Source organism: Chamaea fasciata, unplaced genomic scaffold (genome assembly GCF_029207755.1).
Source record: "Chamaea fasciata isolate MVZ Bird 193981 ecotype frontalis unplaced genomic scaffold, bChaFas1.0.hap1 SCAF_2, whole genome shotgun sequence".
NCBI classification, from domain to species: Eukaryota; Metazoa; Chordata; class Aves; order Passeriformes; family Sylviidae; genus Chamaea; species Chamaea fasciata.
Genome location: NW_027094087.1, coordinates 78669193 through 78723943, shown reverse-complemented (window position 1 = coordinate 78723943; position 54751 = coordinate 78669193). Strand labels below are relative to the sequence as shown.

Below are 54751 nucleotides of genomic sequence, written 5' to 3'. Positions count from 1 at the left end.
ATTATGGACCTTCTAGGACATAAGCATTGAGGTCTTCAATGCATTTGGTCTTTATGCCTGGACAGCCCCTAAGACTGCAGCTTCTCTTAAGTAATCCTGATTTACTTCTCTCTTGATTTCCAATTACTTTTCTTTCTCAGAGGTAGTCATAGTCACACTGTGTATTTTAGGGTCTTGTATTTCAGGTAAATGGCACAACTGCTGCGCTGTGATCCACAGGTCTTTAAGAAGGACAGGAAAAGAGGACAAAAGCAGGAATGTATTTTCAGTCTCTGAGAAGAGAATCAAATAAATTGCACCCTGCTATCGATTAGACAATGGGTGAGCCAAAAGTTTATGCGTAAGGTCAGAGAGAAGACCAACAGAGAAATCTGCTGTAGACCATCTCATAGAGAAAAGGTGGTGGGCAAGCCTTCTTTAAACAGTCTGAGGAAGCATCAGGATCATGGTCCCTGGTTCTCAAAAGGACTTTAATCCTCCCTTATCTATCTTGGAAAGGTAACTTGCAACACTTCAAGCAACTCAAGAGGTTTCTGGAGTGCTTTGAGGTCAAAAATCAATTTTTTGAAGTAGATGCTGGATTGGACAGATAGGGAAAGTGCTCTGCTGGATATTCTACTCATAAATAATGGTCTCACAAATAAGTAGAGCCTGTGGCTGCATTGATGGCAGCAACCCTGAAATGGGGGTTGTAGGGTCTGAGAAAGAGAAGGCAGCAAGTAGCAGAATAAAGACTTAGATTCTATTACACAAAAAGATATTCTAAAGAATTAGATTTCCAAAGAGAAGGGTTCAAGAAATGAGTAAATGAGACCTCATTTCAGACTACCCTGAAGAGCAAAAATATCAAGAGGTTAACTAATATTCAGAAGCAACTTCCTCAGTGATGTTTGGTCTATCCTATAATGTGGAAAGCCAAGAAAACTTTGCAAAAATAGTAGGTATGAAAAGGAATATATTCTGACAGGTAAAATGGAAAAAAGAAGAAATATCCAAAAAGTGGAAACATGGGTAGGCTACCAAGGATGAATAAGAGCCGTTGCTCAAACAAGCAGTTCTGGAGCTAGGAAAGCTAAGGCTGGATAAGAAGATATGGATGTGAAGGGTTTTACACATGGGCAGCAGAAGAAAGACAACTGAAAATATGACTTCACTGCTGAGTGGGACAGGGTCTAAAAAGGGACACGATAAAGGTTGAGTTGATCCATTCCTTGGTCTTTACTGGCAAGGCCAGCTCTCAAGATTTCTGTACCTTCCTGTTTAGTGACAGAATTTGGTGAAAGCAGTAGACTTAGGGACAACCAAGGTGGGGTCCATTTAAGCCCTCTGGGCACACAGTAATCCGTGGGACAAGGCAGTGTCTTGAGGATGCCACGGAAGCTGGCTGATGACACTGTAAGAGTGCTATCAACTCTGAAAAATGACAATCAGAGGCAACTCCTAGCCTCTGAGAACAAAAGCAAACATTATCCATATTCAAAAAACACTAGAGGGAGGCTCAAGAAGACCACAGTCTAGTCTGCATCATCCCATCTCCAGGAAGGCTATGCAAGAAACCCTCCTGGAAGACACTTCCAAGCACATATGTTTGCAAACAACCAACACAAATTTGCTAAGGACCTGAACAGACTAAATCTCTCTATGACTGTTCCTGTGGATAAGCAGAGCACAGTGCTTTTTCTTCCATCACTTTATCACATTTTTTTCCTATAGAGGCTTTGTAGCTCAGTTGTAGAGATGAAGATGGATGAGTGGTTAAAGCTGAATAGGCCTTTAGACTCAAAGCTAGTGAACAAAAAAAACCCCAAGCAGTCTGTAGGAGTGATGCAGGTGAGGTCGTGGCAGGGACTGATGCCATTAATTTCCATCAGTGACATGGACAATGGACTATATAAACTGAAATTAAATGCTACCAAGACACCAAACAGGGGATGGACAGAGCTGCTGCTCAGAGGGACTTTGCCAGATGGAAGACATAGGCCAATAAAATACACATAAGGTCCAACGGTGTAACAGGAGGTAAAAGCACAGGCTTTAACTCATGCCAGCTCATGGGTTGACAACCTAGAGGCTACATCTGCAGAAGAGGAACTGGATGTCCTGATGGAACAGGAACAAAGACAGTGCTGTAGCCTTGAAGTGGATATAAGTTAACTGCACTGGCAAGAGTGTGGCCAGCAGATCATTCAAAGTGATCATTACGCTTCTACGTGGCATAGTGATGCCCTATCAGCAGGATTGTGTCAGCTTGTGGAGCCACTAGTAATAGGAATCTTAAACTAAAGAGAATGCAGAGGAGGACCAGAAGGGTTAAGGGGCAGGAGGAAGCAAAAGGCTGAGAGTACTAAGTTTCTTCAGCTGGAGTGGTGGATCTCATAGCTGTCTTCTGCTACATAACAAGAGGGTTATAGAGAAGATGTAGCCACAGGTGCATTGTAAAACGACAATAAGTTGCAGCAAGAGAAATTCTAGTTGGATATGAGAGGTGAGGAAAAGGAAATTAACAAGCTGATCAGGTGTATTGTGGAATCTTCTTTCTTCAAGATTTTCATGTACAACTGGAGAAACTGAGCAACCTGTTCAGACTTTGAATATGGCCCAGATGTGAGCAGAAGCTAGGACTAGATAGCTTTCAGAGGTGATGTCCTACCTGAATGCTTCTGAAATTCCAGACTATCCAATACAGTCTGTGAATTGTGTGCTTGGATGGCTTAACTATGCAAAAGGAAAAACTGTTATTTTATTCTGGCCTATTGCTGAGTGCTTACTCTTTTAGGGTGTTTATAATTTATCGAGAGTGGCATCTAAGTATTTGTTTCTATGCAATAATAAGACTAATTTACTTTTTTTTTTTCCTTAATGTAAACAAATTCAAACAAGGTGGAGTACAGGAAATGCTATTTTTACTGTGAAAGAACTTTGGTACTGGACTTTCCCCTGTAAGTGAGGTTTAAATCCCTTGACATTTAGCTCAGTCTCCTCTTTGCTTTACACCTGTGTAACAACATTTCCCTGAAGTCACAGACCTATTATAAGAACGAACATGTCAATTTCCTAATTACACCCATGGAGCAATGACATCTTGACAGCTTCTTTCTTTCTTTGTCACTCACCTATCTTGGGATCACCTCAAGGTTACCAGCGCAGTAGCAGTGGCTGAATAGGGAAAAGTCCTGCACCATTCGCATCTCCTGAGTTCAAAGGATGTTAGCTGGACTGGTGACTTCTAAATCCATTTAGGTTTCATGGTCCTGGGTTGTTTGGTAAATGTACTATTTCTTCAGATGACTGAGTCACCTGTGCTGACACACTCAACGTGACTGGCAATAAAGATCCATTCATGAGGACACACGTGGTATTCTTTGGTCTTTTTTGCTCACCTAGCACTGACTAGTGCTTGTATAATGGCAAATTTAAGTTGCTCATCATTCAACTGCCATTTGAGCCAAGGGTAGTCATTTGGGTATTTTTAGCAGTCGCATTTCTTAGGCTGGGGCTCCATTACTGCTTCTAAATGAAAATGAGGTTTGCACAGTAGATCTGTACTGTCATTTGAATTTTTTTTCTAAATTCTCAGCGGCTACAGCTTTTTCTTACTGTTGTTTTAAGAGGTAAAAGCCCAAGTGGGTGGGTATAATAATGCAAAAACCCCAAATCACTCAGACCTACAACTGAAATTCAGCAAGAGAAAGACAAAACCACAATATGACCATATGGAAACTCTACAATGTTGAAAATGTTTGCTTCTTTAATTCTGAGAGGGAAAAGGCAAAGATTTGTAAAAAAACTTTGATGAAAATATAAAATAAGCAGCAAAGTAAATTACTGTAATGATTCTACGTACACTTTATACAAAAAGAACCCTTCCTGAAAATATTAGCACCTGAAAAACATATTGCTTATGGAAAATTTAGCAAATACCATCAAGTTACTTAAATATACTGTGGCTCTTAGGTTGAAATATGTAAAACCCAAGGAATGGATTGAACCTATACCATACATCCAAATTTATCCCTTACATTAGTTTGGTTACCATAACACCCTAGAAGAGATGGTAAAAGCCTACCAGCATAGGCAGATTCTCTGGCATTCTTTAAAAGTGGAGCTCTTTCACCCACAAATTTAACTGACCTTCTTGACCCCCACCTTTCAGAAACTACAGCTTCAAATGCCATCGGTATTAGCAACATAATGCACTGAATGACAGTTTGATTCTTTATCTGAGCTATTACCACAAAGAATAAGTGGTTATTAAAATTATGACTGACTTTAGGGGTCAGTTATACTTGACATTTATGTGAGACTTATTCTCAAAGAGTAGAAATAAACTCCATAGGCAAATGCCAAGTACAAGCTCACCCTCCACCGGTCATAGCTAATAACCTGCCCATCACACCAGAGGACAAAAGGTGGCTGTACAATAGAGCAGCCAGTCACTAGAGATTTCCCAGGAAGCTTCACACAGCAGTACTAAGCAGACTTGTGAGAAAGAGAGCTGATGTTACATTCCAGTACATATTAACAAGCTGTTGGGCCTAAAGTGCTGAATCCTGACTCCATTTGACAAACACATCTCCTGTTGAATTCAGCAGAGGCTCAGCAGGGGTCAGTCTGTGGCTCGAACAGGAGGGCTAGTCAGCAGGACAGCTATTTTAGTGATCACACTTGACCACTTTCCAGTAGTCTTCTTCCTTAGCCTTCATCATTTTGAAGTTCACAAGGCCATTTCACTAATTATAGTGCCAATCCATTTATCCATGAAACATTTGTAAACTGAGATGCTCTTTCCGATACAGGGATTATGGTTACAATTGCAGTAGATTTGATGATTGCAAGCAAGTTAAGAGGAAGGGAGCAGGGAGAGGAAATCAAGCAATGCCAGAGATCCCTGTTTGTTTCTTTATTCACTTATACTGAACTGTTTCTATTATACAATGTGGGAAAAAATCCAAATATTTCCGTTCTGCAGTCTGTTTTTATACAGCTGTAATTATCTAAGGACATTTGCATAGGAACATCTGTAAGGAGGGGTAATAGCCCCTGTCACAGCTGTTTCAAAGTCTAATTTTCTAGCTACACTGATTGATGCAATAAAGGATTCTACCTCTATCTACAAATTTTGTCACAGGAAATTTTCCAATGAGGATTAGATTGTTCCCTAATAACCTCCAAGCCAAAATCTCACATGTGATTTCTCAGCAGAAGAAGTAAAAAAATGACTTGACTTCCTTTCTTTTCATTTTGCTTCTGGTTTAAGACATGCTACTTATTGCTTTAGTTTTATCCTAGGGTCACCCTTTCTGTTTCACTAGGATATACAGTTCCCACTGGAAAAGTTTGGCAGACCAGCCTCTCCTCTCTGCAACACTTTACCTTTAACACTTAGCACCAATGTTCAGCTGGGACAAAAGATACATTCCACATCACATTTACCACAGCTCTGCCCCAGACTTGTGCCAGAGTAAAAAGTAACATGCATCTGCCGCAATCAAAGATAAAAGCAATAGTATGTTCAGGAAGTCAACATTAAAAATAAAAAACTCCTTGAGAGAATACAAATAGCAGCTAAAAATATAAAAAGCTGAAAAGACAGTCCCCAGAGCCTCTACATTACTAGGGCAGTTGCCTGCTAGAGTAGAGGTGATACAGCTCTCTTCTCTAACCTGAAAGAGATTTGAAGGCCTCAAAATCAACTACAAACAGAATCAGAAAATACAGTGTGTGGAAAGAATGATTTTATTGAACTCCCCAAAAGAAACTCTTGGATAGGTCACTGGAGCATGCAGTACTGAGTGGCTAGGAGAAAAGTATTTTTTTTGCCCATACCAAAAAAAACAAACGAATATCAAAGCCTATCCATGCCTCAGCCACACCACGACAGGCTGGTTTAGTTTTCTGCCTCCAGCCATCAGCAGCCAGCAGTCCAAAGCTCGTCTCTTGATGGCCACTGTCCTTTATCCCACTGTTGTTCTCTCAGGTTCAGATAACCGTCTATTTTTGGAGAAGCAGACCTTCAGCCTAAGAATCAAAAGTATTTGTAAAGGGCAGCTGGTGATATGTTGTACGCTTCTAATACAAGACCTTTGTTCAAGCAACAAAACATTTAACTCCCTCTTGCCTCATGTGCATGGCTGTGTGTTGAAGGACCCCTAAATTTAAATAAAAAATTAAACCATAATCATTTTTTAAAGAGTAACTAATATATTCTATCCCTTTATCACATAAGTGTGTGTCCCATGACAGTGTGTTTTCCAGGTGGTGAGATTTTTTCAGCTAATTTAATGTACTACTAAGAGTATTCAAAAGATGGATTAACATGATAGTGAGAATGGGGAAATATCAGATTTAACACCAAAACTTTAAAATACAAAGCTTTATAGTCTGAAGTTTTAAATAATTGTTTGAACTTATAAGAGACTGTTCAAAACTGTAATTGAAAACTTTTGGAAATATTCATTATATGACCCATGACAACAATGGTAAGACTTGTAAAAGTTATTAGAGTTTTCAGCTTAGCACAATTAAGTCAAGACAATGTCACAGATATATCTCTTCTCTGTATAACACTATTGGCAAATTGAATTTAGGGGTTTACAGGAAAGCACTAGGAATTTGTTGATTTGTTTTACCTATCTCTAGAAATGTCATTCATGTAAGTGTCAGCAGTTATTAAAATAGAAATTATTAAAGAGAGAAAAAGCTGCAGAAGAGCTGAAACTGTATCTCTCTGTATCTCTCTTTCAGACCTTCAGTTTGGATGGTCTGACTTTCACCCTGCCTTTCCTCATTGCTTTATACAAGGCTATGTTCAAACTGGGAAAATTAGAAACCATCTCTAAGTCAAACAGTGTCTGAAATCTGTCCACAAATCTGTTCTCATTCTCCAACCTAAACTTCATGGCCCACAGAATAACAGTATCATTATTGCACAAGTGATCAAAAGTTAGGAGGAGTTCATCCAAGAATGGATGGTGATAAACTACATCAGCAGCCATAATGTAATCAAAGTGACAGGAAGACCTAGGAAAGTTCTTTTCCAGATCAATTCCCCATGACAGCTCCTTAACACAAGGCTGGTGCTTGCATTTCTGCTTTGTGTTTTGGAGAACGTTGTGCTGAAGATTTCCTAATAGTTCTGGCAAATCTGTGGCAGTCACAAAGGCACCTGTGACACAGAGAAAACAAATATAATATTTAAATATACATCAAGACTTGAGTAAAAGCCCATTCACAAAAGCCACTTCACAAGCAACTGGTTTTATCAGGTAATCTTATTGAGGGCAATTTAAAAATGTAGATGTTCCAAATAACTCTTAGACATTGTGCTTAAAATAAATATTTGCTTCCTTATAGTTCTACTCTACAGATTGCCATCTAAATGCAGCTGGTGGGGAGAAATCAGATACTTACTGTATCTTGATATCACATTGGGTAAAAGAACAGTGGCTGACTAGGGATTGATGAATACCAATTGCTGAATCCAAGAAGTCAGCATGAGCTCTAAGCATTACCTCAAGTTCTTCCCTTCTCATACAAAAAGTAGTTTTCTCAGACTACAAAAAGCTAAAGTTCTGTGAAAATGCAGAACCCACTGACCTGGATTACTCTTGAAGATGAATAGGGTGCCATGAGAGAAAACACAACAATGTCTGTAGCGGAAAGATCAAGTTGCTGAAAGAAAACACTGAAATACAAATGTATAGAAGGTGACCTGGCATCCAAGAGCTGTTTGGTCAAAGGAAGCGGATGCACTGGTCATACCTACATCTGGCTCAATCTATTTGCCACTCACATCCCGTGAAGCCACTAATTTCTTATTTTGATCCCCAGTTTAACACAGTTAATGACAACATATCTAGTGGGACCCCCTTTACAGTATCAATACACTCCCAGAAAAAAAAAAAAAAAAAAAAAAAGAAAAAAAAAAAAAAAAACACAACCATTAAAGCATGTTTCCAAACATTCCTCTTAGAATTTACTGTTGCTTGCACTTGGAAGCTTTCAAACAACAGTCTCCTAAAAGAACCAAGCCACAACCTTTTTCCTCCACTATTCATCTGAGAGGTGTTTCCAAGAGCATAAGAAAAATATCACATACTCACCCAACAAGCTGGCTACTATGGAGACCAAGCCAGTTCCAGCTCCAATTTCAATCACATTTTTGTCAACCAAATTGTATTGTTTAGAGTTAGTTTCCAAAAAATAACACAGAACAAGAGCCTGTAGGGGAGGAAATCCATGAACATACTGAACAAATTAATGAAATAAATCCCTTAATTAATCCCTTTTAAACTGTCATCTAAAAACATGCAAAAAATGCTGTCTGTTCAAAGGAGCAATATTCATTCAAGTACTATCCCTAAAGGACCACAGCTCACTATGATCTTTGGGCTCTATAGGTCACAAAATAAATGCTACAACATGCCTCCATTTAGGTCTGTGAATTATTACAGCCAGAAGGAACAACTGCAATTAGATAATTTGTCATAACACACAACATGAATTGTAAAATTCTGCTCAGCAATTCCTGCTTATAATTGGACTTACTTCTGGTTGAGATAAAGTGTGTCCTTCACAAAAACACCTTTATATAAAGACTGTTTCTGAGAGAAAATCCACAACAACCAATTAAATTCTTCCAATAATCAATTATTTCTGACAATTATTCATTACTGTTAGGGTTCAAAAGAGACAAATAGATTTACCACCTTTTCTTCTGGTTCAGTTTGTCTGCAGTTTGTATTTGCTTACCTTGTTAAGCTTAGCAAACTTTCATAGTAAATATAGCCACAAAGAGCATCTGCAACAGACTCCTTACACATGTATATAAACTGATTAAAAACCAGTTAATCTTAAAGTGGTTAGGAATCTTCTAAGCTTTTCTGCCCTGTCTCACACTGACCAGTGAGTTTTAGTTCACTGGTGAAATAGAAATTGCTAATTTTATTTCTCTCATAAAGATAGTTTCCATATTTTCTTCCATATTTTTCTCAGACTTTGATAGTTATATAATCTCCATTGACAAATAGGATGATTGCCACATCCTCTCACAATAGATATGACCATATGGAAAGGAAGTTATTAGTGGCTTGCTCTGGCACAGCAAAATTAGTTTTGTTTTTAACTAATTAAAAATGAGAAGGAAAGGAGCAGGAGGACTGCTGACCCAACATTAACACGCTAGAAATTCAAAAAAAGGTTTTGGTTTCTGCCTCTTAATTCAGAGAACAGAAGAGAAGGTAATGCAAACTTACATATATCACTTAATCAACAACACTGATATAGAAATCAGCCTGTGAGAACCAGGAATAATTAAAGACAGGTTCCTAAAGACTGGGTCTGATATTTGACATTATACTGACATTATATCTGACCTTATATTAGGATTTCTTCCTAGTTACATTAATTCCTCTAATTCCTTCCCTCTGGATTTTGCCATTTTCTGTTGTAGAAACTGGCTGGCATAATCAAAGTTTCTGAGGGTTAAATCAGGAAAAATCTGAAATCTGCATTCCTTTCCATGAAACATGCAGAAACTTTACTTTCCTTAAAGTTTCTGCACTCTCAACAAATTTGGCTGACACTTTTCAGAAGATTTCAAGTACAGCTAGATGGAAGTGGAAGGGAGAACATTAAGAGACAGAGATCAAAAGATTGTCTTCCTTCCACAACAAAACTAGCTTAAGAACTTCTAGATCAAAAAAAAATATTTTTCAGTGAAGCCCATGATATTGTGCAAATAATTGGTAGTCAGCCAAACTTTCCATGAAGACATGCACTATAACATATAGTACAGATGACTGGTCCAGGTCTCCTAAAACCAGGAATATCATTTGGACTTCAAAACAGAAGAGTAGGACAACTATCCTCAGCTGAACTATGGTCATACTTCTAAAAAAAGAGTATGACCCTAGGAGGCTGAGGCAGTTGGGAAAGAAATGGAGCATCCTGGGTCTCTCCTATAGGGACATAAATTTCATTGTTTATCGTGGCACCTCCCTGGAGATTTCTTTAGGTCTTAATTATTTCGAAACAGTAAGTTTGCTGCATTGTACAGATTCAAAACTTGAAGAAGACTCCTTGTACGGTGAATGTGTTGATGGTTCTTAAATCAAGAGCCAAGGACAGTGGTTCTCTCCAAGTAGATTTCTAGCTGTTTAACTGAAAGTTCCAGCTGAACATTTTCCCATGCCTATGTATTAACAAGGTAAATTTGTTCCTTACATGAGTAGGTGGAATAGCTTCTATGAGTGCTAACACCTTGTGAGCTCGTATCACAGTTGTTTCCGCAACCTGGATCTGCCTGCTACACAGCCATCTGTATTTATAAAATGTACAGAAATGCAATCATCATAAAACTGCCATATTTCTTTCAAAACATGCTTATAATTGGCTAATAGGATAAAAAGCTACTGGCAAGCGAAGAGGGGACACAAGATCACACACCTTCTGTGACTGGAGCACACACAAGAAATACCAAGTAAGCTTTCAGGAACATGAATCCACACAAAACAAGGTTAAATTCAGGTTTGAGATTTGCGGAACAGAGAAGCACAGAATTATTTCCTTAGGTTTATAACATATAAAAAAGGATATTTATTATACAAAACAAATTTTAAAATGCTAGACACCTTCAAAAATGAAAAATAACAATACTACAAAAAATATTGTACCGATGGCCAGACGACTGCCCCATAACAATCAGTGGCTTCTGTAATTCTTATCTCATGGCCGGCAAAGTGAAAGCCTTCCCAGGCCTTATAAGCTATAAGGTCAGGAAAAAAACGCCTCCCCATGATTTCTGCAACTATCTGTTCATCTTCTTTTTCCCCTGGAAGCAAAAGTATAAATGGTCAAAGAGGTTGAGTGCACTGATAATAAAACTACCAATTCATATTGAAAAGCTGATTTGGAAGCAAGAATATAAATTACATCTGTGAATAAAATACATTTCACCATTAATGGTTAGCAATTCTCCTGAATTCTAATTGAAATTTTCAGTGTGTGACTAAATAACTTCTTTTGTGTTTTATTGAAGCAGCCAAGTTGATAAAAAGTAAAGAAGGGGAATGTTAGCATACATTGCTTTCCATTTCAGCAACCAAAAGGAAATTTTTAAACTTCTTTTTCCCTTCAAAAACAGCTGCCCTAGTACAGACATTCGCAGTCTTATGCACCTGGATTTTTCATTATTCTCCATATCCTTTTACTGTTCACTTTCCCCATATTATGGTTCTTTTTGACAGTAAACAAAAGGAGTCAGAATATAATTTATAAGTCTGTCACAAAACTTGTGAAAGAGATCCTAGCAACACAAATTATGACAGACAGGAGTGAAAGCGCTCATGTTGTCAGGAAAGCTTATCCACCCACCCCAACAGAGCCCTGTCAGAGGGATTCTTTCCAGTTGGCTTGATATCCTGAATGCCATCCCTGTTGCTAAGCAAAGACTATTTATGATAGCTAACAAAATCCTGGATAACTGTCCTAACAGAAGAGGATTCACTCCTTTTTAGCGGAATACCAAGCTAGTTTCAGTTTTGCCATTATCACACAAAACTGCACCACAATGTCAGAAAAAAAATATGTAAGTGAAGCTGTCTAGAGCATTTTCTTAGCAAAGTCTAGATTCCAAGTTTTCACAGGAATTTTACTTTCATTGCCAACTGTGATCTGTTGGCAAACCAGGGAAAGAAAAGTGTGTTTTCAAGCTACACCTTATACAAAGCAAGCTAGAGGTTTAGCTAACTTGGTTACTGCCTTGTGCAAAGCAGGGTTTCTGTATCAAGCCTGCAGCTCCCAACAAAATCACAGATATTAATTTTGGGATCTATCAGCTGTTGAAAACTTGTTTGCTTTCGTCAACATAAAACACTTTGCTCTACTGAAGATTCTTCACATTTTCTTCCCCCTCAAATCATTGTAGTCACAGGACATAAAGACCCCAAGTGTCATTTATTTTGCCATATGCATCAGTATTGTTATTGTTACAACTTATGGACAAAGACTCTCTTCCTTCCTTGTGATACAAGGCCCAAGGAACAAAAGCAGGGGTTAACAAAGGAAAAGATGATACCCAACAGAAAGATGTCAGGAAGCTGCTCAGGCTCATTGGCCAGTGCCTTTAGCTTGTAACTCAAATTTCAGCATCACAGGAAAATAGAGAATAGCAACAAAAAAGGAAGAAAAACCAAAAATGATTTTGATATGTTGACACTAAAACACAAAAACCCAACAAAAACTGACTAAACAACCACAGTAGTTGTAGAATTCATTGAAGGGGGTGAGAACCCTAATCATAAGATACAGCAAAATTAAAAATAATACCATGTATATACTACTGGAAAAATAAAGTTTTCATAAATTTTATAAATGTAACTAAAATAAAATGCTCAACATTGAAATTATGGTATTTTAAGATGTTGGAAAACAAGCAGTATGTGTCAGCCTCTTCAAGCCTCTAATGTTAAGCTGGGAGAAAACACATGCATCACTGTGCCTGTAATCAGGGAGCTCTTGACAAACATGAGCTAAGTGCCAGGGAAATGCTGCTTCAGGGCAAAATTAATCTTCCTCTTATGAAAGAAATAATAAAAAGCTGTCTTATTACACATATAATAAGTGTATTTCATAGATCATCCTGTTTCCAAGCATACCAGATATCGCCTGCTTTTAATCTTCTATTGCTTACAGCAGTCTGATCTTGTTCTGTGATCATTGCTAGCTGTGGAAGTAAAAGCTGTTCTTTCTATTACCTTTCAATTACAACCATTTTTCTTGATTCTTCCTCCCTTGACATCTGTTTTGGATCCAATTTTGCTGAGAAGCTGGTAACTTATTAGGTCTTAACTGATAAAACTCCTGTGAGAAGATCGATAAAACTTTAGGAGTATTACAGCTGCCCCTCTAGCACTCAATAAACATTTCCCACCTATTCCCTACAGGATCAGCAAACTTTCTACTTCAGGTTTGCACAGCACCTACACAAACAGAGTTTGTAAGCCACTGCTCTCTTCCTGAGCACTGTCTGCACCCCTGAAAGAAGAATCCCAGATCTGCTGATCAATAACACCACTTGAAATTTTTCCCATCTTATCCTTTTGGTAATCTTCCAGGTGGCTTATCTGGAGAAGGTTACACTTTTTTTTTTTTTGCCCCTCTGCCCCACCCCCCGCCCTTAAGCCAACACTACTATTGTGAAGACTCAAAAAATTTCTGTTTCACCAGAGTCATTATATGTTAGACAAAGCCCAAAGGAGAAACTTTATCAGAACCAAGATGTTAATGATCCTGACAAAGAATGCTGACAAAATAAGGAGTGCAGCATTTTAGTCAGGTTCACTTATTTCGCACAAGTTTCCCTTTGAATAGCAAAAAACGCTCCTCTGGTGCTTTTTATCTTTCAGAACAACTTCTTGTAGGAGCGCACAAAAGCAAATAAGTTAAGTTTTCTGTAACTGCCCCATAAGCAGTGAGAATGGAAAAATAAAGAACTAGTGGGAAATCTTTCAAGTGATGCAAAAACTGTTGTAAGAGTAAGTAAAATCCAAGCAAGATGAACTCTTTTAATACCTGAAAACATTAAGAGAATTCTGCTGGTACTTTGATCAAACTAGTTCCTTGATAACTGGTGTAAAAGGCTGAAAGGGGGATACTCTCCTGGAAGTGTTTACCTCAGTGTTAGTGAATATTCTCTAGTTCAGAAAAAAAAAGATTAGAAATTATGAGTCAGTGGACGGACTGTAATGGCATTTTAAGACAAAAAGAGATGACTCATCAGTAGAACAGGGTAGGATAAGAGAAGAGGAGGCTTGACTGACCTGGCTATCAATTCTTGTAAGAATGGAAGTGCACAATGGGCATTTCCAGCAATAGTACTGGAGCACAGATACTGAACTATTAGAACTTAAAAGTCTGACAGGATTGGCTCCTCCCTTCTTCACAGAGCCAGAAGAAGACAAACACACAGGTTGTGTTTGACAAGATGGATTTGCCCTTACCCCTCTGCTGTGATGTGGAGAAGCATGGAAGTGGAACACAGAACTCTGTTCTTTAGCTTATTCATCTATTTGCATGAGCAAACACAGACACCCCTGGAGTTTCTAGTGCCAGAACCTTATTTACAGTAAGATGAGGCTGTTTGGTCCTGTCGAGGTACACACATAAAAACTGAGATCATTTTTCTTAGTGAAACAGAGCAAACTCCTTTATCTTGAACTTGTGTACAAAAAGTTACTACCCATAGATGCCCCAAATTCTTCAGGAATATCTTCAAGTTTCTCAAGACTTTTTGCCATATAGGGTAATTACTTACAGTGCTTTTTGGAATATTTTAGATAAAGCATTGTTTATTACAGAAGTCTAACATCTTTGGAGCATTTGCCATGAACTCCCATGATTTCATGGTCAATATCAGGACCGAGGGAAAACCTCAAGTACTGTTGACACATCTTGCACTGAATCAACCATGTCAAATTAGTGTAAACATCATTCTCAAAGGCAAAGCAATGGAAATGCAAACAAAGTTTTCCAAACAGACGTACTAATCTTGTGGAAGACTGGAGCTGTGAAGTCAGGGGCAAGTTATTTAGATAAATGCGTGTCAAGCTGCAAAATCCTGTGTAGGGAACCAGAGGATTTTGCTGACACATTCACACGTCATGTTAAACAAATGTTAAAATGTTATATGTTAGAACAAAACCTAAAGAAAGAAAATTATGTGAGTTCCACAAAGAGAAAGCTGGAGAAGTCCTTCAAGTAGGGAAGGGAGGGTAGAAGGAAAATAACAGGAAATAGACCAGGTCAGAAGGGAACAAATTGCAATCTGCAGCATCTTTTTTTGAAAAAATGAAGGCAATCTTTATGGGCACAATTTTGCTTAGAATGAGTAGAAGTATTACCTGTTTAGAAATGAGCTACATGATCAGATATTTACACCACTTGTCACACCTGGATGCATGCCGCTGCATCAGAAATGGTAAACTAAAAATTCAGTTGGGTGTCTTCCATCAATTAAAAGCGTATGTTAAATTCCTCAATGCATCCCTAGTGATACTGCCTACAATATTGTATTCTCCACTGAATGGAAAGGGAGCAGAGGCAGGCACTGTAAAACAGCATTTAGAATGCAGAAAATGCAGCAAAGACAAGGGGACTAAATCGAAATTATATTTTAAAAATTTGCCACTTAAAAAAAATTTTTTAGCTATGTTTTATTTCAGATACCTGAACTAAAACATAGCTAAAAAAAAAAGTAAAAGGACCCTTCCACCATGAAAACTGTGAAGAATATACTAGCACTCAAAATATCCACTTTCAGACTCATGCATAGAATAACAAAACATACTCCAAGTATTTTGCTAGTGGATTAGAAGAAGCATTCATTCAGAAAAAATATTTTCAATCACTGATTCATGGGAACAGTCTACAGGGTAGAAAAAAAAAAAATATTAGTCTCTTCTGAGTGTTGGGTTGGCCTGACTTTGCTTTATCTCAGGAGGTCAAATGGTGTCACAGTCCATGTGACATAATGTCCAATGTCATAAGGAAATAAGATCCAGTCATCTTCTGCTTCTCTCCTGCTTTGATGGATTTTCTCCAACTGGCAAAAGACATGAAATCCAAGACTTCAGCATGAACTTGACCTGACAAAGTTCAACTCTACAGCAACATATTCTCCCATCTTCAGAAGCAGTATACTCTCACCTGTAGAGTTTAGATTTAAAGTTTACCATACGTATTTCTTACATTAAAATATATATTATAGCTATCTATATATCTCAAAGTCAAGAGGATACCTGCAAAAAGATCAATAAGGGAATAAACCTGCTACCAGTTCTGTGACTGTAAGAGATGACTGAAGAAGAGTTACATTATTCCACTGAAAGAAATCATCCAAAGGTATCCCAATAAACCATACACATATTTCCAGTGGTTCACATCAAGTTTATCCTAAAACTACATAAAGGTCACAATAATAAGGGACTCTGGAGTCTCAGAATTTTTACTGAGCTACTGACATGTCAGGATCAGAGCCCGAGTCCTACAAGCACTACAGATGGCTCTGTGGAAATATACACAATCCTGAATCACAAGAGAGTCCATAAATTTCAGGAAGCATCACTTTAGTAACTTCATTTCATTCCACTTATTTCTATTTTATTCTGTTCAGCCTAAGGGCCCTTACAGGAAGGTGTTAGGAGGGAAAGCTAATCATGTTCTTGACTCCACAGAAGTCAAATATAACCTACATCTTTCTAAGAATATAAAGCAAAGTACCATTCCTAATGGTATGTGTAAAAGTTAATTATTCCTTACTTCATCCCTACCTACAAAAAGGGATATCATCACATTAGTGTAGGCATTCCACTAGACTCATTACAAGCTCAGTCTGCTGAAGTGAGAGCAATGAAGGAGTGTATTTTACCAATTAATCTGAGATATCATGTCAGGGTAACAAAATGCTTGAAACTTTATACCTTCAAATGCAGAAATACAAAACTGCCACCCACAGGCGGCCTCTTGACAAGATGCACTTAGCCCAGAGTATGAGGACACAAGAACAGGAGAAGGGTCTGCTCACAGTACCCAGTCTATGTATTTACCCAGGCTTGAGAGGTCTGTTTCCAATTTCAAATTTACACCACTGATATCCCAGCACTATCCAAGTCAAAGGTCATCTAAAAATCATTAAATGGCTGAAAATAGAAGCACTATAGTCATTTTATCTCATGAACACATAATGAATTCAACTTTTCCAAGTACTTCCTTTGTTACTTCATCATGTTTGTCTGTCATTGAAAACATCTCCAAGTCTATGCTCAGAAGCTATTTAATTTCTAAAAATAACTAAATTATTTCCTTTTGACTACAAAGCAGACTCTATTCTTAAATTAGATGGTCTAATATACATTATAAAAGGCTGCTAACTTCCTGACAGATAGGAAGAGATCCAAAAAAATTTTGTCAGTATTTGCCTACCAATAATTCTGGATTTCTAAAATACTCCTTTGCATAAAGGACCTGAAAGTAACCTAACAACACCAACCCATATGGTCATACCATTTTCTCATGTGGTAGTTGAGATATATTATTTATTGTCAAAATGCAGCTACTGCAGAGGTTAAGAAGTGAAAATAGGAAAGACAGGCACATGGCTGAGAGGGCAGAATAAGTTACAGACTTCCCTAAAAAGGTAATGTATGCTTTGATTTTTTGAGTGTCGCCTCCATCTTCTGTTCTATCCACACACAAGAAGTTTACACTTGAGTTCAGCAATGTCTTAAGCAAAGATAGTGTGTCTATTTATTGAGAGGAGAGAAAGAGAACAGAGAAATATTAAATTAATAAGGTGGGCCATCAGGAAACCAGGATTGCAAGAACCATGTTAGAAGGATAACAAACAAGGAAAAGTCCAGCTACAAATTGGGCACTCATTTGTGAAGAGGCAGACTTGGGGTCCGTACTCAGGTCCTAGGATGTTTTTCACATTTTACAACAAAGTCTTTGAAGTCAGTGAAAAAGTGTCAGTGCAGAAGAGAACAAGAGAGATAAGAAGTGTCTTTAGAAGTAACCCAGGAAATATGAATGAGATGCTACATCACTACCTCTTCCCAGCTGAATTATCTTAAATTGTAAGTTACAGGGCTAGGATGCTTTTCACTTGGCTCCATTCCAAGTATGTCCCATTTAAGGCACTGCTCTGGACTCCAAGATGTTTGAAATGATGGCAGGAATTGCCATCAATTAGGACATCTGTTAGGCAGGGCAAGTAGAAGGAGTGTGTCTCTTCTAAAATGTCAGGAGTTACGAGAAGGTTACTAGGTCACTATTTTCTCAGATATTTATGGATTAAGAACTGAGCCATGGCCAAGTGGTGAGAAGATGGACTGTCAAGGACAAGTACACCTTGCAAACTTGTTCTTCTCCTTTTGTCTCAGAGATAAAATTATTCTGGGGTGAATTTACGTAATGCAACTAGGGTAATTCAGTATCCCAAGAAATTAAGACAGGAGTGGTAACATCTGGTCTCAGAATTTAGCCAAGGAGAGTTAAAGCTAATATGAGAAATCATGTAGGAAGGAAAGAGAGACATCTAACAAAGCAGGAGTGTAGAACTGATTGATTAAAGCCACAAAAGGAATGATCAGACTGGGTGAAGACTGACCTGTAAACTGAGAACCAGTAGTAATGGGAATCATGAACAAAAATAAGGAGTTTTAAACTGGAGAATGTATGAAAAGTAAATTAATAAGCAAATTGGAAGGCACCAGATGTAAAGAGCTCAAACTGCAAGGGTGGTACAACACTGGAAGAGGTTGCCCAGAGAAATTGTGGATGTTCCATCCCTGGGAGTATTCAAGGTCAAGTTGGATGGGGCTTTGAGCATCATCCAACCTGGATGTATCCCTGCCCATGGCAGGGAGTTTAGAACTAGATGTCCTTTAAGATCCTTTCCAACCCAAACCATTTTGCGATCCTATGATCCTATGACTGAAACTTGCAAAGAAACCAAACTGGTATAAGAACCCTGAGAAACAGATATTGGGACTGGGCAGGTGAAATAATGAAATAGGAATGGGCAGAGCAGTAGAGAAAAGGGATGAGAACAAGGAAGGCACAGGCTCAGAATAATTGAGGAGGCAAATCTCCATGCATCAGATCCAGCACTCTTCCACCTCCAGAACCTGGCACAGATTTTAAGATGGTGAACTCTGTAAAGTTTGTAAAGATATCCAATTTTCCATTCATGTCTCCCCATTCTTCTAGGCTAATGGTTATAGACATGGAAGAAAACTACCTGGCTCTACACAGACCACAACTCAGCTGAGATTTTAAACCAAAAATGTTATTAAAAATAAAATAATTTTTCAGATCTCCTCCTTTTGCACTCAGCTGTAGAACATAACTAGACCTTATCAAAAAACATATGTATTTGTCCTAATACCTTGTCTACTCCTGGTGACCACTAAAAAGGGGGCTATTTACGAAGCTTTAGAATCCTCAAAGATGGGCAGCCATGAAAGTACTTAAGACGAAACACTGCCAACAGTCCCTGAAGGTATTTGAAGGTTGGGTCTGAGGCCATCAGGTCAGAAATCAAGCTTGTAATAACCAATTCTCCTAACTGACAGCCTGTAAACAAACCCCTCTGAAAAGCTGGATTGTAGTCACAGCTTCATTCCTTGGAACCAGACACAGGCAAGTAACTGGAGGACAGATGCCAGGAAACTGCCAGAACAAGAGTATGCAGGTACAACACACTTGAAATACCACGTGAATTGCTAGCACACTACAACAGGGCTATCTGTTGTTGCATTTTCTGTACAAGTGCCATGAACACAGTTCTTCAGAAAAAAAATTAATAAGGAGATAGCTCAATGTCAGCAAGACATTTTCTTCATTATACTTAATAATATTCTTAAGTGTAACAAGGAAATATAGTGAGATAAGAAACATTTTACCTTCTTGTCTTTCAAATTCTCTGACCCATTGATTTTGTAGATGATTATGCTGTGGTGATGTCAAATCCATACTATGCCACTATGTTTCTCTTAGGACAGAGAAACACAAGTCTGTCTCAGTAAAATTACCTTATTTCTTCTTTCACACATAACCTACATTAAAAAAAATTACATTTATCATGCTACAATTTACTTCTATTGATAATAAAGACATGAAGACATGTAACTATCAATATTCAAGGCATAAAAGTACAAGGCAAGTATTCAAGGCATACTAGTACAGCAAATTAGTTCAACTGTTATATTCTCACGTAAGAAAAAGAGCAGATTAAAAAAAATAAAACACAAAAAAACCCCCACAACAGACTGAAAAAAAGCTTTGATTAATGTTTAGAACTATTTTATGAAATTTTAAACTTAGAATCAATTAAAATCAGGTTTGGTAGGCTTATAAAGGATTGAAAGGAATGGTAGAAACAAATTCCTGAAAGAAGAAAAATTGCACCAATATGATCTAATCTTGTTTGAATTAATTGGCTTGGAAGGGAAGGAAACAATCTAATAGAAAAAGCTGCACATGAGAATAAGGGAGCGGGATCTACAAATAACAAGCTGAACAGAAAGCATATGTGCCTATATGAAAAGACAAAGAACATGCTGGAGAAAAAGGAAAGGAAAAATGGGACAGAGGACAATAAAATTTTCAGCTGTCTGCAGAAAAGCAGACAGAAAACCAATAGTCTCCAATTTTTGATATTTTACAATCAGAAAGAACACTGAGTTCACAGAAAAAACCAAACAAAACACAAAAAACAACCAACTAAAACTAACAAAACAAACAAATAACCTCACCACACAGTGGTTTGATTATTTTTGATACTTTCATATGATTTTTAAATGTCCACTCTTACGTGGAAATTTGTCTGATTTTTGCCAGGATGGTTACAGGCAGCATACAATAAAAATCTATAGAATGTCTAAACACCCAATAGGGATGCAATTAAATGAGGCAATGACTAAAAGAGTATCTTTCCATAGTGAGATCAAACAATAAAAAGAAAGAAAAAAGAAAAGGACAATCAAAATAAGAATGTATTCTGAACATCAAATCACCCTCACAGTGCAAAGTCTTAGGCAGGTTTTTTCTCTCAAAACTTCAGGATAAAGAGGACAGTATGGAACAGCCCTCTCCTTTTTTAAAGGATGCATCTTCCTCTCTTGACTTCACACTACAAAAGGCACCCAGGTTTAATGTTTAACTTTACTATTACAATACCAGCAGCCATTATCCTGTTTGAAGGAGAAAATAACTTAGAGGCTTTCTACATGCCACCATACCACACAGAAAAAAATATTGACGTTTTATTTATGTCTATACATGAACTTAGCAATAGCAACATCATTAGATAGGCAATAAAAAAGAGACACAGTGGGATTCAAAGTCTTTGTACACATCTTCAGAATATAACAAGTAGCATAAGAAACTACAGGGATATTAAGCAGAAAATGTTACATACATTCATCAGTTTGTTGTCTACATCAGAAGAATTTAAAATGATAAATTTTCTTCCCATTAGGAAAAAAAAAAAAAAAAAAAAAAAAAAAAAACAAAAAAAAAAAAAAAAAAAACGTAAAATCACCCTGTAGGGCAAAGTCTTTGTATTTTGTGGTTCTTTAAATTTTTTTGTCATTCCAAAAATATCCTGAGGTGCGCTGAACTACACAGCAACCTAAAATAGTCCCACAGGAACAATCAGGAGTGCTACAAGCAACTAAACAGTGCAGAACAGCTCAGTTACACTGTTTAAAGTGAATGATACAAACTAATTTAGCCTAGAAGACAGAGACAAGTGAAACACCACCAGCATCCACCACATTTCGGTCAATGTTACCTGAATCTCTCACAGCTTTCCAAAGATGGTGCTCCAACAGTGAAGTCCTTATCTTGCCGGTGGCTTCGCCCCCAGACAGCCGCAGGCAAACGCGTGTTCCGAAGCCTGTGTCGCACATTGCCAACATCCCCACACCGGGAGCAATCACAAATCCCGACAGCTGCAGCCCGAGCACAAAGAGGGCACCGCACAGCCCTTACGTAAGGGAGCAGTTTTGTAACAGCGAGAGGAGCCCACTCAAGGGAGCTCCAACCACAAAGCAACCAACTTGGGAGTGCTGTTTACAAAATAAATAGCGGCAGGGTGTTAGCAACTCCGCGCTGTCACTGACAAGTAACTGAAGAGCAAAGACTCATTCTTCAGAGCCAAAAGGGTGCTCCAGGCAAAAAAGTTACCGAGGGGCACGGGTGGTTTTGCAGCTGCGGTATAGGATGCACGCTCCCGTTGGAATGCGGAGGTGTAACAAGGTACACAACCCCCAAAATCCTAACCCCACAACACAGCTGTCACCCTACATAAATACAAACATACCACCCCTCCATAGCCAAGAAGTCCATTCACCCAATAGATTGCAAACGCTGTCGTGAGGCCAAATACAGGTATCTAAGACTTCTCTTTTTTAGACTGTAATCAATTCAGGACACCAGCCATCTCTCGCTTTACACATTTTTTAGAAAAATTAGACTTCAACCTCAACTGGGTTTTCTAGGTGTTATCAAAAAATAATAAATTATTGTACCAAAATACTAAACAAGTCCTAAGTGAGAGTCTCTGGACCATAGTTAGCAGAAGAAGTTAAAGGAAACTCTTCGATATTTATAAACAACTCACCAGTACCTGATACACACTTTTAAAGTAAAATTCAGTAATGCTAATGAGTGATTATAAAATAGTGGTGTAAACTGTCTGAACAGACTGAGAATTTGCTTAAAATATTATAACTTTTTGGAAAAGTAGTATTAAAAGGGATTATTTTCACCCAATATAAACCATACATGAAGTATTAGACTCCCTGCAATTGTAAGGGCCAAATCCCACTCAGTTCACCTCAACCCCTCACCCATTTAGGGGAGGATAATGTCTCATACAAAACTTTAACGTATGGACTTGGATATCAAATACTGACACAATGAGAAATGCAGTACAAATATCAAATGAGAACACAAAAAAGAAAAAACAAAAGGAAAAAAAAAAGAAAAAAGCAAGGAGCACTAAAATGTAACATAAGAACACAAATAAGATGGGTAGAATTCTGTGCTTTTCCTCCTTAATATCCTGGAGCTGGAAATAAATTCTACATTCAGAGAAGAGAGACATGTGAGAAGTCCGAGTTTCACACTGCCCCACACAAATGAACCCAATGTGAGTGCTCCAACCGGTAGACACCTCTGAACGTCACCCTTTGCAAACAAATACTGTCTTTGGACACAGACATGTAACTTCAAATCTAGAAACACGTATTTTGCAATCAGAACATAAACAATTATGTTCAATCTGATTATAGAGGGACTTACTGTACTGTATGTCTTTCCTTGAGAGTTTTTGAGGGTTTTCATCATCTCTCTTCAATAAACAATATTACTTTGGGTATAAAATTTTCAAGACAAGGTTAGGGAAGGGAAGAAGAAAAGCAAAAAATTGGATCCTCTCCCAACACCTAGAAACAACCCAAGCAATTTTCAGAATTTCATTCAGATTTGAAGTTAAGGAAGCAATGATTGGAGGTGATTTTAACAGCTCTATACACTCAACTGCAAACGCAATTGCAAATAAATTGCAAATGTAAATAAATTGACAACATGTTTTGGCTCAATTTTAAGATCTGAAGCCTGGAAACTTCTATCAAGTGCAATCTAGGTCTTTCTGAGTAAGTGTGCTAAAATTAGTGTTTTCTTTAGAATCACTTCTACTTAAGTTCTGGACAGAAGTTCTGGACAGAAAATGAGTGACAAAATGCATTTAAAATAGGGATAATTTATTATATTTTAAAAAGAATTCATTAGAATATTTACAAAGCTCAAGTCAGAAAAACCAGTCTTTCTTTTTAAATTTTTTTTTTTCATTTAAGACATTTTCTTTCTTATTCCTCTCTTGCTCCGTGATTTCTTTTTTCTGCCTTCGAACACAGGTTTGGCAGTCACCATGACTACATTTCCCAGGTCTTCATCCTCACCACTTGAGCTACTGCACCCCTTTTTCTCTTTATGGTCTGCTGTCTCTGTTGCAGACATGTTTTTCCTCCTTTTGCTCTTGCCTAAATCTCTGTCTTTGGATTCCTCCACTGAGGAGTCACTAGAGGTTTCTGAAAGGTGCAAATTTCCAACAAAACCACCTCCATATAAAATTTCTTTTCTGGAATCTGAATGTTTTCTTCTCTTTCCACTCTGTACTTTTGCTGCTGCAGCTTGATTTGCACCACCTGTGGTACCTTCCCCTTTCCTTTTCCCAGGCTGTTTAAGTTCCATCTCTGTGACAGCAGTGGCCTCCTGAATTTCATCATCTGCTTCCTTTTCCTTTCTCTTCAGACAAGTCACAGCTCTGCGCAGCCTCTGACTTTTAATAGCTTGTTTTTCGTGCTGTTCTAGTTTGAAGAATGAATCAATTCGAAGCTGAGTCTGTCAAAAATAAAACAGAAACACAATTTTGTAATGGGAATTCAATTGTTTACTACATTATAAAGCATCTGAAACTAAAGCAGGACAAAAGAGTAATGAAATTAATATTAATATATATGCACATAGATGTGAACAATAAGATGCATCCTTACAGTAATACCCATACTTTACAATAAATTAGGCAACAAGAACCTTTACAGAAATTAATAATTATCAAACTCCAGTGAGATTTCATAAATATTTTGCTACTGGTGATTAGACATATGTTGCTATTGTCAACCCTAATACAGAGAATCTCTGTAGTGCTCTTAAGTATGTCCTTACGAACACATCCTTAGCTTCCAGCTGTTAAAGCAGAATGTTTACTAAGTAAATGCTGTAAGTGCACTTTGCATTTGTGCTTCCAAGTGCAAGAACACGCAGGCTTTTGCCCTAAGTTCACTGCACCACATGCTGCTAGAGTACAAAGACTGAAAAGAAGAACCAATAGTCCTCACACAGTGTGGATTTGTGCTATTCAACCACAGCGGGGCTTCTTGTACAGGCTAAGACAGTCCTCTACTTTTTCCCTAACAACAGTCTTGGAGAGACATACACTTCCAAAGGATATTTCAGTCAACCAGAAAGTGTATATATACAACTATGGGGCTCTCACTTCACTCAGTGAAACAGAGAGCTAGAACACTGGTTTCAACAACGTATCTATTTGTGTATGGCAAAGGGAAAAAGAATCTGAAATTGGGGATCAATTTTACAACCCACTTTGACAGCCTCCACAGCTGGCATCGCTACTCACTTTCAAGTCTTAATAAAGCTGGCAGAACAACTACTTGGAAATTAGAGTAATATTATTAATGGGCACTTGGCTCAACAGTTCAGTCTGCACTCATCCTCAAAGGATATGTACAGCAACAAATGGGCAGTGTCACTCCAGCAAAATCTCAGGGGCACTTTAAATATATACTTTAGAAAGTGTTTATAGAACACTATCTTCTAGAATTACTGAAGTTGCTTGAGGTACCTGTAGATTGACTGTGTCCACAAAAAACAGAAGCCTGGACTTGAGACAGGAGCTTGATAGGTAAGGAAACTTGAAACCAGCGTCTGAAATTATGCAGAGTCCCTCACAGTACACTCAAATCATACAGAAATGAAGTCTGGAGAAGCAAGCTTAATGACTTTAAAAAAATAAATACACAGAAAGATTAAAAACCAAAGCCCAGCTTCTCAGAAAGATAATTTACTTCAAAGCCTTGCTGTTCTTTTTAAAATGCTTCTCTCACAAATTTCTAGTTATCCTCAAATTACAGATAGATTTTCACCTGCTGCAAGTTCATCTGCTTCATCACAGGCAAAAGGATTCCATCTATCTTTGTCCTAGTCCAGCCAAAGTGATCTTTGCAGAACGTGCAGAAAGTTAAGGAACTTTACAAAATGGCTACTACTGGTATTTTGTAAACAGATAAAATGAGAATTCCTGAAGTAAACAATGTCTGGAGGAAAGCTGCTCCACTTCGAAGTTTTTTCTACTACAAAATCAGACAAAAGACTCTGGGTTAAAACAACATATCACAACCATGCTGCTACATCTCCATTGGTTGCAAAACATTTCTCTAATATCAATATTTCCCAACACATGTCCCAGTGAAGATAGAACTCATTTTGGCTAAATAGCATTACCACAACACAAAATGCCTATAAATGAACCTTATTTTTATACTTGCACCTACTGGAAGTTTCATTTACTGTTTAAAATACTATTAGCTCTGCATTTATTGTCATCTGCTTTTCAATAGTTTGCTGCAGCTCAGACTCCAACTGAAGCAAAAAGTAGACATTATTGGAAGAAATGCGGGGAATAACTGGAGATAAAGTGCAGACTGAAACACCCTTTCTGTCTAGACTTCAAGACTTATTTGTGAAAATTGGCAAACATACAGAGGGAGTGTGCAAACAATCCCACTTCGAGAGGAGAAACAGGCACAGGACAGTTACAGAAATATAACAGTTGCAGAAATACAGTATCATAACAAACTAGTCAGTTCAGCTACAAGATGCCTTTGCATGCAAAGTGAGGCAGTGAACTCTCTCAGGAGGGCAGAGCAGCCCTGACTGCCACACATGCATGGCTGCATTCCCTTCTGTTCCAGAGCTCGTGTCCTTTTAGAGGAGCACATGCAGATAGGGCTTGGGGCCCCTCACAACAAAGAGATATTAAGGACTTGACACTCCATTACTGACTCCTTATGAACTTTGAGTACTTTTACCTAACAAGTAAAAGGATATTCTCTGATCTGCTCTACATCAGGCTTTCCCCAGGTGAATGAACCCCTTGACTCATCCACCACAGGCTTCAGGTATGCTTCTGCCACTGCTGGATTTGGGAAACCTGAATAAAGCTGTAGCTCCCGCAGTTTCTTCTTGACTTTGGTGTCACGTGGATTAGGCCTCACTTTCTTATTCTTCTGAGCCTCATTCCACCACTCACTGAAAAAGAGAGAAAATTATTAATTTGCCTCATAAAATTTGAAATATTAAGAGCTACCATGCTAATTTCAATACCCTTAGTCTCCCTACTTCAATTACCACAAGAGATGATGTAGAAGATGTCCAAATAAAAGACAGCCAAAGGGACAAAAAAATCTTAAAAGTAGAAAAGATAAAACATACACATTAAATGCAGCTATTGTAAGCCACGGTAGCAAATATCAGCTGGATTCCCCATAAACTGCTAAACAGAAGGCCTCAACTTCAGCCTAACTTGCAGAGGATGTTCCACACACAATGATAATTCTGGAGGTTTCCCGGTATGCAAGGAAAAGAAAGGAAAAAACCAAGACTTCTAATCATCCTTGCTATTGCAAATACAGCTACCTTGGCCCTCTTCAAATCTTGCTCTTGCCCACACCCTACCTGCCTGTCTCCTCCCAGGTCATCCATTCCTCAATCAAGTCCCCTTTCTCTATGAGCAAGATACAGCAACCAACCCAGGGAGAAAGAGCCTCTGCTCCACTATGAATCCAGCTCTCCAACAAACTTAGGCAGATGCACAATTCTACAGCTGTTCTGCAGTCTTTAATTGTCGGTGATTCCTATATCAATCTGTTACTTTATCTACTTGTCATTCCAAAGAGTGACATAATGGAGTCATGTTTTACAGCCTACTGAGTCTCATTAATGATGGTCATATGTCTTGCTGCATGCTTAACCATCAGAAAAGCCTATTTACTAATAATTACAGTATGAAGATACAAAAAATCAAATCACAACGAAGCATACGCGAATTTTAAGAGAGGTTCTAAGCCATGCCCAGGAAATTCATTTAAAATCTCCATCGCTGTTACAAAGCCAACATTTGGGATGCCCTCAGTGTAGTCACTTCCAAGCAAGTATGCCAAATTAATTAGCTTGCTTCTATCCAACCCTGAAAAACAAAGTGTATTCAGCATTTATTATCTTATAGAATAAAAAATATTATCAGAAAGGCAAAAACTGAAACGAACACAAAGGCATTAACTCCATAAAACTATATTTAATTTAACATTAGAATTTGCTAATTTATATTCTGGAGCAATATCAATATACTCAATATACAAGCACAAGAATAATTTTGCTAACTTGGCAAATATATCTTGCCAAAATGAAAATGTTACAGTGGACATCAGGAGGAATTTTTTCATGGAAATGATTGTTAAACGTTAGAATGACCTGTGCAGTGAGGTGGTGGAGTCACCATCCCTGGAAGTGTTCAAGAAACAACTGGATGTGGCACTCAGTGCCATGGTCTAGTTGACAGGGTGGTGATCAGAGAAACACTGGACTCGATGAGCTCAAAGGTCTTTTCCAACCTACATAACTCTGTGACTTTGTAATTTCAAATCAGGGCTATTAAATTTTTTTTTTTTTTTTTAACATTTATTACATCCAGTTACTGTCCTGTTCTCATCTAATGCTGACTTGAATGGAGTAATGCCAGAATCAAATAAAAACATTCTATTCACATTCTAGTCCATAATACCAGTGCCTCTGCTTCCTAGAAGTGTTCTTCAACTGGGAGTCTTTTGCTCTGTGCTGGTTACTAAGTAAACCAGAAGAGCCCATGAAACAGCCAGAAAGGAGAATAACTCAGCTGACCACTTCTGTTTGATAGGCTGCAAAGTCTGAGGCAACCAGACTGATTTTTAGTGATCAGTTTCAAGAGCTTAGATTTGAAAAAAGTACTTTTTTAAAAATTCCATGCAGAAAAGGAGGGGCGTGAGTCTAAACACACAAAGCAAGACAAGATCATCATCATGCTAGTCACAATGTCCATCAGCTGTCCAGACAGAAGAATTTCTGCAATGCATGGGAAAGAAGAAGTACAAGGCTGCAGAGGAATGTGACAAAGACTGATGATGACTATTTTTCCCCAATAACTAACTAACTAACTATTTGGCTCATCACATTAAAACCAGTTAAAAATCACAGACATGCTTTTACAGCAATCCCTTCCAATTAAGCTACAGTAGCTTACTTAAGTAGGGGAAAAATATTTTATTCAATTTGCTGGAAGAAACCAAAGCTACATCTTTCACCACATAAAAATGTTATGAAATTTTACATGCTACTACTTCAAAGTCTATAGCCTCTCAAATTGAAAATGTCAAAATTGATTTTAGAAGAATTCTGCTCAAGACATAATAACAAGTTTAAATTGACTCATATTTTGCCTAATACTCTATGCGACACTGAAGCTTAGTAGTTCAACAGAATTGCCAACAACTTGATTAAACTAGCTCAAGAGCAGTCAGACAGAAGAAAAAAATCTTTCAGTGTCAACTACATGATAAATGTTTTACACATATTCCAGATCCTCTTTTAATATATCACATCTCAGTATGTCCAAAACTAACTTCCATTTCCAGAAGACTAAAAATCTGATGGCATCAGAATATCATTTTCCCACCACATCAGAAAAGTCATGCTAACATTTACCCAGAAACTGGTATAATAGTTCATATCTCCAGCCTTCATGATCATTACACTAACCCAGTATATTAAATGCAGGCGGCCTGCAAATTCGGGGAGTCATTTGGCAGTAAAACAGCAAGCTAAGCAAATGGCTTTAGAGACTCTCCAAAGAACAGACATTGAATAATATTCACAAAATTCTGTAGAAAATACAAAGATGACAGAACTGTCTTATTAAAAACTGTGTTTAACAAATCAATACCAGAGGCTTACCTAGCTCATTCTGAAAGTCAACATACTGGTAATATTCTACATATTTGCTCTGACTGAAGAAATTTTTATAAACATGCCGTGCACCAAACAACCAAACATCACTGTCATCAGTGATTGTCCCAGAGGTCTGATCAGTCAGGTCCAGTATGGCACACTGGGCCTCTGCCTCTGTCGGAGCTTCGATATACGGAATGCCAAACAGACGGAGCAGCTCCTGCAGGATGGAAGGAAAACAGTTAATAATTCATCTAAAGAGTTAGGTCCTAATACATTTCTGCTGGACTCAGAACTGCTAGATTCACACTTGGGAGTCATTTCATATTTGACAACAAACCTTCAACTTCTGGTAAAAAGTGCCAAGCTCAGTTAAGTCAAGGGGTAATTCTCACTCAACTCCTCTCAGGCAGACAGAGCCATCTAAGTCAAGCACTACTTGAGCACTCTTCTACCACACAGTTGGAGAACCTGCCATCTTAATTACACAAGCATACTTGAGTATTGTTTTGCTCAGCAAGAAGAGAACTCTATGCATTACAAATTACGTGGGTTACATGAAAGAAAGATGCAGGTTAAATATTAAAAGTAAAATAAAAAAAAAGTCATACTTAAAAAAAAAAATTGGTTATCACTTCATCTAAGAAAGTAGTATGAAAGCATGAGAAACATTCATATCAAGCAGGAAACAGTGGGAAAACTAATCATTCCTTGGAAAGTGTTTTGATATGCCTCTATTTTAAAGCATTTTTGCTTTTATGGGATACATTACACAACCTCAGTGAAATATCCCACACACACTATGTTTACAGACTCGTGCAAGTTGCATAGGTCTGGATTATGTTCTCCACCCAGACGGCTTTTGAAGCTTGACAGAATCAGTCTCAAGACTTTAAATTTTCACTGTAATTAAGAATAAAAGCACAAGATCAAAAGACTTACAACTATTAACAGTGTGCCTATGATTACATGGCATGTAATACTACAAAAGCAATCTATTGGCCTTTAAAAAAATCGACTGAAGAAACAAGTATGTGCAAATATTTAACCAAGATTAAATATAATTTTAAAACTACCTAAACTGTCCCATTAAGAAAAAAAATACAAGCATTTACATATTTCTCAGAATTAATTTGTTAGCCTAAGTTATTACATCACAGACACTATCATTTGTCTACTATATTATGGGTTTGTTAACCCAAACACATTGTATTAAACCTTGAAATACTGACACAGAAGCAATAGACTTATTTAGGCATTATTGGTGAGATTCCTTCAAATTGCTTACTCAGGGCATAACCTATACAGACTTCTTGTAATATTTTAACATTTTAATCCCTAGGGGATTATACCTAACACACAGACTGCATCAATTCTTTGCTGATGAACACAGCTTCCTAGTATGTTTTTGTTCATTTTGTACCTTTCATAAAAACAGGCCACTATCAAACTGGCCCAACCTTTAAAGTTGAAGCTTAAAAGATATACTGATTTACCCATAACTATATTATTATTTTATAACATTATTACACTTATTTAAAATAGTTGGAAGTCAAGATTACTTCAACACTTTCAATATTTTAAATCAAGCAAACTGAAGAAAACAAACTCGTAAGAGGGGAAAAAAGGTGACCTATAATTAACCAAAGTTACTAATACCTTTTGAATAAATGACTGGGGTGGAGGAAGAAAACCAATCAAAATGACTCAGTACTACCTGGCTTTCCAAGAACATCTGTCCTGTTACAGAAGCAGCAACACGTTCCTGCTGCTGTTTTTGAGACTGAAGTGTATTCTGCTCAGCAGAAAGGTCCTTTTCTAATTCCTCTAGTTCTTCCTGAAAATATAAGCCAACAACATTATTATTTCAACAGTTCAGGTACACTTAGTAAAGCACAAAGTCTCCAACTACAATTATTCTAGTAGCATATGTTCCATTAATTCACACTAGGAAGCTGTTGCAGCTTCTCTAATGCAGTAAATTTTAAGACCAGAGATGGTCTAGTCATCAATTTGCTAAAACCTTGAAGTTTTCCTTTGATTTTAGGGAGATTATGATTAACTACCTTTAAAGATCAGTTCCCATACAATTAGATACCTATGTGATAAAGCACAAAACAATAAGCAGCTGTTCAACAGTTTTCCTTGACAACTATTTGGAAACAAAGCACTCCAGCACAAGCTCCAAACAAGAAAAAACGAGTTACCAAACTGATGTCTTGCCACTCGTCCACTGCAGCTTTACCATCAGCTTCTCTTTCAGCATTCTGAGGGTTTCCCAACTGCACCTCATCAGACTCTTTCAGCAGGTCCAGTGTGAAAACATCAGGTCTGTCTGTCTCCACTTCTGGAAATGTTGGTTCATCATCCATTTTTTCACCATATTTAGTAGGAAACTCAGCCTCATTACTGACCTCAGCATCCACTTCAATAAAGCTTCCTATCAGAGGAAAATAGAGACTTGTACACATTTTTAACTTGGGTATTGACTTTTTTCTTCAGTATGCAGCAGATAAACATAAGGATTGTGAAATTACATAAACCAAGTGGCTGACTGGTTAATACACCAGTGAAATTCAATGTACATAACATGCTTTCCTGATTCTCCATATTCTATACTCAGAATTCAATGATAAAATGTGACACCAAGGGGAAAAACACAGCTCAGATTTTCTTCCTGCCTCCTATATATGTGGGAATGGATGCCTTTTCAAGTATTTCTTCCTAAGACAAAAGGTTACTTTCAACTGACTACAAATACAATAGTGTCCTATTTTCTTATCCTTTTACACAATCAAAAAGCACATACCATCAGAATCACTGTCTTCAGACTGTGATATCCCTTCTCTTTCCTCCTCAGGATTTCTTGCTTCTGGAAAAAGTCTAATATCCTCAGATACATTCTCCTCTGTTTGTGAAATTATTTCCTGTGTATTTTCAGAAATTTTCAAGTTTTGCTCATTTTTAGAAAGCTCCATTGTTTCAGCATGAATCAAAGCATCCATACTAGTTTGCACAGGGGAACAGCTTGGCTTCCGCAAACACAAATTCATATCCTTATCTCCCAGTGCCTTTAAGTCCATTTTGGAACCATGTTTTTCCTTGTCTACATCTTCTTTGTCTTTTCTAGTATTGTTAATGTAGGAATAATTTTCAGCTCTGGACATACTGGTATCATTCGGTGAAATAATTACATTTTCCTTAATTACATCTTCTGTGTCTTTTACAGTGTTGTCAGTGTAAGTTTCAGCTATGGATATACTGGTGTCTTTGGGTGCAATATGATTTTCTGAGTAATTTTCTTCTTTGTCCATATCTTCTTTACCTTTTCTAGTATTTTCAATAGCAGAATACTTTTCATCTCTGAATATACCAGTGTCTTGGGGTGTAATATGACTTTTTTCCAACTCCTGACTCTTTTGATTAAACTTAGCATCTTGCATAGTCACTTGGATTGATGAAGGAATTGTAGCTGTAGGAATGTTTTTTCTCTCCTTAACTTCAGGAGTCTGCTCTTCCTCATCTGAGCTACTAGGCAGAAAATCCTTCCCTTCTGGTCTTTCTGATAGCACTCCATCAGCCGCAGGAGCAACAACTTCCTCCCCTTTATCATCTTCACCTAGAGCTTGCTGAATTGCTCGCAGTGTTCTTGGAGAAACACTACCTTCCTCTGAACTAAATTGGTCCATTTTCATCGGTCCTGCATCCAGTTCTTCTTCTGAGCTGCTTTCCACCATGGCTGCCTGGATAGCAAGCAAAGTCCGAGGAGATGGGGGTGCTACCACCACACTGTCATCTCCCTCTGTCTGCATCTTGTCAGATGCAGACAGCTTTGCATTCGCAGGAGATTCATTGGTTTTATTATTGGCTTTATTTAATTTAGTCAATTCATGAATTCTTGATGAGGGTCCTGCAGTAGTTTCCAAGTCTCTACTCATAGCTTCTTTCGCTTGAATACCTGAAAGGAAGTTTTGTGTGAAAAAATCCTGTTTTATAGTAACATGCCATTTTACATAATGAACATCATTATGTAAAGATTATTAAACCACTTTTCTACAGGTTTATAGATCACAGTTAATGATGCATAACAATAATGCACATTTCATACAAAGTACCGGCTACATGCACCAATAAACAATACTCAGGTTTTCCTTAAAACTGCCAGTTTTAAGTGTGCCAGAGTTCACACTCCAAACTACAGGTTTTACAAAATTAAGACCTGACATACCCTTTATCAGAATATAGTGAGAAGTCTCTTCAGAGACCACCCTCCTTGATTCCACTTCTTTCACAAAACCACCTTCATTTTCATATTGTGTTTGGATTTCACCCGAGTGCTGTTGATTCATTTCTTTTTGTACATTTTCTATGCACCGATTGAGGTTGCTTTTTTTAAGCAAACCCCTAAGCTGGTACTGGGAAAAGTCATTGGAGTCCTCAAAAAACAAAACAAAAAACAAAACAACACAAACAAGTCAATTGAAACAAAATACCCCTTTTAAGCAAGTTCATTTTCCACACTCTGGAAGAGTGTGGGAATTCTTTCAAGAGTTCCTTTAAGCAGCTAACATTTGTCTTTCACTGGCTGCTGCACTCCCAAGTGACAGCAATACTCTCCTGGCAACATATAAGAATTCTGAAAGGTACCAATAGTGGAGAACATGACAACTCAGTTTTGACTATCAGAGTTCATCCCCACCTGAAAAAAAAAAGCAATTAAAAGAGAATCCACACGTGGATCCTTTTAAAATGATGGTTCTTAGTTTACATTTGGATATAAGCCATCATTTGATCATATTTATTTGGTACTTTTAAAACCTCACTGTAGAATTGACACTACAAGATTCCCCATTTGGGTCTGAACAGCTTCAACACATCTGCCTAAGTTACAAAAGCCTTTTCCCAGCTGCCAGCTCCTCCAACAACCTCAGGGTACGGAATCCAAGTTGTGCTCATTCCGACTGGTTCATCCACACCAGTAGCATGTTACGCAATCTTGGGCATAATGCTGATGAGGCATGAAACACATGATTTTTAACATTTTTGCCAAACTGAATTAGCTCTGCTAATTATAGTGGAAATCAAGAGATAAAGCTGTTAAGAGCCATTATTTCATTGGATTTTTTTTTCTCCTCAAGGTAACATCTCTAATTAAATAGTCCAAGGTATAAAGCTTTCCAGATGTATCCTTTTCTTCATCTGCATTAATAGCAATAGCTCCATTCCCATGCCTTGAAAGCTATTTTAAATATTACCTCTGGCATTGCTTCAAATAATGTTCTTCTTCGCTTTGTAAGTTCTTTAATGTCAGTCAAGATCTCATGTTTTATTTCTGGAGGCAGCTTGTGGAAATCTTCTGATTCAATATCTACAGAATAAGGATTTTCACATAACTGTTCCTATAAAAATGGAAAACAACAATGCATATTTTATATTACAGCACCACAAAAATGACAAAATATTTAGAGCATCATTCCAAACAAAACAAAACACACAAGAACTTTGTTACTACTTCCCATATGGCAAAGAAAACAAGAAAAAAAAGTAACTACTAAGTAATAAAAAAATGTTAAGTACCCCACTGATGTTGACTACACAGGGAAACTTGGTTTTATTCTTTTTTACAAAAAGATACTTAGTATAAATCACAAAAGCAGGTCATATAGCCTCAGCTACTCTGAATTTATCCTTCCAAAGAGGTTCTCCTGCATGAGAACTACTTCAAAGATAAACAGTCTTTCCAAGAGTTCTTTTTTTTTTCCTGTTGATAAAAGCAAAGATAACTTTATTATTTATTATGTTTTCTTCTTAGGTTATGTATTTCTCTTCTCCTCTTCCTATCAGATCAGCACATCAAAAGCAAATACAGAATTTATCTGTGAAAACACAAACACTTAAGTGTTTCAACTTCAGTTCTCATTTGGAGAAGCACAGAAATTTTGTTAAATATGTTGTCCTTTATGTGTATATACACATGCACAACTGCATGGATTTCACCTGCATTGTTACAAAAACCAATGTCTTCTCCATGTGTTTGGAGGAAGTAGTAAAAAGAAAAAGGATACCACAAGAATTTTCTGTTCTGGTGTATTCTAGTGGAGAAATCACATTTTTATTTCCTCATTAATAGGAATTCATAGAGTACTAAAAATTAACTTGTTTGCTTATGAGTAATGAGTAAGACCTATATCTCTAAATAATTGGATTTTCTAAGCTTTTTGTTTGTCTTTTAAGCATAGCACGTGAATGAGAGGATTGTTCACAGTAACAAGGCAACTAGGTAGCACTTACTTGCAACATCTTTCTTTGGCTCATTCTCATTTGCCATTCCTTTTCCTCCTCCTCCTCTGAGCTAAAAATCACAAAGAGAAAACAAAAGGTGTAGATATTTAGGAAAACAGAGTTTCTATTTTAAGCAAAAAGACATCAGTCGTGCCTTTGCTGGTCAAGCACAAAAAGTTGCAGCATCAAACACACACACACACATATATATACACACACAAAGACACATATAAATATATACATAGATCATAAGGATCTGGACAGAAAGTAAGAAGGCAATTTTATGTCAGTTAGAACTAGATGTTTAGACCATGACACAATTCTTACTTGAGCAGCATTTGAAGTATATACAGGTACAGATGTGCAGAGAGTAACCTACAGGGCAGCTTCACATCCTCACTTAGTGTTATTTAAGAAGATGCCACAGGTGTGACAAGTACAGACAAAGCCTGCCTCTGCTGAACATGTCAACACAAAACAGAATCAGGCTGCCACACCCAAGTTTGAACAACCAGTCCCATTTAGTTGTACGGACATGGCCATAGAGACTGAGGTAAACTTTCATCCTTATACATGCATCCAGTGTAGAAATTTAATCTATGGTCTGAAAGTTTATTTTGTCACTTTCCCATAAATAACTAGGAGGCTTCTGTATCCAAAAAGAAACTGAAATAAAACATAAATTAAAGAAATATACTATATATATATAACAGTGTCTCACAGGTCAAAGGCCTTTCAACGTCATCAAAAAGTGTGGTTTATACTTTTACCCAAGTTTATTAACAGCCATTTAAGCTATTTTTCTTAATTCTACCTACCTATTCTTCTCTTCATTCTCTAAAGCAGGCAATACATACATATCATCAATTCCTTCTCTTCGAACTTGTGTAATACTGGGCAAAGCTTCATTTCTTGGGGAAAAAAAAAAAACCACATCATCAATTAACAGCTTCAAAAAGACTTACTGTTACTTATAAACAAGGGGAAAATAATTATTTTTCTTGCCTTTTGCCTGTAAGAGCAGTTTTGACAACATGTCTCTTCAAAAGTGTTTTCAAGAGCTTCTCTGTAGTTTTCCTGGAATCATTGATGGCAATTTCCTTTCTTTGTCTTCGTTTAGCCTATGAAAATAAGATTAACACCAACAAGATTTTGCTGGATGCTGAAGATGCACATCCAGTGAATCTCTGTTACAAATCTGTGTGCTGAGCCTATGAGCTACTCCTAACTCATCCTACACTGAGGGGGACAGAGGCCTCAGAGCCTCTGAATCTATGTGCGTTTCCTCTGTGGGACTCAAAAACAGCTTTAAGCTTCTGTGTACAACTGCCTGTAGAGCTGCATTCAGGCCCATTCGGGGGCACAAGCCAGGCTTGTGACATCATTCACTACTCTGCAACCTGGCTCCCATGCAAATCAAACCTGCCTAGATTAAAGAAGAGCTGCTGCATGCTCTAAGAGCTAACCCAGGCTGGGACTGCAAAGGACACCTGCAGAGCAGCAGGCTTCAATACTCCATCCCCACAGCTCAGAAGCATAAGCAGAACAACAGGAAGGAAACTGAAAAGGGCTGCTTAGTATCAGCAGACATACAGGCTCTTTTAGATTGCAGTAACTCACAAAGGTACTTACCAAGGTTTGTCTCTTTAGAAGAGGTGCCTCTCCATCAAAAACAAAGATAGGTCGAATCCGGAAAAACAGTAACTTGCAGAGTCGATGAAACAGGGTGAGCAGGTGAGCATTCCGTACAGAAACACCACCACGATCTCTGGCTCCCTTTATTGCTTGGTTCAACCAAATACTGATATCTTAAAGAACCACTGAGAGGAAAATAATGTGCTCTTTTACTCATATACCACTTTGGGAGTTCCTACAGAGTGCACAGATTTGACTGAGTGGTTTCCGCCCACAGCTCCAAGCTTGTCTTGTCAAAACCAAGAACATCCAAATAGCTAAGAACTTGGAAGAACAAATCATTGCCCCACTGCCCTGCACAAAAAGCAGAGTGGAAGCAAAAGCACAGCAAATACCTCCCCAGTTATTTTTAAAGGTAAATGACGGGTAACTTCCTTCCACATCTTTCCAGCATTGAACCAAGTATGCAGGACAGGCAAGCTGATACATAAGTATAAAACTTCTTCATCTTGTAGTCCAACTGAGAGCAGCATATTTATTTATAAAGTACAAAATTCTATAGCACAACATTTGTATAAGGAACCTATTAAAAAAGTCTGTTTTCAAAAGATTAAAAAAAAAGCTTAGTATTTCACATATTATAAAACAAACTACTTACCAGACTGTGGGCAATTTACATATAATAATCATAATAATATTAAAAATAAAATAGTCACTTATAAATAAGGAAAATAGTTAAAACAATGTCCCTTGCCACTTCGGTTCCCCGGCTTTACTTTTAAAGGATACCAACAGCAAGAATTTTCCCTTCCAACGTTTCTGGGCTTATGGGTCTCCCGGTGCATTCAAGCAGCTTCCAAAGTCCTTGAACTCCCATTGTCCTTCCTTAGCTGTTCTGAGAGAAAATATGTAAGGCACAAAAGCAGGAATAACCCGAAGATTATGCGGCCCGCGACTGCTTTATTAATTCAAACAGAAATAAGGAGGCAGCCGCTAGGGCCGGGATAGCCAGGGACAGGGAGAGGGGCAGACGGGGGTCGCGATGGCGGACCTGAGGCGGGGAGCGGATCCTGGCGCAGGGACGCGGGAGGGACGCGGGAGGGGAGGCCGGAGTACGACCCCACCAGCTCGGCCCGCCGCCCCCGGGCGCAGGCAGGCCCCGGGCGCAGGCAGGCCCCGGGCGCAGGCAGGCCCCGGGCGCAGGCAGGCCCCGCCCGGCGCAGGCAGGCCCCGCCCGGCGCAGGCAGGCCCCGGGCGCAGGCAGGCCCCGCCCGGCGCAGGCAGGCCCCGGGCGCAGGCAGGCCCCGGGCGCAGGCAGGCCCCGGGCGCAGGCAGGCCCCGGGCGCAGGCAGGCCCCGCCCGGCGCAGCCCCGCGGGCCGCCGGGAGTCGCAGTGCGCGGGGCGGAGCCGGCGCAGGGCCCGGCCGGGAGCAGCCGCCCACACCCGGCCCGCACACCGGGGCCGGCGGCTCCCATCGCTCCCTGCCGAATTGCCGTTCCTGAGGCCGGTAGGCACCCCAGGAGCTTAATACCAAAGAGCTGAGAATAACAGAGACAGAGATCATCGAGTCCAACCTGTCACCGTCCCTTTGTCACGTGGACCATGATCTAAGTGCCACGTCCAGTCTAAACACTCCAGGGACGGTAACTGCACCAGCTCCCTTGGGCAGTCCCTTCCAATATCCGATAACCCCTTCTGTGAAGAAATTCCCTTATGTGCAGCCTAAACCTCACCTGGTGCAGCTTGAGGACATTTCTTCTCATCCTGTGACTTGGTACCCGGGAGAAGAGGCCGACCCCCACCCGGCTACAGACTGTCAGGTGGCTGTAGAGGGTGATAAGGTCAGCCCTGAGCCTCCTCTTCTAAACAATCCCAGCACCCACAGCTGCTCCTCGCAGGACTTGTGCCCCAGAGCCTTTACCAGCTCTATTGCCCTTCTCTGGTTGGAGAATGAAGAAAAAAAAAAAAGTCTCCTGTCCCACAACAAAATCCCAAAATGCAGACCAAAAGCAGTCCTATTTTTCCTATCCCCAGACATGATTTCCCCTGCAGCCTGTGCTCTCTCTGTTCTGCCCCGACCACAGCCCCGGTGCTCCACTCACTGCAGGCAAACCACTACCCGGTAATCCCCGGGCAAAGCTCCCTGCAGCACAACCCTCCAAGGACATGCACCTGGCTCCTGCTAATGCTGAAAAGAATCCATATACTACTATGTACTCTGTGGATGAAGTGCGACAGTCTCCAACCCAAAAGCAAAATAAATGGAAACCCAGAATTTCATCCCAACCTACTTAAGCAGAACACCCAGCTACCACCAGAGGAGAGACTCTGTTTCCAATGCAAATACCATTATTAGGCAAAAGTTATGAAAGACATTTGTAACTCTGGCTATGTAAGTCCCACATCCCCTAAAGAACACAGCCCAAGTACTCTAAACAAATCTGAGCCCTCAGCCCAAATTCAGCCTGCAAAAACAGTCTGAAAAGAACTTGTCTGGAAAAGAAAATTTCAAAACTTACACGTTTTCTTCAGTCATGATTTGAGAAATTAAATAATAGAAGTCACAGTGGCTGCATCGAGCACCACTTTTTATGACCCGAGATCCTACCTGCTTTGCTAAGCAGTAGTTGCAACTCTGATCTGTCGCTTACCTACTTTGCTGAAAGCCTTCACTAAATGCAGGGCCATCATTTCCAAGACAAATGAAAAGCAAACAACAAGATAGAAAACAAATTTTATTGAATGAACAAAAGTCTAAAAGTCTCCCATTTTTGGTTAACAAAAGCAGCAACCTACAAAACCCCTGCATTCCATGACAAATCTTTTTATGTCAAAAAATTAATCCTTGAGCAGGTATGAACATTTGTACACAGAACAATACAACTGTTGAGATGTGTTTGGGCAAACAACTGGATTTATCAGGGAAAGAAAGAAAGAAAGAAAAAGACTTCACCTGGGACACCTGAAAAAGCTTGAATTGTGTGCTGGCTGAGAGGTATATCATCGGGGCTGCCGGCAGTTTACAGCACTTGCATCCCCTTCACACAAAATTAAAAGAGCAGCAGAAAAAGGACAGAGATTTTAAGACTGAACAAGGAAAAGAACTGCCAACAGAACACAGTGTTCAGCTAGCTCATTTGGCTAATGGTAAATGCAGCTTTAAATACTGAATTTCATAAGCTTGTGTTAAATGAGTCCGTGCTCTCATGAGGCTCCAGGGTAAGAATTCAGCCACTTTACCCACAGAGCAAAAGTAATAGAGAAGTTCCATCCTCAAACAGGCAATTCCTTACAGTCGAAAACAGGCAACCGGGTAAGGGAAAAGAAACTGAGACCTGCTTGACAAGATATGATTATCTGACTGACAGAAGTCAAATGGAAATTAAGTGGAGAACGTACATTCTCTTTGTAAATCCAACAAGGCTTTCTAACCGATGTAATTTTTTTTTTTTCATTTGCACTGGATATGGGCAGCCTTACTAAAATGAGTGCTAAAAACAAAGGCAATGTTTACTTTTATCCTTATACCATATGCAGAATAACCCTTTTTTATAATGTCACACCATAATTTTTCATGCTTTTGAACAATAAACATTTTCAATGAAGTCTGTTTATTACATTGACTGATTTCAACCTGCTCTTTTGTTTTCACGGATCAGGACATAGTACAATTATTTCAAAAGAAATTATTGATTTTGCTATCATATTCACCCTTGATTGCAAAATTACAATAATCTGTGCTTATCTGTCACTTTATACATCAGATCTCATCTATTGCAACCATATCAACATATCTGTTTAATAATTATGAAGCTGTATCTTATACCATAATTTCTATTCTTATGTGTTCTAGGACTAATAAATCCCTAATATGTTTTGATTAAAACTAACTTTAATATATCAACTCTATCACCTAAAGTTAATTTTAATCATTTCCATCATAATCATTATAACTCTGATAGCCACTGTTCCTCCTCTCCCGAAGATTGGATTTTTTCCACATAGATTCTTGATGAAAGCTAGCACTGAAAGATCGACCCAGTCGTCCATGTTGTTTCTTAGATATATTATCTTCACTCTCAGATTTGGAAATTCCTTGTCCTTGTGTTTGGGATTGTTTATTCTGTCTAGCATTTCCAAATGGAAAATTCCAAGGACCAAATCTTTGCCAGTTGAGTCTCTGAAAGGCAATGATGCAATGAAGATTTCCTCCAACCTAATCAAAGTAAAATATGGTTTTTGTTAAATACACACCACAGGCACATTTCTAACATATATTGGACATCAACATTTGGGCAAGTAACACAATACTTTCAAAAAGAAAACAAACAAGAAGTGCCACAACATACAAATCAGGGGGGGGAAAAAAAAAAAACCAAACAAAACACCAAGAAATCATATACAGAAATATACAACTTGCATCAATCAGTTCTGATTGTTTCCCAGATTCAACTACTGCTTTCTTTTTCATCCTTCTGATCTTTTTAAGCTATCCATTTTATCCTTCATGGGCCAGGATCACTTCTGCTAGTCTATTTTACTTTCTAGCTACCTTCCCAGCAAGTATCTGTTCTGGTCTATTCTGATCTTGCTGACACAGTCTCCATAGGGTCTTCACATCTGAAAGCATCTCTTCAATCTATTATTTCTCACAGACTTTCAATCTGCAAATCACAAATACATCCTCCACCCATGAGACACAGCCCTATCTATTGGAAAGAAAGCCACATGCATTGACAGTAACTCCACACAAGGGAGACACACACATTCTTTTATGCCTGATCCTACTCAATCGTGCTTTCTTTCCCACTTAAATTTTGTTGGAGAGTTATACCTTATAGGGTCTGTAATTTGTCTGCAGAACATTTTTATACTTGCAACAGTTACATTTTAAACCAGCAAACTTAAATATTCTGACCGAATACACTCTGTATACACAGATATCCTGGTTCATCCTAGCATATACCAAGTTATTGACAATTTATATCTTGTCCAGCAAGTAAATCTAAATGACTTGGTATGCAAGAACCCACATAATACTTTTGTCTGCAGCAACACTTCATAACAGAACAAATTCTTTTAGTGAAGGTATCTTACACTGCTGAAGTATGAGTAAGTTAGCAAAAACCTACCATGAGTTTCCTGCAATCTTAGTGAGTTTACCATACCTTCTTTGTTTTTCGATGTTGCAATCCTCTCTCTAGGTGTCGAATATCTAGATATTCTGGATTTTGAGTGTTTAGGTCAGTGACAATATCTGTCCACCTACAGAATAAAATCATTACTACACAGCTGATATTTATGAAACCTCAGCAGCATGAAGACTCACGTACACATACAGGCAAATACAGACCTATAGCTTTAAACAGTCTTATCTGTGATTTAAACATCAATGAATGTGTAAAGTTACAAAAACCTCAGTATTAGAGCCATCAAGCTAGATGTGAAAGTGACATTTTTAATCAAAGCATTCACTGTGATTATACCTGCTCTTGGGAAACACCTTCCAAAATGAGTAAGAGCACCATGAGTCATAGTTACATTCCTTATGCTTACCAATTCATCAGTTTGGGAAAGAAAGAAGCAAAATGTGGTTTAGGCAAGGAGAAACATTAACCTCTTTTTTTCATTTAAACCTCTCCTACCCTTTTGTATTATTCTGTTCAGTTCCTTGGTTTCTTTCGCACATTTTGTGCTTTTACCAGACAGCTCCCATCATAACTCACTCCCCCATTGTTTTTAAATCTAAACTATCAGTTCAATCACTCCCCATTCACTAAGCTTTTCAAAGATTCAAAATTCCTTCCAGCCCAACTGAAACAAGTATTTCCATATTCCAGACCTCTTTAAACTTGCAGATCACCTTTTCATTTCTATCAATGTCTAACTACCTGTTTCTCTCTAACACCACCCTCCAAGCTCAGAAAATGCATTCCTACTCCAACTTTTGCCCACTTTCCTTAAGCACAGAACTTTCTGCCAGATCTCACTGGGCGTGCAGTAGGAGGAAGAATGTCTCCACAATCAAAATTAGTATTAAGGGGTTTTATTATATATTGAAAAACCTTTTCCTGTGCCATTTTTAGCTAATATATCACACAACAGAGTTCTACCTTGGGACCTACGATATGCCATTTCTCAATAATCAGAGGCATGTGATTTTAATTTCGTTGCACTTAATCTCATAGTCCAAAACACCCAGATATTTGCAGTTATTGACAAGGTCACATCACTGACAAAAAAAAATCATTAAATGTAACTAATCCATTATATTTATACACAGCACCTTCTAGTTCTTCTAATCTGTATGTCTAGTTTAGACACCAACTGTGTTTGAGTCAAACCTCATAATAAATGTACTGTTTGAATGAGCAGATAAGCAAATAACACAACAGAGTACAGGCTGCACCTGCACCTGAGCTAGATCTCAGCAGCAGCAGAACATCCTGTGCACAGCCCAGACACAGCCTGTGGATGTCCTCAGCTCCAGTTAAAATCCTTCAACAGCCATGCAGTCTGTAAGACACAACTGGTACAGCCATAGACAGCTGAGGTGCCTTTTCTTCCTGACTAATATGAGCTGTGTCACACTCAAACAAAAGATACGGGCTTTGGCTCTCAGCAGCCCACATATGTTCTGACGGGTGATAAAAAACTGCAGAGCCAGCCTTGAGGTCGAAACACAAAACCCCTCACTGAAGCAGCATCTGTTTCTATTAGATACATATATATACACATGTATATATTCATTCAAAAGAGCTAAAAAGTCACTTGGTGACTCTCAGTAGAGAACTACAAACTGCTTTGAAAGAAAACATTGTTTCACATTCTTCCCAAGTAACATACCTTTTACAGTGTATTGTTGGATGCTTTCTGCTGGGCTCTCCAATTAAGATCCAATATTCTACTTCTTGCTGCAAGACACGACCTCTGTTCAATAGAAGATACAATCCTAGTAAGATTTATTGTCCATACTAAAAAGAAAAAGAGATATTAACAGTCTCTTGTTCTTTTTAGGATTTTCTAACACTTAAAATTGTTTCCTCAGCCGAACTAAAAAACAGGTCTTGTGCTATAGTGTTAGCAATTGCATATGGGGAACCTGTAATTTCAAAAGGCCTGAAAGCAAACCTTGGTGATGCTACTACACGATTTTTGGGAGGAAGACAGATTTTCACTAAAAGCAGTTTTTTTGGAGGAAAGACAGTGTGCTACACAATGCAAATATAAAGATACAGGAAACAACAGAAATAAGAGTTGTGGAAAGCCCCATTTAAGCCGTACAAACACCTTCCTCCTTATCTGTGATATCTATCAGTCATGAAAGAGTCCTTTCCACTGTTTTTAAACTATACCTCAGCTGACAGCTGTTACTAAGAGCTGTAGGGCAACCTCTAAGAACAAAACTGGCAACTTTAAATGCTTCGTTCTAAACAGCCAATACCAGACACTAAAATCCAAAGCTCTGAATTAATACTACCTTGCAATCAACTTCCAAGAAGCTCAAAGCTTGCAGTAACCTTGTGAAGGAATATTTTTGACAGGTATTAGGGCAGAACTGATGAGTTACACAGGACTGCTCTGTGACTTCCTTTGTATAATTATCTCATTAAAAACGACATCAGTTTCAACTGTGATAAAACCTGACATTTTTATGCCTAGGGTATTAGACAGCATATGGCCTTATTGCTTGGAACAATTTGTTTACTTACAAAGAATTCCCTGTAAAATAGCAATGTATTCCATCAGTGCAAAGATGGGAAACCAAGACACAGGATAGATTAATTGACTTACCTAAAGTCACACTGGAAGTCTGTGGTTGAACTGGGAACTGAACCCAGGTCTCCCGAGTCCAAATCCAGCAACCTAAGATCATACAGGAAGTCTGTGGGTGACCTAAGAACTGCCTCTAAGCTCAGCTTAGCAACCTATCCACCCACATCTTTTGGAACCTAAAATGGTTTTTAGCTTGATTTTTAAATACAAGCTTTCCTTTGTAAGTAGAGTGCAAAAACAGGTAAACAAGAACTGCTCCACAACCCATTGGTAGGGCTACTGAAAACAAAACTTTTTTTTTCTTCAGTAGGATCAGAAAATACAAAGAAAACAGGATGCTCATCTGGTCTGATCTCCAGCCTAAAGTAAGGCTATAAAAGCTTCTTGAACTTACTGTTTCATGTTTCATTCATAGAAGAGAACTGTTGCTAAGAAAGAAAGCTAATATTGACTTAAAAATAACATCACTAGTGACTAAGAATCCATTTCAGCCACAGGTAAAGAATGAAAGTGTTGTTCTCACTCATTAGTAAACAATATAAATTTAAATCAGTTAAGAGGCATGTTTCCACACACTGGACCATATAATTTCTCAGATTGTATTTTTGATTTAGTAATTTTTTTTTTTTTTTTTACTTTGGTCTTTTAGTGCAGATTCTTCCTAACTGATTGAGAAAGTAAGCGATTAAAATTTTGGTAAACTCAAGAAGACTGATGTGTTAGATTTCTACTTGGGGCATATTTTTTTTACACTCTTCTCACAAACCTGCCAAGTCAGTGAACTTACAGTCAACAAAAAACTGTATTTTCTTTTCATATATTAAAAGCTTTCATTAACCCTATCATAAGCTTCACACTGGGAATCAATTAGATTCAGATGATTATGGTTTATCACCTCCAATCAATGACCATTCTGAACTCCAGAAGTAGAACTAGCACTCTCTATTCCTTGATGTGACCCTACCTCTTCAACAAAGTCAAGGTCAGACAGCTTAGCAAGCAAATAGCCAGAAGTTCATCTTATACTAGTAACCTACATTTTTCACTGTTTAGCATTCCCCAATACTGGTATCTGCTGATTTTCTCCGGGATTCACTAGCAATGCTCTATGATAATACTAATAAATCCTGACCAATGGCTGAACATGGAGAAAGTCCAACTGAATCCTTTAATATATATCATGTTTGCAAGTACTTTGAGAGAGGAAAAACAGCTTAATGTGATTCACTGAGTGAGGTAAAACAAACTACTCTCCTCAAGAGAGTGCATAGAGTACTCTACTACTTATAGCACTCTACATTGAGCAGCAAAGTAAATGCCTTACAAAAGCTAATACATATCTCAAGAATTAACATTCTCAAAGTTAAAATTTGTGGGTTAAATGCGAGACTCTCCCCAAATTCTGTATGAATATTAATGTTATTACCTTTCTTTTAAAATCTGTATTTAATTGAAAACTCTATCAACTATTGCACTAGATTACCCTAGTAGTGTCACTGACAAATCTGAAATTATTATACAGGAACTGTATTTTTATTCTAAAACAACTTGCATATTAAGCTTATAAATACTCCAGTATTTCAAGCATTGTTAAAAAAAGTCAAACCTAATGTCATAGTCCAAAGATCTCTTCTAGCTTTTGTCCCCTCATTCACTCCCAATTCCTGGTACAAAACATTCACATATCTTTACTTTCCTTGCCTTACATGCCCGTAGTTGGGAGTTTACCATCACCATTATTACTCAGCATTAATGTAAAAAAAAAAAAAAAAAAAAACATAACCACCATCCTGTGATACCTACATAACCCCTCCTCTTGCCATACACACACTGGTTTCTAAATGTAAATTTCATCACATCCACCTCCTGAAGGATTAATGACTTTTTGCTTCTAGTTTATAAAGGAAACTTACAACATACACACACTTCTTTTGCTTCCTCTTCCAACCTCTCCAGGAAGAGACTTTCCCCACACTGAGCTGGCTTTTAATTGTTTAGCCTTAAACCCCCCACCCCGGCCTTTTTTCAGCCCATAGGTTTTTATTTTTCAGATTAGTTACCTTCATTTGTCCTTCAGTAAATAACTACCTTCTCTCTATCTGGCTAGAAGGTCTTTAAACAAACAATTTCTTAATACCACTTACAGTTTTCTCTTTTAAGTTCTCTCAATGTTGTCTGTTTAGTTATCTTTCATTTTAAGTCAGTCCTTTCAAAGCACACTGTAGTGTTTTTCTAGCTCAGACAGATGCCTATATGACACAAACTGAAATGTTATTTATGGAGAAAAATGTAAAAAAAAAATTAAAAATGTAAAAAAAGTAATTTTTTCTGTATGTTTCTTCCACTAAAATAAGCATGAACACAGAAAAGCATAAACACAGTATCTTACCTATAGGCTTTACTAGCTTTTACTGGGGTTGCTTCAAATCCAATTGGGCAAAAATAATGATTTTGGCAATGGTAGATGTAGGCCATTGATTCATCTTTCAGTCCTCGTGTTAGCTTTGCAAGGGCCCCTGCAGCTACAAAGGAAGATCAGGTTACAGGCCAGGGTGCTTTGGATCCTGAGTAACATATTCAGCAGAAAAAAAAAAAAAAAAAAAGACCTATTTGACAACAAAGTAGTTATACTGCTTTTAAAGTGGGAGGACATGACCTGCAAGGCATGCACAAAATACACTTTTGCTATCGAACTTACTACTTTTTTGTACCAGGCAGGAAATTAAATACTATCTGCAGCACAGTCTGTGCCAGGGAAATGCAATATAAAGTATGCTTTGTGTTTAGATCAAAATCAAATTTAAAAAAGAACCAAAAGTATCTCTTAACCTAGTAAATACATTCTGCAACATAATGCAGTCCCAGCTGCCTTAAGTCAGACATGGCACACATTGATGATACTACCAAAAACCACTCAAACATTTTTGGTATCATGAGCTTCTTGGAGCTTCCTAGTCTCAGGAACACATAGGGCCATGCAATGGTTAATAATGTGAACACAGTCCTCAGTTTCAGGAGAAGACTAGAAGAGGCACTGAAACATAACAATTTTCAACTGAGATACTAAGAAAAAAAAATTCCATTTTAATAATCTCTAAAACTTTTCAGCGTGATTTTGTGCTTTTAAAGAACCTTTCAGTTAGAAAGTAATTACCCAGACTATACCAAAGGCTTACTAACCACAGTTTACTAACTGTGCATGAAAGCAAATTTTTTTAAATAGTACACCTAAAACAGACAAAAATGCAGCTTCAGAAGCTAATTGAGAATAACCTCCTAACTTTAGAGGGAGATGTTAGCTACAGTCAAGCAGAACAGGCAAGCTCATTACCTTTAAAACTGGGCTTTTTAAAAGCATAAAACATTAAGTAAGGACTAATAGTTTTTGTTCTCCCAGCGGATGACAGTAAACAAATCTTCCCACACACCAATGCAGAACTGGAAATGCAGTGTTTGTCTGGATACCTTAAAATTCTAATTCTGTGACAGCAGAATATACAGCATGGAATGCATTTTATCATAATAAATGTATAAATGAGAATTTTAGCTAAAGAAGAGAAAAAGTAAAAGCAGAAAAATCAGCCAGCTTGGAGCTGTTTGATACCTTATCTCAGACTGGAAGTACTACTTACAGACTTCATCCTGTCAAACGCTACACACTGCAGGATTTTTTAATTTATACACTGTAAGATGAATGCTTTAGGATTAGCTACGTACCAGTTTCTCCAGCTGTCTTGTTCTTCCCATGAGGTTTATACAGAACGTATGAGCATCCCTTGATATGGAAGTGATCATTTATTTGCCTAAACCATCTGAAACAATAAGCTTAAAGATTGTAGTAACTCAAGAGTTATTAAACGCATTTCCTCACTCTTTTCCTGTGCTTTGACAGTTTAGGAAAAAGTCTTGGTGTGCTAGTAAATACCTACCTCACTAATATTTAGATTGTAGGTGACCACGGCACCCAATACAAATCTTAACATATCCTGGACAGAGAAGAAAATACACAGAGCCTTTTCCTTCATTTTGCTTTTCCAGACTTGACATAGATCCATAATAACCAAAGACCTGGATGTGAAATGTTGGTCCTATTGTATTTAGCCCGGTCACCTCTAATGTTCAGTTACTCAGCCTTTAGAAAGACACACAAATTCTGAGGTGCCAAACTTCAGCCGTGATTTGTAGGGTACACAAATGAAATCTAAGACATGAGAAGGGACCCTTCCAGTGAGACTTTCTGCTTATCCTGTTGGGTTTCTCTCACAAAAACTTCACAAAGCCTGAGCATTACAGGAGCCTCATACTGCAACTCCTCACCACAGCACTAAGTGAGGACAGGCCAGCAATTTTTCCACATTAGAAGATTCAAATTCACATGTTTGAAGATAATACCTCAATCATAAAGCTATGTTGGATTTTGGGGCTGGCTCTCAGCCCTCCTGTTTCCCTATCTGCCCAGTACTTTAAGATTATTGGACCAGGCAGGAAAAAAACAAAAACAAAAGGACGGATAACTTCTCTGCTGCACAGAGGATGCCCACAGGGAAATCAAAGAATTACAAGTTTAACTTTTGTCTGTATAGACTGTTGACATGAAAAGACAAAACATTTTAACAGTTTGGTCTGTAAGAGTTGCTACACTCTGACATACTCCTGAAGAGATACAAATCCTGGATCTGAATTTCCTAAAGCGGGTAAGGAAATTTTCATTACTTTTTCCAATGATCTAGCCAGTATGCTGGATGGAGAAAAGACTGCTGCCATGGTTTTCAAAACCAGCACCATTCTGATCAGCCAAACACTATATATTGCCCCCTCCAAAAAGTAACTAAATCAAAGGCAACTCGTGAAGCAAGTAAGAGCACTGCAAAAGTTTTTTAATATCAGCAAAGAATAACATACCAAAGCCCTGTCAAAATGTTCAGCATTCCAGTATAATATACTTCTTGGCTCTGTTTAATCCTAGAATGTCCTATTAATTTAATACCCAAAAAAAAAAAAAAAAAAAAAAGGTAAAAAGAATTTCGGTCCAACCTATAAATATCAGGAAACAGCAGAACAGAAGTGATGAAAAATTTCAAAGATCTCTGTGACTCCAGCCCCATGTTTTTGTTCCTGAACAGCTCCATTGCACCAAAGATTCAGTACTATCTTCTTTTCAAGTCTTAAATTGCATCTTACATTAAGCTAATAGAGTATCAATTGTCTTCTCAGGCCATATTAGTGATATTAGCAAGCATTTAACAAGCATTTTCAAAAATAGGAAAATACATATAAAGAGGAAGTTTCCTAACCAGGAGACTAAACTCATTAGAGTATTATACAACCATTACAGAAACTGAACCAAAAATCAATAGAATTTCACATTGCCCTGACCTGTGTAACTGCATCACACCATTCAAAATGGCCACTGCAAACTACTCTTTGAGAAGTTTCATTCTCAGAGTACCCAGATATGCTTCATTATTCTAAAACTTAGAGGATTAACATGCCAGCCACTTTGTTTTTAAATAAATTAACTACTACCATATTTTTAAAGGTTCTATCTCTCAGCTGCATCAAAAGAACCAAACATACCTCATCAGAGTTGTATTTCCAGTGAAGGGACCAAACCTAATCTCCTCAAATGGGGGCTGAAAGCCCAGTATATGCAAGGCTTCTTCTTGAGTGATGGGGGGTAAACTGAAAGGAAAAAAGAAAAAAGAAGTGTTGTAATCAGAAACATATTTTTGACACTCTAGAGGCAAAGCAAAGCAGTCTATGTGTGACTTTACCTTCCAGCTCCCAGTGTACTATATAAGAAGTTCCAGCAAGACACTAAGGATGAAATTCCACAGGAAGTCTTGTATTGAGGTCGGCTAACACAATACCTTAAACAAAAAACCCCAAACATATTAGTAACACAATCTTGACTCACGTACATGACAAACCTGAACTACTTTTTTGTGTAGTTATCACTAAAGTGCCACATAATACTGAATGTTTTTATGTTATCTGTATTAAAATAAAAAAGCAAATAAAAAACCCCAAGCAACTATCCTTAAAAACAAAAAAATAAGCAAATACGTTAACCAATTTCTTTGCCAGATGCCACCCTATTTCATATAAATCAGTCAAATTTCTAACAGCCCCACTGTACAGAACAGGGAGTTCTGTACAAATGATCCTGTAGGAAAATATGATTCTGTACTAATATAACATATGGTTTTACCCAGACTCTTCTAACACGTGCACTTGTGGCAAACTGCATCTCTACCTATTTACTAATGAATGCCATTCTGGACTACAGATTCCCTAGGTTAACTCTGACTTTCTGGTGTCACAGACATAAAGTCAGAACCAGTCAGATGCATTATACCACTTGAATTTATTAATAAAGTAATAGTTGTATAGAAATGACAGATTCTGATCAAGTATTTCCCAATAGAAAGCAAAATCAGATGTAAAACTTATCAGTGGTACATTTAAGGTTACTGTTTGCCTGACCATGCTACTGAACTTTTATTTTGTTTTGTAATGAATCCCCATGTAAGTTTTTCCCTTCACTAAAAATAACAGGAATATTTAGAAAGAAAAATGCTCTAAGAATTTCAACAGACAGGAGGGAAGCTCTAATTTTTCTTCTAGAATGCACGAAACAGTGTGTGTATGCTTAACATTTCTACTAAAAAAAACTTCAAAGACATTATTGAGAAGTTTGAAATCAGGTAACTAGCAACAGTGTTTACTGAGAAACTACATGATTAGTGTAGTTCATAAATTCATAACTTCATAAATGAATGCATAAATACAACCATCTCCTAAGGTCCAACACTTTTCTCTCCTTCACGTCTTCAAGAGCTGAGCGCTGAGGACACTCCCTGTATTGTTTGCTTTTTTTATCCACTGATTTTTTCTTTGTCCCCTGTTTCTTCATGTTGCCTGCAAATCAAATTTCAGAATCAAGTGACTGTCTAGTTTGCCAATCACAGCTTTCTTCTTAAATACTTTTAGTAATAGCATACAGCTCAAATAGAGACACTGGTTGTGTTAGCAAATGTAAACTGGGACTAAACGTTAACTGAAAGGAGAAAGCTCAAATACATAATCTAAATTGTCAACAGGTTTGTAAAGCTGCCATTAGCTCTGTAAACAACATGGTGTTTAGATCATGAACAGAATTAATGATCACCTGCCCAACTGTTTAGAGAGATTAGTCAATCTGATTATTCTAATGCATTAAATCACCAATGCCAGAAATAGACTCTCAGACCAACATGGACCTCCAATCTCCTAACACATTAGGTACACGGGGAACATAATGAAATGCTTATTTTTCACAGCTAGCCTTGCAACCAGCTACAGTTTCTGATGAAAACTTATATTCAAATCCATTAATAATAATATACATCCAAGGTCTTTTCCTTTTTATAAGCCACTGTGACAGTAGCAAACAGAGAGTTGGCCCACATGCTAAAGCAGAAATATTTTTGACCCCTCTTGAAGCTGTACATCCAGATGCATAATATACTAGGTCTCACTAAAACAAAAGAAAAGAAACACTCCAACAACACAGGGGGAGGGCTGGGCGGGATACCAGAAACCACCCCAAATACTATACAGTTATGCAGAAGTCAGCCTTGCTTTGGATCCACTTCCCCTGGCAGTTACACCTGACTTTCACTGCTTCTCTCTCTCTTCTGTCCTGATGAGCAGGTTCCTTGAAATGAAGTACAGGCTCTTCTACAGCACTTCCTCATGGGACACATGTGCTGGCCAGCCCCCTTCACAAACAAGCTGGAAACATGAAGCCTTTTCCTTTCACATCAAAACTTCATCACCTCACCTGCTTTGTTCTTCAGATTTGAGCTCACGCCATTGAACTCCGATTTGTCTATTTCCCATGCCAGTGGGAGCTTTCCAAGATTGCCAGGCAGGCTTTCCAAGTTAGCATCTTCGCTGTAGATAATCTCTGAAGCACCAGTTTGAACGCTGAGTAAGTTAGGTGTGTTATTTCCAACGTTTAAGGCAGCACTGCTTGATAGGCAGGCACTAACTGAAGCACTTGGACTTTTACAAATAGATGTTACTCTGTTTAAAAAAGCATAGTCTGAGCAGATGGTATAAAACTTCTCTCTTGTATGAGTCACAGGACATCCCCATGGATAATGCCCATCTTCCCTAGACACCAAGGATGCAGTGGAGGCGTCTGACACGCAGTATGGCTTCACAGGATCGTGAAGAGAAGCTTCCGGGGATTCTTTCCCAGGTCTGTTTTCAGTGTTTCCATTATTTCCAGAACCATTTTCTTTTTCATCTTCTGAAATAGTAGGCATTGAATGATACTAAGAGTATTGCACAGCGAAGAATACTTTTTCTTTATGTTTTAATTACAAGAGGCTTTTCATCATTGCCTCCATTGCCTCTGCAAGGTATCAGCGAGGTACCTGAAAAAAATGGAAAGTTAATAAAGGTGTCTCATTCAACATAAAATATATACAAAGTTTATCTTTGAACTCATAGCAAATAAAAACTGAAATACCCCTCAAGATATCACAACACACATGGTGTCCTTCTCTAAGCATCTCTACAATCCACACTTTTTACCACTTGTGAGGTGCCAACAACATACACTGCAGTGGTATCATGATGAGGACATAATAAGCAATTACACTTATAAAGCAGCAAACCAATAAAAAAATTAAAACCTTTCTACATGTTGTTGGTTGTGGTTGCTCTCTTCTATCCCTTACAGTCACAACATACTGTAAATGTGGAGTACAGAATAATTTATACAAATCAATAAATCATCATACAGCAATTTAAGGTCACTTAATTCTGCTGAATCCTGCAAACTTCTGCTGCAAGTGAAGTTCAAGCATACAATTACAGTAACTATAACCTCTATCGATTGTAAATTGACAACACCACCCTCAATCTGTTCCAGCGCTTTCCTCCTATAGCTGTTAAAGGTTCCCCTTTATTTTTACGTGCCTCTTATTCTTCAAGACGTGAGAAAGAAAAGCAGGTTTTGTTTATGGCAGCTAAGAATTACCAAAAAACAAATTTAGACGGCTTGCTTGAAACGATCATTTTTAAAGGGCAAGCTGACAGCGTGTGTGTTATCTGTCATCTCGGCAGCTCGCACGTCTGCAGACACGCGCCGCAGATGGGAACCCGGCGCGAGGGAGGCAGGAATTCCGCTCCACAGCCTCCTCCTGCAACACCGGCTTCGGGCGGCTGCCCCGCACCTGCAGCGCCTCTGGCCTCCCACGGCCGGCCGGGCTCCGCTCGGCGGAGCGCAGGGACACATCCCAGCACCCGCCCCTCCCCCCGCGCTGCCGCCAGTCGGCTCCGGAGCGAACAGCCGCGGGCTGGGGGAAGGGGCCTCCCGAGACCGTGGGCTCGCTCCCCGCCTGAGCGCCTGCGAGGGGCAGGGGCGGCGGCGGCAGGGCAGCCCCCGGCCCGTGTTACCTGCGCGGAGCGGGGCTCGCCGGCGTCGCCTCCCCGGCCGCGGCGGAGCGGGGACGCGGGCGCGCCGGAAGCAGACACAGCCGCGCGCTCACCTGCGCGCCCCCGCCGCCCCCCGCCTCCTCCGCCGCCGGCCCGCACCAACTCCCGCCGCCGCACGGGGACGGCGGAAGCGCGGGGCTGCCCGGCGGCCGCGGCCGCGTTCCCGCTGCGGCCCTGACGGTGCCTCGGAGGAACCAGTGGCGAGAGCCTCCCGGCTGGGCCGCGACTGCGCCTCGGCGCCGACAGTGGCCCCTCTTCGGTCGCCCTCCCCCCCACATGCGCCTTCATGGTCTCGCCCGCTGGTGCCCCGCGGGCGGGCGGGGGAGGGAGGGGAGGAGCAGGTCGGGGATGGCGAGGGCGGGAAGCACCTCCTGTGCGG

At 38.6% G+C, this 54751-nt stretch overlaps 3 protein-coding genes across 10 annotated transcripts; all 3 read right to left on the bottom strand.

Moving 5' to 3' along the window:
* Window positions 1–5713: 5713 nt before the first annotated feature.
* On the bottom strand, window positions 5714–21440 carry LOC136286025 (protein-lysine methyltransferase METTL21E-like). 3 transcript variants are annotated; one of them, XM_066177474.1, is made up of 6 exons: window positions 21356–21440; window positions 19464–19616; window positions 10674–10831; window positions 8103–8220; window positions 7597–7649; window positions 7083–7165 (listed from the first exon to the last, which is right to left on the bottom strand). In XM_066177474.1, the coding sequence occupies exons 2-6, from the start codon at window positions 19531–19533 to the stop codon at window positions 7154–7156; spliced, it is 411 nt and encodes a 136-aa protein (XP_066033571.1). In that variant the 5' UTR covers window positions 19534–19616; window positions 21356–21440; the 3' UTR covers window positions 7083–7153. The 3 variants fall into 3 exon arrangements, 2 of the variants coding, with proteins under 2 accessions (XP_066033570.1, XP_066033571.1); XM_066177473.1 differs by lacking the exon at window positions 7597–7649 and having other exon boundaries at window positions 5714–7165; XR_010719692.1 differs by lacking the exons at window positions 7083–7165; window positions 7597–7649; window positions 8103–8220 and adding an exon at window positions 12756–12861 and having other exon boundaries at window positions 10755–10831.
* Window positions 21441–23073: 1633 nt separating this feature from the next.
* ERCC5 (ERCC excision repair 5, endonuclease) lies at window positions 23074–38241 on the bottom strand. Of its 5 annotated transcripts, none has more exons than XM_066176429.1 (16): window positions 38156–38241; window positions 37894–37994; window positions 37102–37277; window positions 36475–36590; window positions 36288–36380; window positions 35479–35539; window positions 34443–34586; window positions 33416–33623; window positions 31997–33145; window positions 31395–31627; window positions 30905–31024; window positions 29194–29407; window positions 27250–27394; window positions 26257–26457; window positions 25293–25377; window positions 23074–23970 (listed from the first exon to the last, which is right to left on the bottom strand). In XM_066176429.1, exons 2-16 carry the CDS (start codon window positions 37979–37981, stop codon window positions 23419–23421), a joined length of 3585 nt encoding a protein of 1194 aa, XP_066032526.1. In that variant the 5' UTR covers window positions 37982–37994; window positions 38156–38241; the 3' UTR covers window positions 23074–23418. The 5 variants fall into 5 exon arrangements, 4 of the variants coding, with proteins under 4 accessions (XP_066032526.1, XP_066032525.1, XP_066032527.1 ...); XR_010719430.1 differs by lacking the exon at window positions 38156–38241 and adding an exon at window positions 24992–25148 and having other exon boundaries at window positions 23884–23970; window positions 37894–38026; XM_066176428.1 differs by lacking the exon at window positions 38156–38241 and having other exon boundaries at window positions 37894–38000.
* A 1585-nt stretch (window positions 38242–39826) lies between these two features.
* BIVM (basic, immunoglobulin-like variable motif containing) lies at window positions 39827–54426 on the bottom strand. 2 transcript variants are annotated; one of them, XM_066176432.1, is made up of 11 exons: window positions 54334–54426; window positions 52706–53306; window positions 51675–51801; window positions 50655–50750; window positions 50458–50562; window positions 48598–48692; window positions 47270–47402; window positions 44899–44970; window positions 43951–44034; window positions 42273–42369; window positions 39827–41320 (listed from the first exon to the last, which is right to left on the bottom strand). In XM_066176432.1, the coding sequence occupies exons 2-11, from the start codon at window positions 53193–53195 to the stop codon at window positions 41030–41032; spliced, it is 1590 nt and encodes a 529-aa protein (XP_066032529.1). In that variant the 5' UTR covers window positions 53196–53306; window positions 54334–54426; the 3' UTR covers window positions 39827–41029. The 2 variants fall into 2 exon arrangements, with proteins under 2 accessions (XP_066032529.1, XP_066032530.1); XM_066176433.1 differs by lacking the exon at window positions 44899–44970.
* Between the last annotated feature and the right edge of the window lie 325 nt (window positions 54427–54751).

Bases quoted from the DNA above. Each gene is read 5' to 3' on its own strand.
- LOC136286025 (XM_066177473.1), bottom strand. From the start codon at position 19,533: ATGGATTTGACATCACCACAGCATAATCATCTACAAAATCAATGGGTC. The intron at 10,832-19,463 runs GTAAAATGTTTC...TTTTGCTTCCAG, and splicing joins AGAATTTGAAAGACAAGAAG to GGGAAAAAGAAGATGAACAG. The intron at 8,221-10,673 runs GTACAATATTTT...CCTCCCCTACAG, and splicing joins GGGCAGTCGTCTGGCCATCG to GCTCTTGTTCTGTGTTATTT.
- ERCC5 (XM_066176429.1), bottom strand. From the start codon at position 37,981: ATGGGAGTTCAAGGACTTTGGAAGCTGCTTGAATGCACCGGGAGACCC. The intron at 35,540-36,287 runs GTAGGTAGAATT...TGTGATTTTTAG, and splicing joins GAGAATGAAGAGAAGAATAG to CTCAGAGGAGGAGGAGGAAA. The intron at 31,628-31,996 runs GTATGTGCTTTT...TTCCTCTGATAG, and splicing joins TGAAGACAGTGATTCTGATG to GAAGCTTTATTGAAGTGGAT.
- BIVM (XM_066176432.1), bottom strand. From the start codon at position 53,195: ATGCCTACTATTTCAGAAGATGAAAAAGAAAATGGTTCTGGAAATAAT. The intron at 50,563-50,654 runs GTAAAGTCACAC...TTTTCCTTTCAG, and splicing joins AGTACACTGGGAGCTGGAAG to TTTACCCCCCATCACTCAAG. The intron at 47,403-48,597 runs GTACGTAGCTAA...CTTCCTTTGTAG, and splicing joins CAAGACAGCTGGAGAAACTG to CTGCAGGGGCCCTTGCAAAG.